A 72,089-nucleotide genomic window follows, 5' to 3' on the forward strand; every position below is an offset into this window, starting at 1 on the left:
TGAAGGAACAATAAGTAATAAATAATAATAATAAATAATAATAATGGGAATGGGCCTCACTATCGCCCCAGTAGTCGCTGGCCCTCTGCTGAGTAAATGAAGGTATTCCAGACATCCCAAGTCTATTTGTGGGCCTCCTGTTTGTGCTGTGCGGTTAGGATCAAGACATTTTATTTTTTACATTGCTTTATTGGATATGTTTTATAGAAGAAAGTAAAAAAAAATAGTTAAAAAAATAAAAATAAAAAATTATTGTTTTTAAAAAAAATTTATAGCGCAAAAAAATGAAATACCAAAAGAAAGCTCTATTTGTGGGGAAAAAAGGACATCAATTTTATTTGTGTAAAGCGTCGCACAACCACACTATTGTTAGTTAAAGTAGCGCAGTACCAATTGAAGGTGAAACCTTCCGTGGCTGAAGTAGTTAAAAACAAACAGCTACAAGTACCTATGATTATCCTCATAAACCTATTTCCTCTCAGTGAATTCCGGGGTAGTTCCGGTAACGCAGGGGAAGACCTTGAGGGCTTCCAGGCCTGGAGCCACCACCCTGGAATTGCAGTATTCAGGTAGAGTCTTGGGAGGGTCTCCCTAGTGTAGCTGGGTATTTTAGAGAAGTTGGGTGTTCTTAGGCTCCTGTTTGGCTGCCATCACGCCAGTTCTGACAGTGGAGAGCCTCTCACCTGGCTGCAGATCCTTTGCCCAGCTACCTCTGCAAGTGTGGCTTCCCTGAGCTGAGGGAGGGAGACAGAGGGGCTTATCGTCCCTGGGCTTGTCAAGGAACCCAGGTAATTGTGCTAAATGGACCTAAAGGGGCCCGTGCCTGCATCTGAGCATGGCGAGTATGGGCACGCTGCTGCGTTAGCTTTTGCACCCAAACCAGTTTTCCCTACTGAGAACATAACAGCGCTCGTCTTCTAATCGTGGACCTACTGACTGAGATCAGTATTGTGCAATATGGAACTAGCAAGTGGGAGATGACTGGACATTTGCAACTTTCACCTTGAGTGAGTCTGACAACCAGTCAGCAAAGAGGAGGACTTAAAATAAAAGTCTCATTGCTACTTTTACGCCATGTGAACACTTTTATTATATAGCATTTCACACTTAGTATTTTCCACTTCGGGCTTCAAAAATCATACTACGGTAGTAATTTTTAGGTCCTTCTGTGACAGAATTGCGGTCTCATAAACATGCACAGACCCAAGTCTGCCACAAGATGGCGCTGCGTCTTATGTAATTGGTATGATTGGGCGGATTATCCTTCCTGCTACAGGAGCTGTTGTAGTGTCCTCTCTATGGTATTTGCCGACACGCTAGTTAGTACAGGCGTCTCTGTGATATCGGTCCTCCACGGTGCCACACGTGGGTATGGCTACTCTTCGCTTCCATGAGCTGGGGCTGGATGACCGTGTGCTGAAGGTGAGAGCGCGGTGTCAGTATGGTGTTGAGTGTAGAGGGGTTCAGTGCTACTAAAGAAGCGGTGTGTTGTGTGACCAGCTGATGTACACAGTGTCTGTCCAGGACTTGTGGAACCAGAGGTCCCAGCATGGGCTATAGTCTAAAAGGGTGCACAGAGTGTAATAGTCCTCCCACACAGGGGCTGGCCAGAGCTTATTATTAAACCCCCCCCACCATGAGCCACCCCATAATGTACAGACCCCTCTGCTCCAGGCCTTCTCTCAGGCTGCAGTCAACATTTCATGAGTTGTCATTCATTGTTAATGGCACCCCAAACGTGACAAGCAGCTGTGCGAAGCTCAATGTCGAAAAAAGGTAAATAAGCTACTTTGGCGCATGTAGGGAAGATCATTGAAAGGAATAGGCTGCTCTATGCGCGTAGTGCCAAAGAATGGGTGTTCTCGACACGCTGGGTGTGAACCTTACCTCAGAACTCTGACACCACCAACTAGTGGTTTTGATTTAGACAATGCAGAGAAAGTTTGTCACTCCCGTCAGTGTTGTCACCATGACAGGAAGTGAACTGTATATGGAGGCGGCACAGACCTAATAAAATATGATCTGGTTGTATGTTCTCCCTGTGCCTGTGTGGGTTTCCTCTGGGTACTCCGGTTTCCTCCCACACTCCAAAGACATGCAGGTAGGTTAATTGGCTTCTGTCCAAAAAATTGGCCCTAGTATATGTATGGGGACCTTCGATTGTGGGCTCCTTGAGGGTAGGGACCGATGTGAGTGAGCAGTGTACAGGGATAGGGACAATTGTAGACACCCACTCAGAACTGGATGGACTGGTGTCTTTATTCAACCTTACTAACTATGTAATAAGGTAGTTTAAAGCGGGAGTCCGCCGGGACTCCGTGTTTTTTTTTTTTTTTTTAAAGTCAGCAGCTACAAATACTGCAGCTGCTAACTTTTAAAATAGTGACACTTACCTGTCCAGCGCGCCCGCGATGTCGGCACCCGAAGCCGATCTCTAGATCGACACTCGAGTGCTGCCGCCGCCATCTTGGGTATGGGAATCAGGAAATGGAGCCTTTCGGCTTCATTTCCCGGTTCCCTACTGCGCATGCGCGAGCCGCGCTGCGCAATGAGGACGGTCCCCGCTGCCTCTGGGATCTGTGTGTTTCCCAGCAGGCAGCGGGGCACTTGCGGAAAGGGGCGGGCACTTGCAGAAAGGGGCGTAATGTACGCCCCTTTCTGCAGAGAGCTAGCCCGGAAGTGGGTGCAGTTACCTGGATTATCCAGGTAACTGCACCCCCCTCCCCCCTGAAAGGTGCCAATTGTGGCGCCGGAGGGGGGGGGGGGGAATCCGATGAGCGGAAGGTCCATTTTAGGGTGGACCTCCGCTTTAAATCAGAAATGCAAAGAGAAGCCCAGGAGCGGAGTATTCTGTACCTTATGGGGTGTGTGATGGTAGAGGGCTTGGTACCCAGGCTCATACCCAAGGGCCAGATCTAGCCAACGTGATGTGGAGTTGGAGTAAGAAAAAGTCAAGGGGCATAATGTCAACAATGTTACAGAGATGCAGAGAGCTACTATTCCCTATTTACTCAGCACACTTCTGTACCACGGGTCACAACCTGGAAGTATCATCTGACGATGCAGGAGAGAAAAGGGAACACTAGTATGTGTTGAAGTGGAAGTAAACTTCCATCACCAAATTCTACCTATAGGTAAGCCTATAATAAGGCTTACCTATAGGTAATGTCAATATCTCCTTAATGGGCACCTTTATCGGGGGGCCCTCCCCGCCGATAAGTAATCTTGCACCAAATCTGCGCAGAGAAAGTGGACTGTCCGCTGAAGAAGAGGATAGCGGGATTATGGCAGTTAGCTGCTGCCATAACGATACCCCTCGTCAAAGTAGCGTCGTAAATCGATGGTGGGCATTCCCTATGGTTCATGCCAACGGACCTTATTTTGTACATTAACAGTTTATGGGGAACTGTGTCAAATGCTTTTGGAGAATCCAGATGGTTTGGCAAGAACGATTCTTCATAAATCCATGCTGATTACTGCTAATTATACCGTTCTCATTACTAAAATCTTGTATATGGGCCCTTATCACCCCCTCCAAGAGTTTACATACTATTGATGTTAGGCTAACTGGTCTGTAATCCCCAGGGATGTATTTTGGTTCCTTTTTTAAATATTAGTGCTACATTGGCTTTTCTCCAATCAGCAGGTACCATTCCAGTCGGTAGACTTTCAGTAAAAATTTGGAAAAATGGTCTGGCATTTACTTGACTGAGTTCTCTAAGTACCCTCAGGTGCAAGCCGTCTGGTCCCAGTGTTTTATTAATGTTAAGTTTCCCAAGTCTAATTTTAATTCTGTCCTCTGTTAACCATGGAGGTGCTTCCTGTGATGTGTCATGAGGATAAACACTGCAGTTTTGGTTACTGAAGACCCCCGATTCCCTTGTGAAGTGCAAGGAGAAAAATAAATTCAATACCTTCACTATCTCCCCATCCTTTGTAACCAGATGTCCTTCCTCATTCTTTATGGGGCCAATATGGTCTGTCCTCCCTTTTCACTGTTTACATACTTAAAGGATTTCTTGGGATTTTTTTTGCTCTCCTCCGCTATGTGTCTTTCGTATTCTATCTTAGACACCCTAATTGTACCCTTACATTCCTTGTTGCATTCTTTATAAAGTCTGAATGCTGATGACGATCCCTCAACCTTGTATTTTTTGAAGGCCTTCTCCTTTTGCTTGTATATGCATTTTTACATTGGAGTTAAGCCACCCCGGACTTTTGTTCGCTCTTTTAAATTTATTACCCAATGGGATGCATTGCTAATGCCCTTATTTAATATGCTCTTAAAGGAAACACATTTCTCCTCCGTGTTCTTTGTTCCTACGTTTTTATCCCAATTTATGTCTTCTAGCAAGGTTCATAGTTTAGGGCAATCGCTCTTTTTAAAATTCAGTTGTATTCCCCTTATGTTTCCTATTTGTGGGATTTATACTGAAGCCAATTGACCTGTGATCGCTGTTTCCTGAAATGCCCCGTACTTTCACATCCGTGATCAGTTCTGCATTGTTGGTAATCCAGTAAATCCAGTAACGCTTTATTTCTAGTTGGTGCGCCTACCATCTGAACCATGAATTTATCCTGCAAGACATTTAGGAACTGGCGAGCCTTAGATGAATGCGTGGTTCCCTCTGCCCAGTCTGTCTGGATAAATAAAATTCCCCATTATGATAACACTTCCCATCCTTGCTGATAATCCAACTTGTGATAGATCTCTCCCCCTCCTCCCTCAGGTTAAGGGGCCTATAGCGTACTCCCAGTATTATTTTCGCCTTAACTTCATCCCTTTGGAGATCTACCCATAAGGATTCCACCTCCTCCCTAGCTCCCTTAGTGATGTCATCTCTCACATTCACTTGTACATTATTCTTATATAAGCATACCCTTCCAACTTTCAAGTCTCTGAAATTCCCACAAAATCCGAATAATTACATGACACTGAATAATTACATGATGCCCCCCCTTTGCGCGACCCGTGGTCCTCCTTTTGGAGCGCGCCCCCCCCTTTGCGCGACCCGTGGTCCTCCTTTTGGAGCGCGCCCCCCCCCTTTGCGCGACCCGTGGTCCTCCTTTTGGAGCGCGCCCCCCCCCCTTTGCGCGACCCGTGGTCCTCCTTTTGGAGCGCGCCCCCCCCTTTGCGCGACCCGTGGTCCTCCTTTTGGAGCGCGCCCCCCCTTTGCGCGACCCGTGGTCCTCCTTTTGGAGCGCGCCCTCCCTTTGCGCGACCCGTGGTCCTCCTTTTGGAGCGCGCCCCCCCTTTGCGCGACCCGTGGTCCTTTTGGAGCGCGCCCCCCCTTTGCTCGACCCGTGGTCCTCCTTTTGGAGCGCGCCCCCCCTTTGCGCGACCCGTGGTCCTCCTTTTGGAGCGCGCCCCCCCTTTGCGCGACCCGTGGTCCTCCTTTTGGAGCGCGCCCCCCCTTTGCGCGACCCGTGGTCCTCCTTTTGGAGCGCGCCCCCCCTTTGCGCGACCCGTGGTCCTCCTTTTGGAGCGCGCCCCCCCTTTGCGCGACCCGTGGTCCTCCTTTTGGAGCGCGCCCCCCTTTGCGCGACCCGTGGTCCTCCTTTTGGAGCGCGCCCCCCCTTTGCGCGACCCGTGGTCCTCCTTTTGGAGCGCGCCCCCCCTTTGCGCGACCCGTGGTCCTCCTTTTGGAGCGCGCCCCCCCTTTGCGCGACCCGTGGTCCTCCTTTTGGAGCGCGCCCCCCCTTTGCGCGACCCGTGGTCCTCCTTTTGGAGCGCGCCCCCCCCTTTGCGCGACCCGTGGTCCTCCTTTTGGAGCGCGCCCCCCCTTTGCGCGACCCGTGGTCCTCCTTTTGGAGCGCGCCCCCCCTTTGCGCGACCCGTGGTCCTCCTTTTGGAGCGCGCCCCCCCTTTGCGCGACCCGTGGTCCTCCTTTTGGAGCGCGCCCCCCCTTTGCGCGACCCGTGGTCCTCCTTTTGGAGCGCGCCCCCCCTTTGCGCGACCCGTGGTCCTCCTTTTGGAGCGCGCCCCCCCTTTGCGCGACCCGTGGTCCTCCTTTTGGAGCGCGCCCCCCCTTTGCGCGACCCGTGGTCCTCCTTTTGGAGCGCGCCCCCCCTTTGCGCGACCCGTGGTCCTCCTTTTGGAGCGCGCCCCCCCTTTGCGCGACCCGTGGTCCTCCTTTTGGAGCGCGCCCCCCCTTTGCGCGACCCGTGGTCCTCCTTTTGGAGCGCGCCCCCCCTTTGCGCGACCCGTGGTCCTCCTTTTGGAGCGCGCCCCCCCTTTGCGCGACCCGTGGTCCTCCTTTTGGAGCGCGCCCCCCCTTTGCGCGACCCGTGGTCCTCCTTTTGGAGCGCGCCCCCCTTTGCGCGACCCGTGGTCCTCCTTTTGGAGCGCGCCCCCCCTTTGCGCGACCCGTGGTCCTCCTTTTGGAGCGCGCCCCCCTTTGCGCGACCCGTGGTCCTCCTTTTGGAGCGCGCCCCCCCCTTTGCGCGACCCGTGGTCCTCCTTTTGGAGCGCGCCCCCCCTTTGCGCGACCCGTGGTCCTCCTTTTGGAGCGCGCCCCCCCTTTGCGCGACCCGTGGTCCTCCTTTTGGAGCGCGCCCCCCCCTTTGCGCGACCCGTGGTCCTCCTTTTGGAGCGCGCCCCCCCCTTTGCGCGACCCGTGGTCCTCCTTTTGGAGCGCGCCCCCCCTTTGCGCGACCCGTGGTCCTCCTTTTGGAGCGCGCCCCCCCCCCCTTTGCGCGACCCGTGGTCCTCCTTTTGGAGCGCGCCCCCCCCCCCCTTTGCGCGACCCGCGGTCCTCCTTTTGGAGCGCGCCCCCCCTTTGCGCGACCCGCGGTCCTCCTTTTGGCGCGCCCCCCCCCCTTTGCGCGACCCGCGGTCCTCCTTTTGGCGCGCGCCCCCCCTTTGCGCGACCCGCGGTCCTCCTTTTGGAGCGCGCCCCCCCTTTGCGCGACCCGCGGTCCTCCTTTTGGAGCGCGCCCCCCCTTTGCGCGACCCGCGGTCCTCCTTTTGGAGCGCGCCCCCCTTTGCGCGACCCGCGGTCCTCCTTTTGGAGCGCCCCCCCCCCCTTTGCGCGACCCGCGGTCCTCCTTTTGGAGCGCGCCCCCCCCCTTTGCGCGACCCGCGGTCCTCCTTTTGGAGCGCGCCCCCCCCCCTTTGCGCGACCCGCGGTCCTCCTTTTGGAGCGCGCCCCCCCCCCTTTGCGCGACCCGCGGTCCTCCTTTTGGAGCGCGCCCCCCCCCCCCCTTTGCGCGACCCGCGGTCCTCCTTTTGGAGCGCGCCCCCCCCCCCCTTTGCGCGACCCGCGGTCCTCCTTTTGGAGCGCGCCCCCCCCCCTTTGCGCGACCCGCGGTCCTCCTTTTGGAGCGCGCCCCCCCCCCCCTTTGCGCGACCCGCGGTCCTCCTTTTGGAGCGCGCCTCCCCCCCTTTGCGCGACCCGTGGTCCTCCTTTTGGAGCGCGCCCCCCCCCCTTTGCGCGACCCGTGGTCCTCCTTTTGGAGCGCGCCCCCCCCTTTGCGCGACCCGTGGTCCTCCTTTTGGAGCGCGCCCCCCCTTTGCGCGACCCGTGGTCCTCCTTTTGGAGCGCGCCCTCCCTTTGCGCGACCCGTGGTCCTCCTTTTGGAGCGCGCCCCCCCTTTGCGCGACCCGTGGTCCTTTTGGAGCGCGCCCCCCCCTTTGCTCGACCCGTGGTCCTCCTTTTGGAGCGCGCCCCCCCTTTGCGCGACCCGTGGTCCTCCTTTTGGAGCGCGCCCCCCTTTGCGCGACCCGTGGTCCTCCTTTTGGAGCGCGCCCCCCCTTTGCGCGACCCGTGGTCCTCCTTTTGGAGCGCGCCCCCCCTTTGCGCGACCCGTGGTCCTCCTTTTGGAGCGCGCCCCCCCTTTGCGCGACCCGTGGTCCTCCTTTTGGAGCGCGCCCCCCTTTGCGCGACCCGTGGTCCTCCTTTTGGAGCGCGCCCCCCTTTGCGCGACCCGTGGTCCTCCTTTTGGAGCGCGCCCCCCCTTTGCGCGACCCGTGGTCCTCCTTTTGGAGCGCGCCCCCCCTTTGCGCGACCCGTGGTCCTCCTTTTGGAGCGCGCCCCCCCTTTGCGCGACCCGTGGTCCTCCTTTTGGAGCGCGCCCCCCCTTTGCGCGACCCGTGGTCCTCCTTTTGGAGCGCGCCCCCCCTTTGCGCGACCCGTGGTCCTCCTTTTGGAGCGCGCCCCCCCCTTTGCGCGACCCGTGGTCCTCCTTTTGGAGCGCGACTCCCCCCTTTGCGCGACCCGTGGTCCTCCTTTTGGAGAGCGCCCCCCCCCTTTGCGCGACCCGTGGTCCTCCTTTTGGAGCGCGCCCCCCCCCTTTGCGCGACCCGTGGTCCTCCTTTTGGAGCGCGCCCCCCGTGGTCCTCCTTTTGGAGCGCGCCCCCCCCCTTTGCGCGACCCGTGGACCTCCTTTTGGAGCGCGCCCCCCCTTTGCGCGACCCGTGGTCCTCCTTTTGGAGCGCGCCCCCCCTTTGCGCGACCCGTGGTCCTCCTTTTGGAGCGCGCCCCCCCTTTGCGCGACCCGTGGTCCTCCTTTTGGAGCGCGCCCCCCCCCCCTTGCGCGACCCGTGGTCCTCCTTTTGGAGCGCGCCCCCCCCCCTTTGCGCGACCCGTGGTCCTCCTTTTGGAGCGCGCCCCCCCTTTGCGCGACCCGTGGTCCTCCTTTTGGAGCGCGCCCCCCCCTTTGCGCGACCCGTGGTCCTCCTTTTGGAGCGCGCCCCCCCTTTGCGCGACCCGTGGTCCTCCTTTTTGGAGCGCGCCCCCCCCTTTGCGCGACCCGTGGTCCTCCTTTTTGGAGCGCGCCCCCCCTTTGCGCGACTCGTGGTCCTCCTTTTGGAGTGCGCCCTCCCCCTTTTTGCGCGACCTGTGGCCCATCCATCTCTGAATCATTTAGATGTTCGCTGGCAAACTGCAGACAAGCCGGTACATGTGCCTTCTTGAGGAGGACCTTGCAGGCCCTGTAGGCTTTCAATACATGGTGACGTACTGTGTTACTAATGGTTTGTTTGGTGACTGTGGTCCCAACAACATTGAGATTATTCACAAGCTCCTCCCATGTAGTTCTGGGCTGATCCCGGACTTTTCTCATGATCATCCTTACCCCATGAGGCGAAACCTTGCATCAAGCTCCAGACCGAGGGCGATTGATGATTGTTTTGTACTACTTGCATTTACGAATAATCACTTTAACGGTTGTCTCCTTCTCACCAAGCTTCTTGCTGATGGTCTTGTATTACAGCCCATTTCAGACTTGTGCAGGTCTACAATCTTGTCTCTGACGTCCTTTGACAGCTCTTTGGTCTTGCCCATGTTGGTGAGGTTTGAGTGGAAGAATTGAATTCTGTGGACAGAAGTCTTTTATACACGAGTTGTTGTTGGAAGCACTTTCTTAAATTCACAGGACCAATCTGTGGGAGCCAAAACTATTGTTGGTAGTTGGTTGGTAGGGGATCACATACTTATTTTACTCGCTGAACTGCAACTCAATTTATAACATGTGTATCATGTTTTTTGGTTGATTTTTTGTCTCTGTCATTTAAAATACACCCATGATAACAATTCTAGACCCATTTGTTTGTATGTGTATATATATATATATATATATATATATATATATATATATATATATATATATATATATATATATATATATTCTCACACAAAAAATGTTTTGCCTTTTCATTTCTAGTTCAGCAAACTGAGGGTTTACATGTACTTTAAGGCCGGGTTCACACTATAGCGATGCGGGAACGCCGCGAATCCACGGCGTTTACCCGCATCGCACACCTCCCGCCGGCAGTTCACACTGCCCTATGCGGACGGCTGGGAGTGTCAATGTTATGTTAATGACACCCCCAGATCCGTCGGCATATCGCAGTGCGATCTGCCGACTCGCACAGGAATCGGATCGCATGGTGTGAACCCCCATGCGATCCGATTCTGTTGCGGACCCAAAAAAGGGTCCCGTGCGAGTTTGCTGCGGGAGCGCTGCGAATTCAGCCATACTATCTGTATGGCTGAACTCGCATCGCTACGGAGATCGGATGTGATTTGCTGTGTGAATCACATCCGGATCTCCCCCCGCAGCGGTGTGAACCGGGCCTAAAGGGGAAGTAAACCCTGATGAATTTGACTTCCTCTTTATTCCCCTGCAAAGTAAATGCATTATGAGCTAGGAGGCATTGTATACTAACCCATTATGTTGCACTTACCTGCAAATGAAGCCTGCGATGTCCCCGCTGGTGGCTGTGTCCCGATTCACCTCTCTTTCTTTCAGGGGCCGTGGACTCTGACTCTACAGGTAAAGCCCCATACACACTATCAGATCTTCTTCTTTTTTCCTTCAGATTTACCAAAACCATATAATATGAGGTCAAACCTTAGGAGTTTCAATTTGTATGCAATCAGGCAGGCCCTTGCACTACATGGTTTTGGTAAATCTGAAGACAAAAATCAGCAGAATATCTGATAGTGTGTATAGGGCTTAAGTCTTCTTATAGGCTTCCCTGTAGGTAAAAGTGGTGTGTAAGGGTTTAAAACCACTTTAAGGGACCTATTCACATCTGAGTCATGTGCTGTCCCTTCTCTGGGGCAGGATTGTAAAACAAATTTTGGCACCATGGGTTTTATGGAAGCACCTAAAAAAAAAAAAAAAAAAAAAAAAAAAAAGCGTAACAACCTAGTTACCTAGTTTCCTTCTTCTAGTAACCTGCTTTTCGTTGGTCTATAGTAACATGTGAAGCTTTCAAGGTTTTTTACGGTAAGATTTCTGCAATACATCGCTGATTAAAAAAAAAATACAAATAAAGTGGTTGTATGAAAGTTGTTTTGGGCTATCCCAATACATTTGATTTATGTAAGGTTCAGATCTTTGCACTTTTACCTTTTGCACAAGAGTATGAAACAGTTGAATAATGCATGTTTGTCTATCACCTTGTTTCCACAGAAACGTTAGCAGTCATTGGTCCATAGAGTATATATTAACCTTTACAAATTTAGTAGATTGACCTACAAAGTCTGATTTTTTTTTTTTTTTCCTGACATTTCCATGTCGCTGTAGGCCATAGCAGATTTAGGATGGGCCAAGCCAACGTTAATTCAGGAGAAGGCCATTCCGCTGGCCTTGGAAGGAAAGGACCTGCTGGCGCGGGCGAGAACAGGGTCAGGGAAGACCGCAGCCTACTCCATTCCCATAATACAGAACCTTCTACAGTCAAAGTTGGTATGTGTTCTTGTCTGATGACAGTATTGTCTTTGTATTTTAAGTACGGTTATGGCTACACATGTATGTAAATTTAGTACCATTGGTTTTAGAAATGCGAATCTCTAATATTACTGCAGCTTTTCAGCAAGGGGGCACGGTTATTATTCCTTCTAGGCTATTGTATGTCTGCTCTATATCTGCATTGGTTTACATTCACTACCACTGTTGGAAAAGAGCAGTTTTTTTGAAAATATATTTCTGCTTTTGAAATGTAAAATCACCTGTTGTCTAATTTTATACTGTCTGGGCTACACAATACTGCACTAAAGCTTAACTGCTTGTTTACTGGGGCTTTAAATGGTCAAACTATTTCCTTCACTAACTGATATGTCTGCTAAGCGTGCTGTCTATGCACCAGCTACATGGAGTATACAGGGATGTGTTCTGGCAATGAAACAGTGCTGCTCAGTCATCCTATGAATAAATACAAAGCTTCCTTTTTGGTTGGCAGAGATTGTGACATCATCCGCCCTCCTTTCTGCCTCAGCCAATCAGAGGACGTTTTGTATTTAATCCAAAAAATACAAAGCTCCCTGTGAATGAATAAAGTAAAAAGTTGTACTAAAGTGCTGATATGAACTAATAAATAAGTGGCAAATACTAGAAGATGACCAAATAATATACCTGACTTGATTTTGTTGCGAGAGTAAGGAGTCCCTGTACTGCTTCCAAGATGCAGTTTATTGTATGTAGCTGATGCTACATACAGTTTATACCGTGTGTCCAGCAGGCAAATTTGCTGGTGAAGGAAATAGTTTGTTTGGGCTGAACTATTTAAAGTTAAACATGGAGTTAAGCTTTAAATAAACTTGCCATGAGAGAAACATGGAGGATGCCTTTGCTTCCCTTATTTTGAAAATGCAATATTCTGGTAGTCTTTGGCTTTTAACCACTTCCCACCTGGCCAATGTACATATACGGCCGGGTGGGAGCCGTCTACTTCTGATAGGATGTTCAGGAACGTCCTTCAGAAGGAGGGGGATCGCGCGTGCCTGCGCAGCGGCGCGATCCCGATGTGCTCGTGTCACCCGGACACGGCGCATCTCGGATCGGCAAGAGGGCTCTATGATTGGCCCTCCTGATCACATGACGGCCGTGTCCAATCACAGCCGTCATGTGATGTAAACAAACAGCCGGTTGCTAGGCAATCGGCTCCTCCTCTCCTCACACAGAAGTCATCGCTGCAGCCGGCTGGTGATCAGTGAGTATGAGCTGTTTTTACAGCTTTTCTAACTGATCACCAGTCTAGTATAAACACACATCACCACACAATGTAAACACATATGTCACCACAATACACATGTCACCACACATGTCCCCAAAACACACATGTCCCCAAATAATAAAAAGATATGTCCCCAAATGAAAAAAAAAAAAGGCCCCCACATATGTCCCACTAAAATCACATGTTCCAATGATTATCTGCACACATATGTCCGTGATCACCTGCACACATCTGTACATGATAATTTGCGTACATATGTCTGTGATCACACAAACCAATTATACACTTAACGGAATTTTTTTTAACAAAAACATGTAGCAGAATACATTTTGGCTTAAATTTATGACAAAATTTGATTTTATTTCTTTTAAAATAGAAAAAATAAAATATTGTTTTTTTTTCCAAATTTCCGCTTTTTTTGCGCTTATCGCAAAAAATAAAAAAACGGAGTCGTGAATAAATACCACCAAAATAAAGCTCTATTTGTGCGAACAAAATGATAAAAATTTAATTTGGGTACAGTGTAGCATGACCGTGCAATTGTCATTGAAAGTGCGAGAGCGATAAAAGCTGAAAATTGGGCTGGGAAGGAAGGGGGCGAAAGTGCCCTGTATTGTAGTGGTTAAAGCAGATCTCCAGCTTTTGATAGTTGGTTTGAACCAAACCTCAGGTGCATACAGTATACAGCGTTGTATTCCAGCAGTTGGATGGGAACTTCCTGTCCCACATGTGGAACAAAATTGAGTTGGGCTGAGAAAGCTATGCATTTTTTTGAATAAATACAAACCTTTTTCTGATTGGCTAAGGTGGCGAGACGGGCAGATGATTTCATGACCTCTGACTCAGCCAAACAGAGGAAGCTTTGTATGCATTCTGAGAATACAAAGCTCCCTGTGAATGGCTGAGCAGCACTAAGTCCAACTCAATTTTTTCCTGGATGTGGAACAAAGTCACTTTCCCACTGCTGGAACATAGCACTGTATACTGTATGTAGCTGAGGCTACATACAGTTCATACTGCACTGAGAGCCGCTGTATGCCCTAATGAAGTAAATGATTTGTTTGGACCAGCTTGGTCAAAGCAAACTGTTTAAACTTCACCAAAAGCTGGAGATTGGCTTTGATTTGCTGACCTGGAACGAGTGTTCAGATCAGGAAATTTAAAGTCCTTTATCTGCATACCTTTTCTGGATAAATTTTGTTTTTTGTTAGGGTCGGCGTGGCAGCCTTTTAACTATTTATTTTGAGCAGTTATGTGTTGATCAGCAGTGCAGCCTCTGTTTCTGCAGGGCAAGGTTAATTTGAACGTGCTTTAGGAAATTCGATAGCCGATATTAACTATGCTACATTTAATGTGGAAAAGAATTTGGCAGCATAAATAAGATGGCCAACATCATAATTTTCCTTGATTTTGTAAATTTCTTATCTCCTCTCCTTCTTTCCTCCTCCTATTACTTGAGTTCATTGTACACAGTTTTAATGAATGAACAATGTTTGTATCTGTGTGTTTTCATACCTCCCTTATTCTTTTGTTTGCAGACTGTCTCTGAGCAGGCAGTTCGAGTCCTGATCCTAGTACCCACCAAGGAGCTTGGCCAGCAGGTTCAGCAGATGATTCGGCAGCTGACATTCTACTGTGCCCGTGATATAAGAGTGGCGGACATCTCTGGGCAGGTGGATGTTTCTGCCCAGAGGTAGGTGTTCTTCATGTACAACGAATAATACCTTTTGTAAACTTGGTGCACTTTTATTAACTGGGGCTCCTTTTTTCTTTCAGGCCAATCCTTATGGAGAAACCGGACATTGTGGTGGGTACACCATCCAGAGTACTTTGTCACATGAATCAGGGAACACTGTGTGTGCGGGACACCCTCCAAGCAATAGTGATTGATGAAGCTGACCTAATCTTCTCATTTGGATTTGAAGATGATTTGAAAAACTTGCTGTGGTAAGCACCTAATTACTGGAACTTGTAAAGTGAATGATTTAAATTGTTACTAAACTGAGGACCCTGCATTCATATCTGGTCTCCCACAGCACACAGAACATGGAAATGCAGTTATTTTAGTAAATATAAACTGCTAAATACCTTTTCTTATCAGCAGTGTATAGCAGTCTTTTGACTTCTATCAGTGTCTGGTTAAAGCTTGTAGGTGGAGTTTTGATTGTCCTGTAAGGCTACAGAACCCCTGACCCTCTGTCTGGGCAGCGCCAAGAAAAAAAACTAACTCTATAACAATACAGACCAAACTGAGCATGTGCAGATTGACTCCCAAGGGCTCTGTCTTATCAGGAGATTGGGGACTGTGCAAGAAGGGAAGGATCCAAGAAGACAGGATCAAATGGCCCTTTTACATAATGTGGGGGATTAACCCCTTAGATCCCACAGCGAGTATAACAAGAATGCTGTACTGCATATACAGACAGATTTTAACAACGTGGGCTTAGTAACACTTAAAGGTTGTCCAGCTGCTAAATTCTTTAGCTTCTGTCAACCTGGATATCCCAAAAATGCTGGAGGTCTAACCCCCCCCCCCCCCAATAAATGTCTGCATTGTTCTATTGTCAATAGGGGAACTCCACTGACAGCTGAATGAGTTCATTGGTTAAGGATGCGGCGGCCAGGCTCCATAACTTATAATTGTCTTCTTCTTTTTTTCTTTTTTTTTTTTTTTTTTAAACATTTCAGCTGTCGATGGGGGAATCCTGTTGACCGGCTCAAAGAACTGAGCCTAAAATTAAAAGTAAATGCTTAAAATATTGATTACAGTGCATTTGCACGAGTACTGTTACTTGTGTAAATGCTCAGTATCGGTAGAAGTGCAACCCTTATCAAAATGTTACTAAAACTACCACAGGAAAATAAGTCTGTATATGCAGTAAAGCATGCTTGTTCTACGCACTATGGAACCTAAGGGGTCAATCCTCCGCATTGTGTAAAATGGCTGTTTTGATCCTGTCTTCTCTTATCCTCCCCTTCTTCCACTCTCCCCAATCTATCTCCTGATAAGACGGAACCTTTGGAGTTACACTGCACATGCTCAGTTTAGTGTGTATTGCTAGAAGGTTTTTATTTTTTTTTTTTTTTTTTCTTTTCTTGGAGCGGGGGGTGCATATGATCAGATACAAGCCTGCTGAGAAAAGGTATTTAGCAGTTTATATTTACTAAAATAATTGCATTTCCATATTCTGTGTACGACCAGATATGATGAATGCAGGGTCATGGGTTTAGGAACACTTTAACTGTGTTCTCAAAGAAATTCCTGCCTGAACATTTTTATTTTTATTATTTTTTAGCATTGTAATCTTAGTATTGCACAAAAAGAGTTAGAACTTCTGATAATGTTAATTTCTGGCTGTGTTGTTTATCCTGGTGACAACTGTTCCTGAAAGCATTTACAACTAGACCTCCTAATTTATTTTTTTTCCTTTATCAGCCAACTTCCTAAGATATTTCAGTCTTTCCTTATGTCTGCCACGTTTAATGAAGATGTCCAGGCACTGAAAGAGCTTGTGTTGCACAATCCCGTGAGTTTGATTTTCTGCTGTTTTTATTTATTAGGGTCAGCTAGATAGTTACAGTTGTTTACATTTAGTATACTTGAAGGTGAATTCTGAAAAGCCATGAATGTATGAGTTCTAGGGCCCCTTGTACTAAAGTAAACCCCAAAAATGCATTTCTCTTATGATCCCTGTTAAATTTACTTTTGAATGCATTTTTTTATCTGTTCAATAAAAAATACTTATTGATTATACCAGAAGTAACTTTTATCAGTTAGCATTTTCACAAGCTATCTCTTTGGAGTACAAGTACAAGACACCTCCCCATCCATATTATGGAACTGTAAAGGTGGGGGGGGGGGATATTCTGTAGTTCTAACACACTTCCCTCCTAGCGTGACAACGCTGCTGATTCATACTTGGAGTAGGGTGAGTAAGAGTTGTCTCCCTGGTACTGGTATGATCATCGGGTAAAAATAAAGCGGAGAAAAAAGCTGTGCGAAAGCCTGAAAAAAACAAACAACTAATGCAGCTACCACTTCTAAACTACATAATGTTACATTTTTGTTTGGTTTAGATGCACTTTAACCACTTGTCTTCCGGAAAATATGCCCCCCTTCACGACCAGACCACTTTTTTGCGATGCGGCACTGCGTTACTTTAACAATTGCGTGGTCGTGCAACGCTGTACCCAAGTAAAATTTGTGTTTTTTAATGTTAGGCTATAAACAAAAAAAGACCCATAATTTTTAAACAATTTTTTACTTTCTGCTATAAAAACATCTAATAAAATGAAAAAAAAAATTTAAATCAATTTTTTTTATATAAATTTAGGCCAATATGTATTCTGCTACATATTTTTGGTAAAAAGAATCCCAGTAAGCGTATTTTGATTGGTTTGCGCAAAAGGTATTGTGCCTACAAACTATGGTGTGTGTGTGTGTGTGTGTGTGTGTGTGTGTGTGTGTGTGTATATATATATGTATGTATGTATATGTGCTCCTTGTTTAACGACTTGCATGTTTAACAACCACTTGGACTTACGACCAGCTCTCTCCACCCAAACGACGTGCTGTACATCATTGTATTGTACAGTACAGAAATTTTGTTTGGGTTCTGTACTTATGCAAACTAAAAATTAAGCTGGAGTTGTGTGTTTAGACCTTTTTATTTATTTTGTACAGTAGTTAAGAATGCTTAAAATATTTATTACTTGTGATTTCCTCATTTAACAACCAATTTGTTTAACAACCTGGTCGTTGAAACAGAACCTGGTTGTTAAGTGTGGAGTAACTGTATTTACTGGAGTTTTTATTTTTTACTAGTAATGGTGGCGATCAACGACTTTTAGTGGGAATGCAATATTGCAGGGGAAAGTCGGACACTAACAACCCTTTGTGGGAACCAGGGACGCTAATACAGTGATCAGTGCTAACAATATGCACTGTCACTGTAGTAGTGACACTGGCTCGGAAGGTGTTAAACATCTAGGGTGATCTAAGGGTTAACTGTGTGCTTAACCAGTGTTTGTGTAAATTGTGTGATGCTTTTACTAACGGAAGTGATGGATTTCTTTCCCTGCTTTATAGGTACACAAAGTCCATCACTTTCCACCTGTCAGAACGGGGCTTTGTCTTGTTTACATCTGCAGAGCTCCGTTCTGTGTCTCTGCTTGATGACTGGCGGGTGTCGGCAGACATTCATTGGCTGACGCTGCAAATTGGCGAAAGTACAGAATCGCATGCTCAGGTGTGAACGCAGACTGAAGAAATTACACTTTGCTACAATATAAAGTAGTGAGTGTAATAGTGTAAATCTGCTGTCCCCTCAAAATAACGCAACACACAGCCATTAATGTGTAAACCGCTGGCAACAAAAGTGAGTACACCCCTAAGTGAAAATGTCCAAATTGGGCCCAAAGTGTCAATATTTTGCGTGACTACCATTATTTTACATCACTGCCTTAATCCTCTTGGGCATGGAATTCACCAGAGCTTCACAGGTTGCCACTGGAGTCCTCTTCCACTCCTCCATGACGACATCACAGAGCTGGTGGATGTTGGAGACCTTGCGCTCCTCCACCTTCTGTTTGCGGGTGCCCCACAGATGCTCAATGGAGTTTAGGTCTGGAGACATGTTTGGCCAGTCCATCACCTTTACCCTCGGCTTCTTTAGCAAGGCATTGGTCATCTTGGAAGTGTGTTTGGGGTCTTTATCGTGTTGAATACTGCCCTGTGGCCCATTCTCTGAAGGGAGGGGGGTCATGCTCTGCCCTTCAACCTCTGCAGCAATGCTGGCAGCACTCATGTGTTTGTTTCCCAAAGACAACCTCTGGATATGAGGTGACCATGGCGAGGCCTGTTCTGAGTGAAACCTGCCCTGTTAAACCGCTGTATGATCTTGGCCACTTTGCTGCCACTCCATTTCAGGGTCTTGCCAATCTTCTTTATGTAGAGCAAGAATTCTTTTCTTTTGTATTCCTCCAGAGAGTTCTTTGCCATGAGGTGCCATGCCATGTTGAACTTCCAGCAACCAGTATGAGACAGTGAGAGCTACAACACCAACTTTAACACAGCTTCTCCCCATTCACACCTGAGATATTGTAACACGGAGTCACGTGACACCGGGGAGGAAAAATGGCTAATTGGTCCCAATTAGGACATTTTCTCCAGTGGTCTTCTAGGGCAGCATCCGAGAGAGAGGCTCCTCCTTCCTGCAACAGGAAACACATTAGTCTACCATTATTCATTTTGTTAGTCTTACCTGTGTGCCTTAGTTGTTTTTTGTTTCCTCCGGACCCACAGGAGCTGCAAACGTTTATTTTATCCAGTCTCTGTGCTTTCTGCAGGGGACTGCCTGACCAGCATCCCATTCAGCCCGGGGGGGTGTCATGGGAGGGCAAGCAGGGGCAGCAATCTGAGCCTCAAGGCTCTGCCTGAAGTTTCGCTCCTACAGAACTATCCCCCCAGCTGCACTACATGCCGTCTGCTTTTTTTCCCCACAGCTACTGCTCCTCTATGGTGGAGGGCCATCCAGCCCAGCACTCCAGATGCTTTAGAGGTTTTCTCGCTGTGCAGACGACCTGGCCACCGTCCATCCTGCCTGCCGATCGTATTTCTCTCGCATCCTACATACATCTCCGAAAAATCCCCTTGTTTGCGATCCTGGGAGGTGTAGCAAGATGACACCAGATGCATCATTTTCGGTCACGCAGTCCAGTCAGCGGCCATCTTGGTGGAGGCTGGAGCCTCCAGGGGAAGTGACTGCACTTCCGGTTGGCTGCGGCTCCAATTTAAAAAAATGACAAACAGCTTTTAATGCTCCCCTCACTATTGGAAACCCAGGAAGGATGACACGTGGCAGGTGCGGGTGTGTCCACCAACCCGCAAGGGGTCAGCTGGGGGCAGGACTGGAGCAAGAAGGGCTCTCTAAGCAGAGGAATCCCGGTGGCTGGTCAGGTCGGACACTTCTCCACCCTGCCCTGCAGATTCTGCATGTCAGGATAGCCCCAAGGTAAGCCAGAGCACTCTGGAGTCACAATTGCATTGTCCACCACCAACCTCACTCAGTCTCTTTGTGCTTACTTGCAGGCAAAGGCCCCAGAGAAAAAAGTGCAGACCAGAGCAAGGCATGCGCCTCTTGCGGTCACCGGTTTTACCGTGAGTGGAATAAGCCCCTATGCCAAAAATGCATAAACAAGCTAAGGAGTCACAAGGCTTCCTTAAGGACATGCTTAACTCCTTCAAAAAGGAAATGAAGAGCACTATTGAGCCAATACGCTCAGCAATAGAGAAGCTGGAGGTGCCAGCAAGCTCTAGCCAAACCAGTACCCCATCTACCAGCAATGTATATATGCCTTTGGGTGGCAGAGAAGAGGTGGATCAGCCAGAACAGGAGGTCGATTCAGATAACTCCGAACATGACTCCGAGGGCGGCTTATGCTGAGATTCCGAGGAAGATCACTCGGCATGGGAGGGCACCCTATTTCCCTCAGATGACACGGATAATCTTCTAAGGCTCAGTATCCTCTAGTGTGACTTGTCATGTTGCTTGGGACTGCAAAGTCATGTGAAAAGTCATACCTCATGACTTCCAATGAGTACCGCTCATATCTGCAAATTCAGAGTGGTCCCTGCACTACTTTGGTCCCACTGATGCGACTTGAGGTCCAAAATTGAGGCAAAATCACGTAAAAAAAATTGCAACTTTAAGATCGCAATAGTGGAAACCTAGCTTAAAGGCTATAGCAGACCCACTGGGTATTATGGATGAGCTCCGGCTTGTTCGCACAGCCCACGTGCAGAGCCCACCAGCAAGATGGCACTGTGCTAATCGCAGGCAGTGAGACATTATCCCGATGCATGGCCCCAGAGATTGGGAAATGTCTCACTGCCTGTGATTAGCGCTGAGCAGTGCAGACTTCCTGGTGGGCTCTGCATGTGGGCTATGCAAACACGCCAGAGCTCATCCTTACTGGGTAGCAAAGAGCCACAGGGCTTTCCCTGCATGACAAAATACACAAGGGTTTGCAGCTTAGAAAAGCCAGAACATTTCCGGTGCATCAAACTCTCAAAAGCATAGTCAAGAGGGAGTAGGATAAGCCAGAAGAGAAGCTCTTCATACCAGCTGTGGTGAAGTGCAGGTATCCATTTGCAGAGGAAGACACCAAGACTTGGGCCAAATGTCCCAAAGTAGATGCTGCCCTCGTGAGAGTCTCAAACAAATCCGACTTGGCTTTTGATGATGTGGAGCATGGGAAGCGGGGACGGTGATTTTGAATCCGGCAATAGCTTCCATCTGCACAGCTCGCACCCTGTTACCTGGCTGTCTCAACTGCAAGAGTTGCTAGGAGACACACCAAGGGAAGAATTAGGCTACTTTCACAGTGGGGCGGATGGGTGTCGGATATGGGGAGGGGGTGGATATATCTAGCGGCACTTTACTGTTGTCTTAGCTGCGCTTTTTGCCCGCTAACCTAGTGGCCGGAAAAGGGTTGACTGCCTGCAAAAGCAGCGCTTTGCCAGCGCTGCCCCATTGATTTCAATGGGGAGGGGCACTGTAGGAGCTGTGTATACACCACTCCTACAGCGTTGCAATGATGCTGCTTGCAGGACTTTTTTTTTTTTTTTTATTTTTTTTTTTACCGTCCTGCTAGCACAGCGCTCCAGTATGAAATCCCTCAGGCTTTCACACTGGAGAGACAGGAGAGGCTCTATGCAGGCAGAGGGGCAGCTTTCCTAACGGCTGAAATAGTAAGATATCTTTTAGGGCAACGGCCGTACTGAGGAGAACCCTGTGGCTGAAAGTCATAGGAGGGGACGTCGCCTCCAAGAATAGGCTGTGTGGGATCCCATTCACAGGAAATTTTCTGTGCCATCCATACCTGTAAACTGTCTTGGACAGGATTGCAGCTAAGAACAAAGGGTTCCCCCAAGCAAAAAAGAAGCAGGGGAAGGCGCCCTTTCGTCATTCCAGGAGATTTAACAAGGAAGCTGCTCAACAGACTATTATGTGGATTATGTGCTAGACGCCAGAGTAACCAAAACCTTCCCGACAGAAGAAGAGAATGAGGCAGTGCTAGGACTGATGATGTCCTCGATACCAGCCATCACCTGGGCACAGCTCCACATGAGGCCTCTACAGAATCACATTTTGACCCAGAGGGGTGGTGATTCATCATCCTTAGAGATGTCTATTTCTATCCCTCAGTTGGTCAAACAATCTCTTCATTGGTGGCTCAATCCGCTCCGTTACGCCAAGGGGTGCAGATGGACGCAAGCCAACCGTAGTAAGGAGGAGCCTATCTCTCGGATGCTGCCCTGGAAGACTTCTTAGAAAGAGTTACCAGGTACCTAACTCGGTACACTTAGGGGTGTACTCACTTTTGTTACCAGTGGTTTAGACATTAATGGCTGTGTTATTTTGAGGGGACAGCAAACTTACACTGTTATACAAGCTGTACACTCACTACTTTACATTGTAGCAAAGTTTCATTTCTTCAGTGTTGTCGCATGAAAAGATAAAATATTTACAAAAATGTGAGGGGTGTACTCACTTTTGTGGTATACTGTACATGATTCTGAACAGAATGGCTGCCCTATCGCAGTATATCTGCTATGCTGCGGTTCCAAAGTGATTAAGGGGAAAGCTAGGGGGTCATGCATACAGGGCTTTAGAAAAAACAAGCTGCAAAGCCACTACCAAAGCCAGGAAAAAACAGCTGTAAAAAGCTTTTTGTATTGGCGTTCATGCACGTTTAGCCACACTACCTTTTAGCTGCGTTTCTCTGCCTCTATTCAAAATCAGTGGTTCCCTAATAGAACCCATTGATTGAATACAAGTCAGATCACGATGATCCGACTTGCGGTGTGACTTGTACGCTGAGGATCTTAAAGGGGAACCCCACGCCAAAATAAAAACGGTGTGGGGTTCCCCCAAGATCCAGACCCTTAAAATCCTGGTATGGATTTTAAGGGGATCACCCACGTCGGCGTGGGGGGTCCCCACAAAATCCATACCAGATTCTTATCCGCGCATGCAGCCCAGCAGGTCAGGGAAAGAGGGAGGATGAGCGTGCGCCAGAAAGCAGACCATCACCCTTTTTTTATTATTTTTTTATTGCATTAATTTTTTTTTTCTGGCTCTTTCCTGCCACCCAGGTGACCCTGAAGTTAGAAGAATCTCAGCTGCCTGACAGCTCTCAGCTGACACAATATCAGATCCAGTGTGAGGAGGAAGACAAGTTCCTTTTACTCTACACGCTGCTAAAACTCTCCCTCATCCGTGGCAAGACCATTCTATTTGTTAACAATGTGGAAAGGAGTTACCGGCTCAAACTTTTCCTGGAACAGTTCAGTATTCCAGCTTGTGTGCTAAACTCTGAACTGCCGGTTCAGTCACGGTACGTCTTAAGAGCCTGGGTTCAGCTGCCACTAGGGACGCTATCTGAAATATAGTTTGTATGTCTCTATGGATGTACTTTTGTTTGTTTTAGGTCATCTGGTTTCTTTTCAGATCCCTAAAATTATGTTGCCGTTTTTGTTTTAAAATATTTGGTTTGGTTTCTTTGTTTAGTGGAAAGGTTAATACTGACTGTAGGTTATAAAGCACATTCAGCATGATGGTCAGTTCAAGTTTGCATCCTTATACTACTCCACTGTCATGTCTAAGGACAGTTGAAATGACAGTATTTCTAAGCACATCAGGTGACATTTAAGGCCATGACACCTTAAAGTGTTACTAAACCCACAACAGTAAAATTATGTATGTGCAGTAAAGCATGCTTGTTATATTCACTGTGGAGCCTAAGGGGCTAATCCTCTGCATTGTGTAAAAAGGCTGTTTGATCCTTAGTATATGATGTATCAGAGGGGTTCCTAAACTTTTTAATCCAAGGACCCAAGTAAGAAATTTTGTTACCGTACAAGAGAATTGTTTCCAAAATGCCCCTGAAGCCAAATGAGTAAAAAGGACAGGACAAAGTAGGCTAGGTTTACTACACGGTCATGTGGAGACCCATCAAACACATCTGCTACACATTTTGGGTACCAACCCACAGTTTAACAGACACTTGTGTTTGAAATGCAGTCAAGGTACTTGCAGGTTGATCAGTTCTGCAAGCAGAATTTCAGTCAGTCATAATCAGTAAGTATCTGATGCTGACATGGAACTAATGCTTGGCTAGCAATCTTTAGAAGACGGCATGGTTTATGTAGAATCCGTTCTGGGATTTGTGTAGAGATAAAGGATTAGCACGTGTTCACTTTGCTAAGTTCATTTTAACTTGGTTAATGAAGTAAAGCTAAAGGAAAATACACTTTGCAATGAATATCCAGTCATGTCCAAGTAAAATGGTAAAAAACAAAAACGCAATTTTTGCTTGCAGGTGATTTTATGATTGAATGTGATCTAGCTTCACCTTATTCACTTAGCTAGGTGAAAAATACACCTTGCAAACAGAAAAAGCAACTTTGTTTACTGAATGAGATGAATCTTTGCTCTCATGCTTTACTCCTTTTTTTTAAATCAACCAAAATGCCTTTTGTGCTGTGAGAGTACGTTGGCATTTCCCCACAGTATTATAACTGATGTTTTGGTCCTGCAGATGTCACATTATAGCACAGTTTAATCAAGGTTTCTACGACTACATCATTGCAACAGATGAACATTCATTAGCTGAACCCAGCGGGAAGGAAAAGAAAGCAACTGGAAGAAAGAAAAAAGGAAAAGGAGAAAAGTGAGTTTTATTGTAAATGTAAATTAGATGTAAATCTCAAACAATGTAACAACTTGCTAAAGGCACTTACTCATCTGTCCTGCCCTCTCTACTGCCGCTACTGAGTGGGCAGTATTGTATTGTATTTTAAATCCACTATACCTGTAATTCCACGTCTCCCACTGAGTTACTAAGCATTCATTTTCCTATATTTGCTATATAACCATCTATATCCGGCCCATAACTGTCAATGAATTGCTGATTGGTTGTACATAGCAGCGCATGATCTCCTATTTCCTCCAGATATTGCTTCTTATCTACTTACATTGCTGCTGCATTTTTCTTTTCAGAGGCCAGGACAGTGAGTATGGAGTATCTCGGGGCATAGACTTTCAGAATGTGTCTACAGTACTAAACTTTGATTTCCCCCAATCTGTTGATGCCTATATTCACCGAGCTGGAAGGTACTTATGATATCAAGTACAAATTACATTTTTTTTTCCTCCCCTTCTGGGTTGAATTTTCTTAAATTGCTTTCTCTTTTAGGACTGCTCGTGCCAACAACCCAGGTGTGGTCCTAACATTGGTGGCACATACAGAGCTCTCTATGCTTGCAGAAATTGAGGAAGCTCTTGGTGGAGGTAAGGCAAGCCATAGATTATGCAATTATTTTTTTTTTTTTTTTGGAAAGAAAGTAAATTGCTCGATTTATCACCATCAAAGTAGTTAGCGTTGATGGCGGTGTCCCCCTCGCAGCACTATTGTGTTCTGGCAATGGGAAGCCTTCCCAGCCAGAAGAGCACAACGATTAGTGTTGCTGGCTATATCCGACACCACTAATCATTTGGAAAAAACCCAAAAGACGATCGATAGAGCCACTTGTGTACAGCCAAGATGCCCTATACATGGATCGAAATTCAGCCGGTCCTGCTGAATCGGTTAAATTTTAATCCACGTATAACCGGCTTAAGCTTGTTACCTGGACATACTGGCATACATTTGTCGTAGCTATCATTAAATGATATTTTGCTGCGACTCATACTGTAAATCTTGGATTTATCACAAAAAAAACTAGACTTGCACAGAGACCATTATTTTCGCAGCCAGATTACCCAGATAATGAAATGCCTTCAATTTTGCTTCTGTATGCAGATAACCTAATGTAATTGTTATTGTCAGTACTTTATAGACCTAAAAAAGGTGAAAGTACACAAATCCTTCTTGGTTCCCACCCTCCCCAAGGTTTCACTTTTCTGTTCCTCTGGGTCAGAATCTCTTTTCATGACTGCTGTAAAACAATAAAAAATGACAAAAAAAAAAATTGTTTAAGTTTTGATTTGCATCTCTGAAAACAAAGGGAGGTAGATAAATTAAGAAAAATGTGGTTGCAGAGGCCAAAAATGACTCCTGATTTAGAGATTAGATAAGTGCTTTTTTTAATTTCTTCAGTTTCTCTGTCAATAAGCAAATATTTATCTTGCAGCTGGTACCGGGGAAAGTGTGCTGCGTCCCTACAGGTTTCACATGGAGGAAGTAGAGGGCTTCCGGTACCGTTGTCGGGTCAGTAGGACTGAAAATATAGGCGTGTTCTGCCTGGTTTTCTAGGCTGTCTTTACAGGAAGAAATGTTTTGTATTTTAACAATGTATTTAGCTTTTAGTTTATTGTTTATCTTTAAAAACAAGGCACAGTATATTCTACCGATGTCCTATAACATTTTTATGGAGTTTTTCACATTGTCCCACATTGTGTTTTTTTTTTTTGTTTTTTTTTGGAAACTTCTCTGGCAGGCTTATTTATATTTGGTTCTTCAGTATGGTGGCTGACCTAGAACATGCATGCAGCTAGTGAAATCTGAAATTTTTATGTGAAATACTTATTTCTGTGGCTTATAAAATATTAAAGACTGTCGATGAGCTTGATAGCCAGACAATTTGCATTTTTAGAAGGGTGCCAGTAGAGTCTTCCCTATTTTTCCCAATAAGCCACAAAAATGATCAGGTGCTTGATGGTAGTGACAACATTGTAGGAAAATGAAAATTGGGCAAAGCAGTGGACCTTAGTTGCTAGGATTTACTCCTGGGGAGAACTATAGAAAAGCTGCAAATAAAATCCATAAGCTCTTGGGTCCAGGTGTAGCTGTGTTGATTATATTACCAGGCATAAACCATAGGAATAGCAGTATTGGTAAACAAGAAGTAGTAGTTAATTGAAGAAAGGGTTACGTTTTCCCAGAGGGATGGGTCAGATGTGTCACAGCCAATTGCATTATCCAAGCCCCCTCAGACACTTCAGGTTTTCTGTCATTTTAATCTCGATTGGTCCAGTCTCGTCACGTGAAACATGTGGTCATAACTATCGGACCCACAAGGTTGGCTTTCTCCCCGTGTGTCATCTCCAGACGCCCCTACCAACGTTGTCTCCATGGGGTAAATTGCCACAGCCTGCGGTCCTTTACTTTCTCAGCGCCGCTACGGCCATCCACACAGTGGCCCCCCTCCCCCCCCCCCCCCCCCCGAGCGGCTCCTGAAATCCCTGGCTCAGCTCAGCTGACATACACAAACATTGGAACCTGTGAGTGGCGAGACACATCTTGGACCTTTCCTATTGCGGACAAGCAGCCACCACATAACCTTGGAAGTTAGTTTTAACAGCTGACACATGCCAGGTATGCTAAACAACACAGCTACACCTGGACCCAAGAGCTTATGGATTTTATTTGCAGCTTTTTGCTGGGGGTGTGATGACGTCACTCCTGCGAATGCGTGCAGTGGCCACCATTTACGGCACCGTCTCTGAAGGTCTGGCGCTGTATGCCGGACCTTCAGAGCGCATGCGCCGGTAATGTCACCGGCTGCATACATTCTAAATATCTCCTAAACTGCAAGTTTAGGAGATATTTACAATACCTACAAGTAAGCCTTACTATAGGCTTACCTGTAGAAAATCCGATCGCTCAGTGACGTACAGCATGTACAACGGGACTATAAAGAGGCCAGTAGTCAATAGCTTTTGTCTCGTAATTTATTCTGAGCATGCGTGGCACTTTGTTCGTCGGAATTTAAACGATCGGATTTTGTTGTCAGAAAATTTTAGATGCAGCTCTCAAACTTTGTGTGTCGGAAATTCCGATGGAAAAAGTCCAGTGGAGCTCACACACTTGGATTTTCCAAAAACACCATCCGGTTGCACATTTTCCGTTGGAAAGTCTGTGTACAGAGCATAATGGTGATATCTCTGTTCCCAGGCCTGCACACCTGCTGCAGCCATTATGAGGGTGTTCCACTCTCTCTGTCATTGTGATGAGCATTCTTCTCAATGACCACTAACATAAGGGGTTTCTTCTCTCACGGTGGTGTGGTTAACATAGCTTGAGCTGTAGATAGTCAATTTTATTATGGGTGCTGTTACTTGAAAATGAATTCAAGGGTTCCTTCGTGGCAAAAAGGTTGCCAAAGGCTGAAGTAGTGAACACTGCTAAAAAAAAAAACTTGCGGAGTATCTGAGTCTGCATTCCAGGGATACAAGTCACCACACCTTCCTGTGACTGTTACCTTCAGGACAGAAATTAAGGAGGAAAAAAAAGGTGATTGGGGTACAAATACCACTGTGCACTAAAAAGGGGATTTAACATAGTAATTGTAAAGATGTGAAGCCAGCTTAAAGGTTTGCAGAGTTTGCAGTTTTTTTTTTTCTATTAAAATCAATAGAAACACAATGAAACACTGGTTGATGTGCATGTCATTGCGTGTTTTTAACATGCATTGTAATGCACTTTGTATTAAATGTTAAGGGGCATCACAACTCATCAATACATTTTCATATCTGTTGACTTGCATCTTAACTCTGACATACATTTTGATGCTTTTCCGTTGATTTCAAGAACAAAAGCATTTGTGTGAATAGGCTCTTAGGATTAAAGGATAAGTTCACCTTTTGTAACGTGTTACATTTTACACCCATATTTAGTGTGTGTAACATGTTACAGATGCACTGGCCCCCATTATGACGGCTTGGGGGGGGGGGGATCTTCTAACCCACTCACCCCACCCCCGCTTTCTGTCACAATCTGCAAAAAAAAATATTGCAGCCGTGCGGGACTCCACCCACCCAGCCACGTCATTCATTCACCATGTTCTATGAATGGGAAAACGACAAATCCCAACAGCCTTTGCGGCTGTCGGCTTGTAGTTCTCAATGAACCACCACAGCGCTGTTGAGCTTTGTAGTAATTCATTAAGGCTTCCTGTCACTGTGTAACTGCCTGACTGTATCGGAGGTACAGGCAGACAGATACACAGACCAGTCTTTAGGAGCATGCCATTACACCCATGATCTACTCATTGTGGGCGCAATGCTTAACAGGTCCATTACAAAAAATATAAATGCATATAGTTTTGCCTGCAAAAATAGTGCATTTATTTTTTTGTAAAGGTGAACTTCTCCTTTAACACAAAGTTGTATTTGTTTTTTGAATTCTGAATCTCCCACTGGCTTTCGAGGTTCCTAGGGGGTAAGTTTTTCTCTTTAGTTTCTGGTCTGTTTTCACACACTTTGGGTTTTAAACACTTCAAATTCCAAATCTGTTGCATCCTCAATAAAAAAGGTAAATGTCTGACTGGGAGATTGGAAACCCAAAACATATGAGAAGACCTGCTAAATGAAGCACATGATCTTAAAACTAGAGTGTTTTTCGAAGATATCTCGTACAATTTGAATATCGGCAAAAAGTTAATTTATGTCAGTAATTTAATTCAAAATGTAAAACTCCTATATTTTATATAGATGCGTAAAGCTTCCTTCACACGGGACAGATCCGTGATGATCCGCCCCGTGGACATCTGCTTGCTCAGCGGGGATCGCTCCGTCGATCCCTGCTGAGCAGGAAGATGACGGGTCAGTCTCTGCAAACTGTGCAGGGATGGACCTGTCGGAGCGCCGCTCTCCCCTATGGGTGATCGGACGATGACGGACTGTAGAGTCCGTCATCACCCAATCCAATCTGCAGATGGATGGAAAAGTAGGTTTTTCCTCCTCCACACTTTTTTTGGATCGGAGCGGGTCAGATGTCAGTGGACATGTCAGCGGGCATGTCACCGCTAACATCCGACGCTCCATGGAGGTCTGTGGAGCATCCGTTCAGGTCCGCCTAAAAAAACTGACAGGCGGACATGAATGGATCATCCGTGTGAAAGAGGCCCTTACACTCAGTGATGTTTCAAGCATTTTTCTTTTTAAAGCAGAGTTTTGCCTGCAAAAAATGTAAATTTTTTTAAAATAAGGACACTTACCTGTCCAGGGTGCCGGCATCTTAAGTAAGAAAATCAGGGAGTGAAGCCTTGCGGCTTAACAGCCTGTTTCCCTATTGCGAAAGCATGAGTCGTGCTGCAAGTTCTGACTGGTTCCTGACATCTTCTGGGACCTGTGTGTCCCCCAGAAGACAGCGGTGGGGATGGAGGAGGGGCCGAACATGTCGCAGATCGCTGCGGAGTCTGCGGCAATCTTTCACAGAAAGTGGGAGCACATTCCTGGTAACCAGATAAGCCGAAGTTCCATTTTTCATTTTTGCATGGAACTCTAATTTTGATTATTATGACTTACAGCTAGTGAAAACCCAAAATTCAGTATCAGAAAATTTGAATATTACATAATACCAATAAAAAAAAAAAAAAGTATTTTCAATACAGAAATGTTGGCTTACTGTAAAGTATGTCCATGTATGGTATAGTATACGCTCAATACTTGGTTGGGGCTTCTTTTGCATGAATTACTGTATCAATGCGGCATGGCATATAGGTGATCAGCCTGTGGCACTGCTGAGGTGTTATTGAAGCCCAGGTTGCTTTGATAGTGGCCTTAAGCTCATCTGCGTTGTTGGGTCTGGTATCTCTCCTCTTCCACTTGACAATACCCCACAGATTCTGAGTTTTAGGTCAGGCAAGCTTGTAGGCCGATCAAGCACAGTGATACCATGATCATCAGGTATTGATACTTTTGGCAGTGTGGGCAGGTGCCAAGTCCTGCTGAAAATGAAATCGGCATCTCCATAAAGCTGGTCAGTAAAGTGAAGCATGAAGTGCTCTAGATATTCCTGGTAGAGGGTTGCGCTGACTTTGGACTTGATTACACACAGTGGACCATCACCAGCAGATGATATGGCTCCCCAAATCATCACTGACTGTGATGAGACGAGCTGAAGGCTGCTATCAAAGCAACCTGGGCTTCCATCACCCCCTTAGCAGTGCCACAGGCTAATCACCTCCATGCCACGCCGCATTGATCCAGTAATTCATGCAAATGGAGTGCCACAGGCTAATCACCTCCATGCCACGCTGCATTGATGCAGTAATTCATGCAAATGGAGGCCCGATCAAGTATTGGTATTGTGCATACTATACAGTACATGGACATACCTTTCTGTAAGCCAACATTTCTGTATTAAAAATCTTTTTGTTTTCTTTTTATTGGTCTTATGTAATATTCCAATTTTCTGAGATACTGAATTTTGGGTTTTCACTAGCTGTAAGCCACAATCGTCCAAAATTAAAAGAAAAATGTTTGAAATATATCACTCTGTGTAACGCATCTATATAAAATGAGTTTCACATTTTTTAATTGAATTACTAAAAAATATTAACATTTTGATGATATTCTAATTTTATCAGATGCACCTGTATATGAGCTCTTCAGAATCTTAAAATCTGAAACGCCAATTGTGGGTAGACTGACATTTTTAATTCCGCTTTGCTTCTTGCAGTAAGATCAGCTCAATTCAGGGTTCCTCAGCTAGACAGACAGTTGGCTTGTACTTGGAAGTGCGGAGTGATAATTAGGCTGTTTGTTTTTTTGCGACTATTTCGGCTAACAGAAATTGTAACTTTGGCTGTTGTCTCTTCCCCCTTATAGGATGCAATGAGGTCAGTGACCAAACAAGCTATAAAGGAGGCACGTCTAAAGGAGATAAAAGAGGAACTACTCAACTCTGAGAAACTAAAGGTTGGGAAAACCCTGTGGCTTTCTGTTTTATAATAACCAGCCTCTGTTATATTTATCTTTTTATGTGAAATTCTTAATACTGTCTATCTGCCATATCTTGGAAGGGTAAAAACCCAGCTATGTTAACTGTATGCCGAGGTGGGCCAGGCAAAATGTTTCCTTTTAATAATTTTGAGTTGGTCTGGAGCCAAAGTAAGTTTGAGTGCTTTAGACTTTGTTTTGTTGACTGGTAAGTTTGACACTGACCCAAAGTCGGAAAAGACCACAAAGAGGTTAAGAAGAGTGGTGGGGGGGAGACATCAAGCTCTCATTGACAAAAAGCATACGTTTTATGTGTTCTCCAGATATTTTGAGACCACAGATATCCGAGTTTGCAAAGATGCTTAGGGTTCAAGCCCAAAAATGAATAATCTAGAGAAAAGAGGGCATTCCTTCCTAGTGCCGTGTCTAATAGGAAAGGGGTCCAAGATGAAGCCTGCATATTTCAGCGTAGCCAAGGGCTGGCTAATGAGCCGAAGGCCTGGTTCACACTGGTGCGACATGCGCTCCAACTTTGAGAGTACCGCCGCATGACAAGCCACGGCCCATTAAGTGCAATGGAATCGTTCTAATAGGAGTGACTTGAGTCGCTCCGATTTAGAGAGAGGTTCCTGCACTACTTTTGATTTGACTTCATCACATGCCAATGTGAACCAGGCCGAAAACCAGAACAAATTTATTTTGTCAAAATCCTACTTCCAGAGAGCAGGAAATAGTATCAATAGCCTTGTGGACATCAAGAGACATTCGCATACCTGGGTTTGAGCAAAAATCTGTAAAATGGATGAGTTGGATTGCTCTATGCACATTATCGCTACCTTTCCTTAGTGGTACAAAAAAAAACACCCTTGGTCCTTTATGGATAAGCATTCCCAAAAACTAGTCGAGTCTGATTGCCAATAGAGATGTGAAAATATTCACCAAGATATTTAGGAGAGATATTGGTTGGTAATTAGACCATGAATGTGGTTCACTATTTGATTTAGGGAGCATGACCAAATTGGCCTTTTAACCACTTGCTTACTGGGCACTTAAACATCCCTCCTGCCCAGACCAATTTTCAGCTTTGAGCGCTGATGCACTTTGACAATTGCGCGGCCATATAACACTGTACCCAAATGACATTTTTATCATTTTTTTTCCCCCACAATTAGAGCTTTCTTTTGGTGGTATTTAATTACAGCTGGGAGTTTTATTTTTTGCTAAACAAACAAAAAAAGATGCAAAATAAAATAAAAAATCATGTTTAATAGTTTGTTATAAAATTTTGCAAACAGGTAATTTTTTCTCCTTCATTGAAATGCGCTGATGAGGCGGCACTGGTGAGGCGGCACTGGTGGGCGCTGGTGAGGCGGCACTGGTGGGCGCTGGTGAGGCGGCACTGGTGGGCGCTGGTGAGGGGGCACTGGTGGGCGCTGGTGAGGCGGCACTGGTGGGCGCTGGTGAGGCGGCACTGGTGGGCGCTGGTGAGGCGGCACTGGTGGGCACAGATAAGGCGGCACTGGTGGGCACAGATAAGGCGGCACTGGTGGGCACAGATAAGGCGGCACTGGTGGGCACAGATAAGGCGGCACTGGTGGGCACAGATAAGGCGGCACTGGTGGGCACAGATAAGGCGGCACTGGTGGGCACAGATAAGGCGGCACTGGTGGGCACAGATAAGGCGGCACAGATAAGGCGGCACAGATAAGATGGGCACAGATAAGGCGGCACAGATAAGATGGGCACAGATAAGATGGGCACAGATAAGATGGGCACAGATAAGATGGGCACAGATAAGATGGGCACAGATAAGATGGGCACAGATAAGATGGGCACAGATAAGATGGGCACAGATAAGATGGGCACAGATAAGGCGGCACAGATAAGGCGGCACAGATAAGATGGGCACAGATAAGGCGGGCACAGATAAGGCGGCACAGATAAGGCGGCACAGATAAGATGGGCACAGATAAGGCGGCACAGATAAGATGGGCACAGATAAGGCGGCACAGATAAGATGGGCACAGATAAGGCGGCACAGATAAGATGGGCACAGATAAGGCGGCACAGATAAGATGGGCACAGATAAGATGGGCACAGATAAGGCGGCACAGATAAGATGGGCACAGATAAGGCGGCACAGATAAGATGGGCACAGATAAGGCGGCACAGATAAGATGGGCACAGATAAGGCGGCACAGATAAGATGGGCACAGATAAGGCGGCACAGATAAGATGGGCACAGATAAGGCGGTACAGATAAGATGGGCACAGATAAGGCGGTACAGATAAGATGGGCACAGATAAGGCGGTACAGATAAGATGGGCACAGATAAGGCGGTACAGATAAGATGGGCACAGATAAGGCGGTACAGATAAGATGGGCACAGATAAGGCGGTACAGATAAGATGGGCACAGATAAGGCGGTACAGATAAGATGGGCACAGATAAGGCGGTACAGATAAGATGGGCACAGATAAGGCGGTACAGATAAGATGGGCACAGATAAGGCGGTACAGATAAGATGGGCACAGATAAGGCGGTACAGATAAGATGGGCACAGATAAGGCGGTACAGATAAGATGGGCACAGATAAGGCGGTACAGATAAGATGGGCACAGATAAGGCGGTACAGATAAGATGGGCACAGATAAGGCGGTACAGATAAGATGGGCACAGATAAGGCGGTACAGATAAGATGGGCACAGATAAGGCGGTACAGATAAGATGGGCACAGATAAGATGGGCACGGATGGGTGGCACTAAGGGGCACTGGTAGATGGGCACGGGTATGTGTCACTGAGGTGCAGCACTGTGGAGGCAGATTGTGGGCACTGATGGGTGGCACTTTTTTAATATTTAGGGGGCAGGTGGGCACTGATGAGCTGGCCGTGATCGGGACTTAAGTCCCTCTCACGGCCGCCGGTGATCGGCTTTTTTTTTTGGCTGACAGAGCGAGGAGGAAAAATAGCCGATTACCGGCTCTGTTGTGTCACATGATCAGCTGTCATTGGCTGACAGCTGATCACGTGGTAAGGGGTCGGGATCGACCCCTTGCTCCGATCCGTGATCAGGCGAGTCTCATAGACTCGCTGATCACAGAGCGCGCCCCTCAGGGGGTGCACAGACCGCTCGTGCACGTCTATTGACATCGTCTCGGCAAAGCAGGTCCACGCTGTAGCCGTCATTCGGCTATAGCGCGGATCTCCAGTGGTTAATGATTCAGAGGGAAAGGGTTGTCCAGTTTTAAGTTTGTTAAAGATACACCGCAAATGCGGTATAAGATCAGAGAGCTTTTTGTGTAAAATTAAAAAAGACAGTGTACCTGTCTGGGTCTGGCCTTTTACTCACCTTGGCAACCTTGATTTCTTCCATGGTGATGTCCACATCCAACAGATCCCAACTGTGGGCGGAAATGTTATAGTAAGTTTTAAGGGGAGCCTTTTGCACAGTAGCCTCTAAAGCAGCACAGTCTACTTTTCCCCTGACACTCATCTCACAGGTGGATGTCAAGTTTGCTAGCAAACCAGCTGGTCAAATAGTATTTTGTGGGCTTTTGAAGGAAAGAAGCTTGTCACTAGAAAATCTATTTGGGCAGAGCGAGTCTAAGTTTATGCAAAGTCTGACATCAAGCAGGTGATTAAACGTACACATCTGATAGATACAATTTGCTATAAATGTTAGTTTTTGTTTTTTGTGTATTTAAAAAAATAAATAAACAGTCAGGTGTAAGCTTGGTGATGCTGCCAAATGTAAATGATTGCTTTGTCCAGCATTACAGGACAGCAAAGTTTGCAACTGAAGTTCTTGGGGCAGTAAAAAAAAAAAAAAGTATTTGATCCCCTGCTGTTTTTGTATGTTTGCCCACTGACAAAGAAATGATCTAGTCTTAATGGTAGGTTTATTTTAACAGAGAGAGACAGAATAATAACAAACATTTCCAGAAAAATGCATTTCAAAAAAGTAATAAATTGATTTGCATTTTAATGAGTGAAATAATTATTTGATCCCCTATCAATATGCAAGATTTCTGGCTCCCAGGTGTCTTCTATACAGGTAACTAGCTGAGATTAGGAGTGCTCCAAATCTCAGCTTGTTACCTGTATAAAAGACACCTGTCCACAGAAGCCGTCAATCAGATTCCAATCTCTCCAACATGGCCAAGACTAAAAAGCTGTCCCAAGGATGTCAGGGACAAGATTGTAGACCTACACAAGGCTGGAATTGGCTACAAGACCATCGCCAAGCAGCTTGGTGAGAGGGTGACAACAGTTGGTGCGATTTGCAAATGGAAGAATCTTTTATAATAACTTTCAATCTCCCTTGGTCTGAGACTCCATGCAAAATGAGGAATCGGCCCAGAACTACACAGGAGAATCTTGTCAATGATGTTAAGGTAGCTGGGACCATAGTCACCAATAAAACATTTGGTAACACACTACACCGTGAAGGGCTGAAATACTGCAATGTCCGCAAGGTCTCCCTGCTCAAAAAAATCACAGGTACAGGCGTGTCTGAGGTTTGCTAATGAACATCTGAATAGTTCATAGGAGAACTGGGTGAAAGTGCTGTGGTCAGATGAGACCAAAATCAAGCTCTTTGGCATCAACTCGCCGTGTTTGGAGAAGGAGGAATGCTGCCTATGACCCCAAGAACACCATCCCCACCATCAAACATGGAGGTGGAAACATTGTTCTAGATATTTTTGTTGTTATTCGGTCTCTCACTGTTAAAATCTACCTACCATTAAAATTATAGACCGATCATTTTTGTCAGTGGACAAACGTACAAAATCAGCAGGGGATCAAATACTTTTTTACTCACTGTATAATCCACCAGCATGCTTATTTAGTTCAATACTACTACAGTGTGAAAAATTAAAAATCTTGCTGGAGCTGTCCTTCCTGTAGCCCAGCTTTGGTCCTATTCAAGCATATTTCATGTCTGCTTCCAGTTTGAATGGCACCCATTTTGGCAGATAATAGCATAACATCTAAATAATTTTTACATATAATAAACCTGTTTTTCAATTTAAATAGAATGCCAAACAAATCAAGCACTCTTTAGTTATTTGTTCAATGTAAAATGTCTGAAAATGATACTAGTGTAACTTCTTGAAATCTGTCTTTATATTTTCCCACAGTATCCTGCCTAGTATACATCAGACTGTCAGCTGGAGATTAGCATTTTTGAGCCAGTCAGACCAGGTTGCACATTGCTGTCAATCTAATGTGTAGAGAATGGGGAGATGTTTAGGCAGCTTACAGTTGGAGGAAGTTAAAGAAAGGAGCACAGCAGTGAAGTGATGCTTCTTGATAGTTGGCAAGCAGGCAGGTGACGTAGGAAACGGAAAAGCTGTGGTAGTGCATAGTGGAGTTCCCTTCCAAGCTGTATAGCGTGGCAAGGGTGTAACTGAGCAGAATTTTAAAATATTTTAGAACGTAAACTGCTAACATGCTTGTGGGTCTGTCTTGAGTCCCATTGAACTGCTCTGATGATCAGAGAACATATAGGACTATATTAATGCTTTATAACCACTGAAAAATGAACAGGGCTCATCTGAGGTCAGACAGTGATTCATAGCTCCATGTTCTTTCCAAAGCACTCTGACCTAACACATTGACACATTGCAGCCTTAAATAACCCAATGTCCGAGCTTCAGCCATTAACCTTCAGCATCTGACATCTCTTATCCATACAGTGAGCAATATGTATCTCTTCTAAAATTATTTTCCCTTTTCAGTATACCATGTCAGGTCAGATATTATCTGAAGGTCAGTTATTTTGCTGGAAGTTTGGGTCACCCAGCAACTGATTAAATCTCTGAATTTAGGGTTGAAAGCTCCCTGCAAAATTTCTATTTCTACCCCATGATGTCTCTAGGAAGTGAGGCAGGCTAGGAACTGTGGATATCTCTCAGTAAATATGGCAGCAAGCATTATCCACCCATAACTAAATGATAGTTTTGAACAGTTTTAATCCATGTATTATTTTCTTGGTTCTTGTATAGTTCTGTGAAATCAAATGTTATCCATGTTTTTTGCTGATACAATTTCTTTATTTAATTGTGTTCAACATCTTCAAAGTGAACCTTTTTTTTATTTGTTTTTTATCCATCCTTCTATCTGCAGACATATTTTGAGGATAATCCACGGGATTTACACCTTCTTAGACATGACAAGGCTCTGCACCCAGCAGTAGTGAAACCTCACCTGAAAAATGTTCCTGAATATTTGAGTAAGTATACATTCTCCTGGTGTATCAGTTACCATATATACTTGAGTATAAGCCAAGTTTTTCAGCACATTTTTTTTTGTGCTGAAAAAGCCCCCTCGGCTTATACTCGAGTCACTGTGCCCATCTACAGCCTCATGTGCCTGATCTCACGGCGCTGTGACGTGCAGCCTAGTCGGCAGCCATGCAGTGTAACAACCCTGCGCCTTCTTCTTGTCCGTGATAGGCGGAACGCTGACTCACTGCTGGGAAACTGAATCAATGTTCCATCACAGAGGAGGAGGCGGGGCTGTGTTACACTGCACGACTGCCGACTAGACTGCATGTCACATCACCGGTGTTCTGGCGATCAGGTACCTGAGGCCACACAGATGGATACAGTGGGGTATGGAGATGGCACAGTGGGGCTGCAAATGGGTACAGTGAGGCTGCAGATGGGTATTGTTGACCCTCTTTTCCACTTAGAGTAGCTGCTGCATTTCCCACCCTAGGCTTATACTCAATAAGCTTTTGATAAAATTAAGTGCCTCGCCTTATACTGGAGTATATACAGTATATGTTCCCAGTTACTGGGCGACCCATTCTTTGACTTGGTAAAAGTGGAAGGCTTGCTTTAATTTCCTTCCATGCAGCACATTCTCAGACTTCATCGTAAATATTCTGTGCTCCTCACAAAAATCTAGAAAAAAAAATTCCAATATACAGCACCATAAGTATATTAATCAGTGCATATATTTAGACCATCTACTGATAAGCGGAAGAAAAATAGAGAGAAATGAAATGACTGCCACTTTTGAATTCCTTCAAAAAATTCTTCTTGCCTGGCTGTTGTGTTTTAATGTCTTATTTTCTTTATAAGAAAATTTATCGGAACAGCTAAGTTAGACCTTCAGGAAATATTAAAGTAACTACAGGGAAAACTTTTTTTTCCCCCCCCCCATTTTGGATAGAGCAAGGCAGGGTTATAGCCCATGTGAGGTATTTTTTATTTTTTTTTTATTTTGCCGCCTGTGTCCTATTGCAGAGAAATACCTTTTACTTCCTGTCCCATAACCAAACAGGAAGTGAGAGGAAATCCCTGAAAATTAAAGGAATTCCTTGGTGAACCCCAGGCCACCATAACTAGTGTCCCCATTGGAAGATTTCACCTCTAACTTTTCTGGGGACAAGCCAAAATACGGGATTTTCTTTACTTTTACTTTCAGTGATGATGGTAAACAGGACAAATAAAGGAGGTAAATCTCCCTAATGGGGCACAGGCAGTAATAAAAATTTACAGGGATTCTAATACCTCTCCATTCTATCCAAAACTATAATAAATATATAATACTATAATAAAACTCCTGAACATCCTATATAGATATTACTGAGCTTGACCTTTTTTTTGCATTTTTTTTTTTCTATAGTAAAATAACGACACTGTAGGAAAACATAAAAATTTCAAAATAAATCCTTAACTTATATTTCCTTGTTTTTAGCTTTTTCCATTGTATTCACTAATCACAATATCCTCACTTGCTGTTATGTTACTGTTTCTCACAGTTCCACCTTCCATGCGCTCTGTCATCAATCTTCTGAACAAGAAGAAAAAAAGGCTAAGACTGAAGCCAGGAGGGCTTTCCAGGTTTGCTTCTAGCAAGGTGAGAGCTTGAGGGTTTCTCTATCTGGGGTTTGGGTTTACTGCAAAAATGGGTTTGTTGTATATCTAGCAGGTTTAAAATGTTTGGTCCCAGCAAATGAATGCAGAAATTTGGTAAACTGGACTATGTTACAGTAATGCACTACCTGGCGTTTGAACTTAGGTTAGCTTGCTTAGAATGGTCAATGGTGGTAACTTTATGTGCCCTTACTTTAAAAGGGTGGTTTCCCAGCAGCCATTTGTCATTTTGCATTGGAGTAGTTGTTGAGGGGAGCTGACAGTCATTGCAATATGGCAGGCATATATATGCTTGTGTACAACATCCCTACACCCATTCTCTGAGACCCAGACCTGACTCTGTGGACTGTCTCGCTTTTATTAAAAAGAACCAGTTTTGAATATAGCCATGTCTTCAAACCTTCAACTTTTTCAACTTTTAATTGCTATCTGCCCACATCTAAAACGCCATAAAAATTATACTGGCTACCATTACCTAGGTGCCATACAATGTGTCCACATCTGGAACTGCCAAATTCCTAAAATGTTTGCTGTAGTAAAAATCCTGTGTTGCTTTTCAAAGTTTGCTCAAGTACTATACAATAAAATAAATAATTAAAATAAATGTGTGCTTTGTTAAATGTCCCACATGGCACTGCCCAACTCCCCATGTCTTTTTTTGACAATAGCATGCATATTCGTTTTGCCACTGGTCAGAATTTTTTGGAAACTGACAATTTTTTATTGATTTTCAAGAAAGGAGGACAAAAATAAGAGAACAAAAATGAAAACATAGCATTTCCAAAATAGAGTACAGGAAAATACATGGTACAGTAATGATCATACTATCAGATTTCTAGTGCAACAAACATTGCAGCCAAGGGTAAGGCTTATTGACGACTTATGTAGCTTACAGCCCCTGACGGCAAGCTCAACTATCGTATAGTAAAGCGGCTGTATTAGTGTCCATCCTGTAAAAGAACTCTCTAACAAATGGATGGGAAGAAAATAAATAAATAAATAAAAGTAGAAGTAGGAGCAGTAGAGATGACAAAAGCTTAGTCAGGAAAGGGAAAGTAAGATAAGAAATAGAGTGGTAGAAGGCTAGGACAACCGCCCGCCCTGGGGGTCCAGCACCGCCTCCAAGATATCCCTCTCAGGCATCGTTAGTCTCCGTGGGGAGAGAATTGTGGGTCATAAAGTTGGGGGAGTCTCCAGTAGGACCCAAGGCTCCCGTATTCTATTGTGCTTGTCAAGAGTGTAATTTAGGGATGCTGTCAGGTATTCCATTCTTTTAACATCTCTGATCCTGGTGTGTAACTCTAATAGGGAAGGGGGCTCCGTCTCTTTCCACTTTAGGGCCACCAGACAGCGTGCTGCAGTTAGCACATGCGACAGTAGTTTCTGCGACAATTTAGAGACGGAGACAGGCGGTAAGCCTAGTAGGAAGACCTTCAGGTCGAAGGGGACCTCGGCATCGAAGATGGATCGGAGCAGAGAATGCACCATCAGCCAGTACGGGACAAGTAGAGCGCAGGTCCAATAGATATGAAATAGCGTTCCCCTGTCTTTATAGCAATGCCAGCAGCGAGAATCAGCCAAGGGATATATGGAATAGAGCAGGCCCGGGGTCTGGTACCAATAAAATAAGATCTTATATTGATTCTCTTTATATAGCGTACAGATGAAGCTCCTAGAAGCCTGCGACCAAATGCGCTGCCATGTGGTTAAGGGTATAGTTTCACCCAGGGCCTGCTCCCACCTACCCATATAGGCATGTCATGGCCCAATTGGTGATGTAAACATGATCAGGAGCTGATAAGTGCGCAAGATCATACCCTTCGGGGATGAGCCCTCTAAACATATTTTTTCAAATTCGGTTAAAGGGGAGAATTGAAGGTTGGCTGCCAGGGATTGTGCATAACGCCGTAGTTGCAGATAACTGAAGGCCGGCCTGTCTGGGTAAATTAAGTGTTTTGCAGGTCCTGGAAGGATTTTAAAAATCTAGTTCTGGGGTCTATCAGGTGACCATAGTGGAATAGACCTTTTTCCATCCAGAAGGTGGGACATCTGTGAGGTCAGGCTATCTGGGACATTAGGCGTGAACAGAAATGAGGTCACCGGAGAGGAGGCAGTGGTCACTGGTCAGAATTTTAGCATCAAGATTTGCCTCCCACAGACTTCAATGTGATTTGTTGCAAATTTCAGACTTAAAATTTGTTTTTGTTTTTTTTACACTTTTTTTCATATAACTTTATTGCTCGGTAAAAATTGAAGATTGAATGTGAAGTGGTTAATGTTTTTTAATCAATATGTGTTTATCATAAGATAAAACTATTATGTGCAACAAATCATAAATAAATGAATCAAAACGAGTAATCCTAAAAAAAAAAAAAAAAAAAATCTGCTGCATTACAAATCTGATTCCCAAATTCATTATATTCATTATAATGGGAATAGTGCGAAAAGGGAAAGTAAAGGAACAAAATGCAACAGAAGGTTGGTGATACAGAATATCGGATTATTATAACTGATATCTATAATACACGATTTCAAATTGTTGATTTATGTTTTTGGAGTTAACATTATTATTAGAGCCCCAATATGCTTGTTTTTGGGTCTCACCCCCCCCCCCCCCCCCTATATTTGAGCAGTTCTAAACTGCTTTGGGCCTTGTTGGCTTTAGAGCAACATGTTGTGTGTGATATAAGCAGGTATACTGTATGTATATGTATGTGTATATATATATATATATATATATATATATATATATGTGTGTGTGTGTATATGTGTGTGTGTGTGTGTGTATATATATATATATATATATATGTGTGTGTATATATATATATATATAAAAAAATTAATAGTGTATATTAATAAAAAAAAATATTTTATATATATATATATTATAATTTTTTTTTTTATTAATATACACACACAACATATCAATTTTGAGCTACCTTCATTTTATTTTTTTTCTTCAAGTCTTCCTTTTTTTTTTTTTTTTTTTTTTTACCCTTAAATGGTGCTGTCTGTTTGCAGTAGCAGCAGCTATGATACCCACAAAATAAATGATAGGCAAAATTTGTTCAGCAACTAGCTATCATTAAAATGCAGCAGAATTTTGATCAACGCTATGGTTGAATGCTTTCGCTGTTATCGGTGGAAGGCATGTGTTGACAGCAGCCTAGTAACGGATCACTGACCACAGCCCAGCCCAGTCCAGCTGGCAGTTTGTTCTTCATCCACTGTCAGTTTTCTACTGTAAGTAATCTTGGCAACTATAAAGCCTCCTGATCACCTACAAATGTATATCAGCATGATGCCAACCCATGCCATGTGTCCTGGGATCCCCTGTCCATTGTAGATGCCCAGGACATTCATGGTGTCAGCAGAGTGTATTGTGGGAGATTAGTGAACATCAGTTTGCTGATTGTCCTTCTGAACAGTGAACCTGGAAGCTATGAGCTCTTATCACTCGCAGGTTTACCGTTGTCATTTCCTGCCCTCCCTATCCTGTTCTGTGCTATGTTGGCTTCCAAGATGCACAGAGATGACATTAGACACCTGATGTCTCCTTCAACAGAACCTGTCATTGGCTGTTATGTGGGGTATAAGCCCCATTGTAATAGCAATAAGGTTAAGTGAAAGATTTTTCATTTTGTAACACTGTTTAATAATTTTTCAATTGCTGTATTCAAATGGGATTAGCCTTACTTACTGTTGGATTAGGGTTTTTGCTTTAAATGCCGCTGCTTGTATGGTTTAATTTGTTCACTGTGGAGTTGGTTTACATTTGTGAGTGTTAAAAGCGTTGACTGGGGATACAATATAATGTGTTTGATATCAACACGTGAGCTAGATGGGGATAATTTTAGGGCCATCATTCAATGTTCACTCTAAACTGATGACACCTATATAAAGGCTTTCAAACATATATAATGTAATATGTTGGGGTTGATTTACTAAAACTGGAGCATGCAAGATCTGGTGCAGCTCTTCAAATAAACCAAACAGCTTCCAGTTTTTTTTTTGTCAAAGGTGAACAAGCTGAAGTTAAAAGCTGATTGGCTGCCATGCACAGCTGCACCAGATTTTGCGCTCTCCAGTGTTAGTAAATCAACCCAATTGTGTTTATATGCACCAACCTGAATTTGCGTGTATACCTTTATACACAAATTATATAATTTTTTTTCTCCTGAAAATAGACGTTTATTAACCACTTGACCTTTGGAAGATTTACCCCCCTTCATGACCAGGCTTTTTTTTTTTTTTTTTTTGCAGTACGGCACTGCGTTACTTTTAACTTACAATTGCGCGGTTGTGCAAAACTGTACCCAAATATAATTTGTCATTTTTACCCATAAATAGAGCTTTCTTTTGATGGTATTTGATCACCTCTGTTTTTTTTTTTTATTCTTTGCACTCAAAAACAAAACAACAATTTTGAGAGAGAAAAAATTGAAAAAAAAACTTTCTTCATAAATTTATGTCGATTTGTGTTCTGCTACATACTTTTGGTAAAAAAATAAATCCCAATCGTATATTGATTGGTTTGCACAAAAGTTATAGTGTCTACAAACTAAGGGATACTTTAAATTTTTTTTTTTTTTTTTTTTAAACTAAGAACGGCGGCAATCAGCGACTGATATCTGACACTTTTGACACTTTTTGGGAACTAGTGGCACTAATGCATTGATCAGTGCTAAGAAATATGCACTGCACTGGCTGAGAAGAGGTTAACATCAGGGGTAATCAAAGTGTTAACTGTGGGCCTAGCGAGTGTTTTTGTGCACTGTGTGGGAGGTTCTTTTACTAGGGGAAGAGATGGAATTTGTTCCCTACTTTGCAAGGATAGAAATTCCATTTCTTTCCTCTTAGAATGGTGATCTGCCTTGTTTACGATCGGCTTCTGCTGAGTGTAATCACAACAGAAGTGAGCCACCAGCGTTACACATGCATGCTCCCTACCCAGACGTGTCGGATCACGTATATGTTTGTGATTCGGTGCACAGGTGCCGCCCTGTAGTAGTAAAACTGATATAGGGTGGACCTGATGCGGTTAAACAATATCGCTAATAATTTATGACATATAAAATTGCAGTTGCCAGCATTTTATTTTAAAGGTTTCCGCTTTCAGAGCATCTATATACAATTTTGGGGGTTTTAAGTCCGTCCTAAATTGTGCATTTTAATTTGTGTGAAAAAAAGTGTCTCTGGCAGTAAAAGTGTTAAAGCTGAAGCTATAGATATATAAAGAACAAAAGTTGATGCAGTTTTGTATTCAGTAATCCATACCTAAATTTATATTTTCAATTGCAAGCAGTATAAGTCCTGGAATTTTACCTGCTTTCAGCCTGTTGGTCCAACCGTGTTGCACTGTTTATGCACTAAAAGGGGACAGGTCGATAGGAGGAGAGAGCTATAAAGTGATAAATTTGTCACTCCTCTTCTCCTGTCACTGCCTATTTACAGGCAGTGAGAGGGGAGAAGACCTATATGTGTTAAGTAGAGAGAGAAATCAGGTTTTCCCCTCTGACAAACAGAGCTGTGCTCTATTGCAGACCTGTGTAATACTCAGAACTAGATGTACAGAAATACAAGTCTTTTCACAGGTAAAATTGCTGTGGAATATTATGGCATCTGTGTATTTAACTGTTTTCTTGCAGTTTATCTTTAAATAAAATGCTTGTGGTACCGTACTTTTAAAAATGTAATTCATGTCTTCTTTTTCTAGTTCAAGAGGACACAGAATCCACTTCGCACATTCAAATATACAAAAGGAAAGAGGCGTGACAGGAAGGAATCAGAGCAGACCTAGAGTGCAGGAGCTGTGCCGTTGGTTGGATTGTGTTGGATGAACTTTCAGACTCGTCTGTGATATTTTAACTGAAACAATGTAAATTTAACCCACTGAAGTGGAATCGCCAGGCATTGTGGTATTGTGAGCTTACCAGGTGTGCATTCCACGGTATTGGAGAAGATACCACGAAGATTTTGTATAATGGCGTGTATACATGGTCTTATGTAAATAAATAAATCTATTTTTGTGGAAGCCAATACACAGGCCTGATTGTGTTAGAATGAACAGGTATATTGCACTTTCTCTGTGTAGAAATTGCCCCATTTTCTGTTATCCCCAACAAAAATACAAAACCTTTAGGCTGGATCCACATAAACAGTGAAAGGACACCTGGCAGGCGGCACGGACCCAAAAGCAAGATGTTAAATGTAGTGTGCTGAGCAAAATTGCTTAATACACATGTGAGTGATTGACAGGCGGAGCAGTGACTCAGGCCTGGGTTGCGGGTAGCTGCAGTTGGCCTTTCATTTCTGTTGATCCTTTCGCAGACCTGCCTCACTCTCCTTCAAAACCTGTCAATGGCTGCAGGAAGGTCCCATTACACATTGCTGTGAATTGGAGGCTTTGTGGTGCAGCAAAAAAAGTAGAGCATTCACGATCAGCAATAACTCCTGCTAACATGCCCCATAGAATTGAGTGAGGTTGTGCTGCAACTGCATTTCATGGATGCTGTTTCACATTGAAATCCCTGTTTAACCACTTCCCGACCGACGCACGCCGATGTACGTCGGCAGAATGGCACGGACAGACAAATTGGCGTACAGGTACGTCCATTTTTATTTGCCGCCCTGCCATCACGTGCGCGCCGCCGGTCGGGACCCTGTGAGTCTGGTCGTGGGTCCCGCGGACTTGATCGCCGTGGGGATACCCGCGATCACCTCACGGGGAGGCTGTTCGGTTAGATGCCGATGTAAACAGCATCTCCCCATTCTGCCTAGCAACAAGGGACACCGATCTCTGCTCCATGTGATTGGAGCAGAGATCAGTGTTCACTAACGCACAGCCCAGCCCCCCACAGTTAGTAACACGTCCCTAGGACACACTTAACCCCCTACACTGCCGCCTCCTGGTTAACTCCTTCACTGCCAGTGTCATTTACACAGGAATCAGTGCATTTGTATAGCACTGATTGCTGTATAAACGACAATGGTCCCAAAAATGTCCGATGTGTCCACCATCATGTCGCAGTCACAATAAAAATCGTTGATCGCTGCCATTACTAGTAAAAAAAAATAATTAATAAAAATGCCATAAAACTATCCCCTATTTTGTAAACGCTATAAATTTTGCGCTTCATGATGGCCTGCTAAGAAAGGGCCATTAGGAAGAAATCCACTGCAGATCATGAATCAACAGCATTACCGGTGTGAAGGGAGTTTAAATCTTCCTGGCCACCAGCTACACTGGTTAGTTTTAATCCCTACAGTTTATACTCTACTTTTCCCCAGTCTTCCAAAAAAACAACCTGAGAGATCCCTCTACAGGATATTCAAGGAGAATAATGATAGAAATTGGTATACTTTGCCCCTTTCGAAGAAGTCACCTCTGTGCTGATAAGCTGGTCACTGTAGTGTAGATATCTCATATCTGTCCTATCAGTGTGGATCTGTGTCCCCTGGCTTCATATTCTGCTTTCTCACCTTGTACCAAACAGCTGGCAATGGCTATGATTAGAGGAGATAAGATAATACTCTGCTGTCCTTGGCCCACAGACTCCTCTGCAGTTTTTTTTTTTTTTTTTTTTCTTGGCTTTTCTCAGCCAAGATTTGCTTAGGGTCCATGCACACTAGCTTAAAAAAAACACTTCTCCTTTTATAGTTTACTGTAAATGTTGGCAAAGTATATTCTGACACATTTAAAGAAATTTGTGGCTGTTTCCAACCAGACAAATGTGTACCCCAAAGGGTAATTTGACAAGCTCATGAGAACGTTTACTTGCTGGAGGAAATAAATTAATATTAATAAGGTTTTATACCATCGCCTTTAAAACAATCAGATATACTGTATTTATCGGTGTATAAAACGCACCCCAAGTTTAGGAGGGAATTTAAAAGAAAAAACTTTTAGGAGGGAAGTTTGAGGGAAAAAAAAACTTGCATTTAAATGCCCATCAATGCAGCCTTGCAAGTGTCAATTGCAGTCTTGCATTACAGCCTTATCAGTCATTTGCAGCCTTCTATTGCAGCCTTGCCAGTCATTTGCAGCCTCGTTAGTGTGTTTGCCATTTAAAAATGGTGCCGCCTTCGGATATTTTCGGCCGCTCCCGGCTATTTTTGGCCACACTCGGCGGCTTTCGGAAAGAACAGCCGAAGATAGCCGAAAATACCCGGAAGCCGCAGAAGGGGATAGAAACAGCGGGGATCGGCGTATAACGCGCACCCCCGAATTCCCCCTGATTTTAGGGGGGAAAAGGTGCATGTTATACGCCGATAAATACAGTACTATACAGTGGCAATAAAAAGTATGTAAACATTAACTTTACATTAACTGGTTTTCTGTGGTAACTTGCCATAAAATGTGATCTCTAAGCCATAATGATGGCAAACACAAAGTGCCTAAGCCAATAACACACAAACTATTCTTCTTTATTAAAGCGGGACTGTACTGCGGAAAAAAATATTAAAAGCCAGCAGCTACAAATACTGCAGCTGCTGACTTTTAATAAATGGACACTCACCTGTCCCGGGGTCCAGCGATGCCGAGGCCGATCGATGGATTGGCTCTCAGCTGCTGCCGCCACCATTCTAGGTGAGGGAATCAGGAAGTGAAGCGAAGAGGCTTCACTTCCCGGTTCCCTACTGCGCATGCGCGAGTCGCGCAGCGCAATAGGAATTGTCCGCGCTGTCCCTGGGACCCGTGTGTGTCCCAGCAGACAGCGCGCAGGGACAGGAAGAGGCATAGACTCCCGTGGGAGTCTATGCCCGGAAGTGAGTGTAAATACCTGTCTTAGACAGGCATTCCCCCCCCCCCCCCCTCCCCCCTGAAAGGTGCCAATTGTGACACCGGAGGGGGGGAGAGTTCCGATCAGCGGAAGTTCCACTTTTAGGGTGGAACCCCGCTTTAAGTACACCTATTAAACACTTATTCAGTGTGCTGGAGGAAAACGTACCCCCAGACTAAATATTTCAATGAAGGCTGATTGAAGTCAGCTGTTTGCACACCTGGAGTCCAATTAATGACATGAGTTTTGAGATGTGGTTTAGCCCAGGTTCACACTGAGCTGCACGAATGTAGCGGCATGTCGGTCACGATTTTGGCTGCAATTTCAAAGACCTCTGTGCAGGTTTCTGCACAAATGTCAATGTAAATCGCAGCCCGAAATCGCAAAAAGTATTACAGAAACTACTTTTTGAAAAGTAAAAAGCTCTGTGAAGTCATACTGGAAAGGGATACAAGGCAATCTGAAAGCGTTTAGCCATCCATCAGTCGACAGACAAATTGTCTATAAACTGAGACAGTTTAGTACTATGTAATATGCTTCCTAAAAGTGGACACCCCGCCAAGATGACTGCCAAGGCACAATACAGAATCCTTAATGAGATGAAGAACCCATGAATAACAACTAAAGGCGTGAAGACCTCACTGGAACTGACAAACATCCCAGTTCATGAGTCTAGCATAAGCAAGTCTTTCAACAGGCAACCGAGGGCAGACACCTCGGAGAAGTCATTGCTCTCTAAAATACATTGCTGCATGCCTGAAGATTGCCAAAGAGCACCTTGGCAGACTGCAATGCTGCTGGAAAAAGGTTTTGTGGATTGATTAACCGCTTCCCGCCCAGTCAATAGTATATTGACGTCTGGGAAGTGGTTTTGTTAGTGCCCATCACAGCCACCTATCAGTGCTGCCTATTTGGTGCCCAACAATTCTACCTATCAGTGCCTGTCAGTGAAGGGGAAAACAAAATTTTATGAGAGAACTTTTTTTTCAAAAAATGTATTTTTTTTAGTTTAGCAAAAAATAAAAACCCCAGAGGTGATCCAATACCAACGAAAAGAGCTTTATTTGTAGGAAGAAAGTTATAAAAATGTAGTTTGGGTACAGTGTTGCATGACCGCACAATTGTCATTCAAAGTGCGACAGCGCTGAAAACTGCCCTGGGCAGGAAGAGGTGAAAGTGCCTGGTATTGAAGTGGTTAAACAAAAGTTAAGTTTTTAGGAAGACTATGGACTATGTAAGGTACAAAAAGGGGATAGCTTACCAACATCAAAAGATCAACCCACCTGTGAAGTATGGTGGAGGGAACATCATGATTTGGCTGTGCTTCGCTGCCTCAGGACCTGAACCGCTTGCCATCGTCATATTTGTGTGTTATCAGGATCAGATCACATTTTATAGGAAATGACTGCAGAAAAACAGTTCATTCCAAAGGGTTTACATACTTTTTCTTGCCACTGTAGAATTTGTATTTATATAAATACATGAAGGTTTTATTTTAAACTATATTTAGAGAAGGAGGGTAGCAGAATTAATTCTATACATATTAAAAGGTACTTGTGATGAGCTAACCCACATCGGTTTTATACAGGGTTAAAGTGGAAGTTAAACCCTCCTATTATTTTCAACCATGGAAGCTGCCATCTTGGCCTCTGTTTAATCTTCAACTGCCATGATGCGGCACATGTGATCAGTTATGACACCAGCCATTGGAGGGTGTGACAGTTTGGTTGAGAGCACAACCAATGTGACAGCATTTCCGGCATGCTGGGAATGTAACTGTTTTTTGGAACTATTAAATCGTTGGTTTTACTTGCGCTTTAAGTTGGAATTCAGGATTCAGTTGGAAGGCAATGATATAGGAGAGTGAAATCTCTAAAGAAAACTATAATAACAAGCAGTAAGCATGCTAAAGTGGCTTTGCATTTTTACCAGATCACCTTATGCATAAGTTCAGAAGTTTTATCATTGGCCTGAATTCCACCTGTAGGTCTGGACTAGCAATCTGTCAATTTTGGTATTTACTGGAAGGGCTGAAATTGCCTAAAGCCTTTGTGGATAATTCAGTATAAATCACATCTATCTGTAGGTTCTTTAAACTGTGCTAATGCTCAACTACTGTGGGTTTATAAACGTTTAGGCACCTTTTACACTGATGGACCGATCAGGTCTGCCATTGCTCTCTATGGAGTGGTGGATGTCAGTGGCTGACTCCCACCGGCATCTGATCCTGTCTGCTAAGAACAAATCAATTGAAAGTCAGATGGAAACAGACAGTCCGTTCCCATCTGACAGTCCCATAGAGACCAGTGGACTGCCTGCTCAGCGGGGATTAGCAGAGAGATCCCATGCTAAGCGGGCTGATCTGCTGGTGGACTCCACACCAGTGTAAAAGGGGCTTTATAAATTTAAGTTAGGAATATGTTTACTGGTGGACTTTTATGCATGTTAAACCCATTCTAGCAGTGTCCACTTTAATGTGGTACACTAAGATTTCATCCACATCTTTATAATTGGCTAAAGAGTTAGTTTTAGAAAGATGCACTGGTGAGGCAACACATTTTCACAAAAGTGTCATAGAGTCATTAAACACTAAGGCCGCGTACACACGGGCGGATTGTCTGCCCAACTAAGTTCGTCAGACAATCCGACAGACAGTCCGTCCAACATTTGAATGAACGGACTTGACCACACACGATGAACAGACAGTCCGCTGAAAGCTTGCGCGATGACGTGTACAGCACGTACGACGGGACTAGAAAAACGACGTCCAATACACTGCAATGCAACCTTCGGCCGTGTAAATCCTTTCTGAGCATGCGCCATACTTAGTCCGTCCAACTTGCCTACACACGAGCGGACTGTCCGCTGAAACCAAGTTTGGACGGACAAAATTACGGAAATTCCGAAAGACAAAGTCCGTCAGACTGTCCGCTGAAAAAGTCCGCTGAAGCCCACACACAAGCGGATTGTCCGCTGAAACACGGTTCAGCGGACTAAGTTGGGCAGACAATCCGCCCGTGTGTACGCGGCCTAAGGAGTAGAGTTGTACCAGGGCAACACAGTGTCTATGCTGCAGGACAATTCCAAGAGATGTGCAGGTTTTCATTATAAAAGTCAGTGTGACCTCAAAATTATACGTGTTGAACCTTGACTCCTTTCAGACTTATTACTGTTTGTTTTCAGTATTCTAATAGTGAACATTAGATAAAATCACACCACGTTTATGGTCTAATAAAGAAGTTATTGCGTTGATCACTGCTTCTTCAACTTTTATTGGACTAGTCACAGAACTCTGAGACCTTTTCTTAAACAACTTTTTACTTTATTAGTTTAGAAAAACATACATCATTTTTTTTAATTAATTATCGCTTGTACAAAAGCCCCTGTATAAATGCCATTTTTTCCCAATGGAAACAGATTAAAGAACATGTAATGCCAAACCTCAAACTCTAGGCAATATTAAAGACATATTAATCCAGCTTTATAATCATTAACACATAGATTAATGCATGTTTTAAATGCAAGCAGTGTAGGTATCTGAATTTGACCTGGTGTCAACCTCTGCCAGTGCATGTACAGCAGGAAGCAGTACAAGGAGACAAATCAGTTTATGTGCTTACAAGAAGCGTGCTGATAGAAGGAGAAAGCAGAGTAACAGAGAGATGAGTTTATTACTGGGTTTAGAGGCTTAAATGCTGCTGGCCGTCTGATGATATCAGTACTCTTAATGTTATTGTTAATTTATTTTTAATGTTAGAGTATAACTAACTTTTTTTTTTTTTTTTTTACGGTATCTTTGGAGTAAAGAGGGATTAGATTACCTGTCCAGTTTTCATTGCTGTCTGTACCCCAGTTGGGGCGATTTCACAATCCCAATTTGTCCTGTTTACCATTATCATTGAAAGTGAAAGTAAAAGAAAATCCCAAATTTTGGGTTTTATCCATAAAAGTAACAGAGGGGAAATATTCTAATGGGGACACTAGTTCTGGTGACCTAGGGGTCCCCAAGGAATTCCCTTATTTTGCAGGAATTTCCTCTAACTTCCTATTTTGTCATAGGACAGGAAGTGAACGTAAATCTCCCCAATGGGACAAAGATGACAAAAATAAATCTTACAGGGGTTATAACCCTCCCTCCCTTTATCCAAAATGAAAAAAATAAGTTTTGCTGATAGTTCTACTTAGTTTTTTTTTTCCCACATTTTTTATTGTAAACGAAAATGACACATGGGGGAAAAGGGATTGTGTAAGATACAATAACCAGTATAATGTAATATTGAGACATATCAATTGAGCACAAACAAGTATACAGTAAATATTAACAGGATATGTCAAATGCATTTGAACATTGTGGGTGGTGGGTTAGACCCAAGTATCGTAAAGAAGTTACAAGTTTGTTACAGATATGGTACATAAGCAGAATATTGTGTTTTTCCTAGTGTATATTTTGTGGTATCTACAGATTAGAGTAGCTTCAGAAAACCTTGTTGGGCGTATTACCTTTGTTGTAACAGTAAAAGCCAAGTTATATAGTGTACAGGAGGTTGGGACTGTACACGGATATAAACTCACTTTGTGTGTTGATGTCTTAAGCTTATTATCTACTGTAGCTTATTAGATGTATAGCGTTTACATTGGTAGTTGGCCTACTTTCTCAGGAATTGTTATTTTCTCGTAGGGTTGTGGTAACCGAACCACTAGCAACCAGTACGGAAGAGGGTGTTTCTAGTAGGGGTGGTCGTGTTGCTCGAGCAAGGTGGTTGGGAGTGGCTGCTATGTGTATTAGAAGATGGGGGGGGGGGGGGGGGTGGTGTGTCAGGAGAAATCCCTTGTATGAAGGGAAAAGGATAATAGAAGGAATTAGCAGGGACAGGACCGTTTTTAAGGCAGGGCAAAAGGGGCAGCTGCCCTCGGCCTTGTCATTGTAGTGGGGCTCAAAGCAGCTTCCTCATACTTGCCAACTATCCCAGTTTAAATTCCCTTATCCTTTGAAGTTTTAGTCCCGTGCTGTGTCCCAATAGTGTAAACTTCTGTTGCTGCTGCCTAGCTCTGCCCTATTGCCATGTTCCGATGACTTGCCTGCAGACTCTGTGTTTACATGCAAATAACCTGCATTGATATGTAAATAGTGGTGGCAATAATATGTAAATGGTCACGGATTGTGGCATTGATATGTAAATAGAGGCAGCATTCATATGTATATCATGTCCCTCTGAGGTCACATCCACCATCACTTCTGCTGAATGCTGCCCACTGGAGAGGTAAAGGAGCACGCTTGAAAGTCCTGCCTAAAACTGTGGTCATTAAGCCTAACATCAGCCTGTTCTGCAAAAGTAAGCAAATTGGAGGTGGAACGTGTCTTCAAAATATGATGCCACAGCACCCTGAATTTTGGTGCATGTCAATACGCAGGCAGTGAAGAGATGATGTGTTGCAACCTTTAATAAACAATCAGTGAGCAGTAATAATGTGCAGTAACTTCTAACAACCAATTAGTGAGTGGTATAGATGTTCAGTAATCTCTAGCAATCAGTTAGCAGTATTGATTTACAGTAATCGCTAGCAACCAATCAACAAGCAGAAGTCGTGCTGTAACCGCTAGAAAATAACAGTGAGCCATAATGTGTGCTGTAACCTCTAGCAGCCAGTCACAATTGCTGCCTGATCTGATTCAGTAAACTGATTTTGAGTCTAGCTGCTATTTATTATGTCTCAAAGCATGTGGAGAGCAAAATTGCATGAAAGAGGGGTCCAAGAAAATGTTGGTCCAGGGTCCAATCAATATTAAAGATGGCCCCGAGCAGGGAGGGGTGATAAAGGTGGGAGTTGGGCGAGATAATTGCCTTCTGGGACTGGTGGTATGCAAGGTGTTACAGTGAATAGGGTGGGTGGGAAATTCAGAGGAAAAGGTGAAGGGGATGTCAGGATTCTTCATTGAAATAGAACTTGGGAGTATTCATCTATTATTTGAAAGTGGTGCCAACAGGACCAGGTTTTCTGAAACTTGGAGGGGTGTATTTCTGCAACTTTGTTTATGCGTCTGATCCAGCCTGCAGTAGTTGGATGATTGGCAGATTTCCACTGGGTTGGAATACACAGCTGCGTATTAATGGGTATAGGGTTAGGCAACGGTGATGGTCCTTTTTAGGGATGGAGGAGTAGTGTGGAAACATTTGAGCCAGGGAAAAGTCTATCAGATATGTGGTAATTTGAGTAGTGAGGCGTTGGACGTCTTTCCAGAAGAGTTGGATTAGAGAGCAGGACCACCATGTGTAGGAGTGATCCTTCCTCATCAGAACATGGATAGCAGGAGTGATTTTGTAGTCTAATGCCCCATACACACTATCAGTTTTTCTGCTGAGTTTTTCCTTCAGATTTACCAAAGCCATGTAGTACAAGGGCCTGCCTGATTGAATACAAATTGAAACTCCTAATTTTTGACCTCATATTATATGGTTTTGGTAAATCTAAAGGAAAAACTGATAGTGTGTATGGGGCTTTAGAGGGGTTTTATACCATCTAGCAAAAACCTTGAAGCCATTTTCCCGTACAGAGACATTGACCCATTAGGGATATAAGAATAGATATTTTCCCAATCCTCATCAGAGAGGTTTGAGAGTTCCCTTTCCCAGCTAAGGCTTGCAATGCTGGATTTGGGGCTCTGATCAGAAAGCAGGATGGTGTACATATCTGAAATCGGGTGCATTCCTTCGAATGGTGTGTGTTGTCTAGAGTGATTGGGGGTTAATTAGAAAATGTCTTAGTTGGGTATGCGTCCAGAAGGGGAAGGAGCGTCCTGGCATCTGTGCTGATAACGCAGGTAGGGTTAGGAAATTGCCCCTTGAGAAGAAGTGTTCAGCTCAGACGCCGGTGTGGGGCCAGATTTCCGAGAGGTAGGAGCCTGGTAGACCTGGTAAGGGTTAAGGTAACTTTAGGAGTCTGGTAGACCTGGTAAGAATTCCGGGTTGTTATGAATGGGTGTTAGCAGGCCCAGTGAAGAGGATATTTTGAATTTATGGCATGCTTTTCTGAAAATTTGTAGCGTGTTGCCAATTAAAGGGTGTAGTTTGCATTCTGGTGTTGTATACGTTGAAGCGATCCAAGGGAGTTGAAGTAATGGTAGTAGGGAAAATGCATGTTCGATGTGTACCCACGCTTTGGTATGAGAATGGATGTTCCAGTCTGTTATTCTCGCTAACTGACAGGCCCAGTGGTATTTAATGTCTGGAAAGCCTATGCCTCCTTTCAAATTGATAATAGATAGAGGGCGCTAGTGTTAAAGTGGTAATACTACCAATGGTGAATAATATAAAAAAAAAGTGAATAATACAACAAAAAAAAGTGCTAGCGATTAAACAATTAAAACATACAAAATAAATCATAAAGCCAAGATAAAGGAATAGTGGTGGTAAAAAAAGCACTAGTGGGTTTACCTAATCCATTTGTTTTTTGTCTAATTCTCCTTTAAGGGAACGTGGCAAGGGGGTGTGTCTTATGCCTACATACTTTTGCTAATGGGTGTCTCTCGTTTCTATCTCAAAAAGTTGGCAGGTATGTATTACATATTTGTTCTTGTATTTGGTGTGCTTTAACTCACAATACTAAGAGGGAAACGGCTGATATGAATTGTACAAATACTGTATATATGGCACCTAAATATTCCTTTGCATGTGTTAAAATTACACGTACGTAGGTTTGTTTTTTGCTTTTTTTTTTTTTTTTTTTTTAAAGAGGAGTTCCAGCCTGGGGGAAAAAAATTAAGTCAGCAGCTACAAATATTACCTGTCCAGGGAGCCAGCGATGTCGGCACCCCAGCTGGTGCCATTCGTGGTAAGGGAAACCGGCAGTGAAGCCTTTCAGTTTCACAGCCGGTTCCCTATTGCGCCCAGCGGTGGAGGAAGGAGGAGGGGGCCAAACTTTTGAGGGACGGCACTGCGGCATAGTCTCCAGGAAGTGGGGACGGGTACCGTTTTAAAAACCGGTACCCGCACCCCCCCTATTCCCTGTAAGGTGCCAGATGTGGCACTGGAGGGGGAGAGGAAGCAGATTAGCGGGGCTTCCACTTTTGGGTGGAACTCCGCTTTAAATAACAAACATGTTATACTTACCTGCTCAATGTAAAGGTTTTGCACAGAGCAGTCTTGCTCTTCCTCTTCTTTGGTCCCCCCACAAGCAGTCCTGGCTCTTCTCCCTTGACCCGTGCCCCCAATAGCAAGCTGCATGCTATGGTGGCACCTGGTGAATACTCACTTCCGAGCCCTGCTCTATGCATCCATAGGTTACTCGGCCTCGCCCCCACTCTCCCTTCATTGGCTTACTCACTGTGATTGACAGCAGTCAGTGGCTCCCGCTGCTGTCTCAGCCAATGAGGAGAGAGAGTCCTGGGACAGCCGAGGCTCTCGTCGCATAGCTGGATCCAGAGGAGGCTCAGATGAGGGCTTTGGGGGGAGTAGCACACAGAAGGTTTTTTACCTTCATGCAAATAATGCATGAAGGTAAAAAGAACCTTTAGCCTTTACAACCACTTTAAATAAAAAATGTAAAGAAGTTTGTCGGTATGTTTATCACTCACACAACACAGATACAAATCTTATCTGAAATGTATCCAATATTGCAAAAAGTTATTTTTATTGTCTAAAATAATCATGTAAATTTATAGATAAAGGTCACCAAGTTTAGCGATATTTGATAAAACCGAGAACTGATAAATAGGAGATAAAACCCTTGCCTTTTCTCATCAGCACTTCTAGCAGAGGTACTTGAATTCCTGGATTCTCAGTGACTGTTGTAATAATTATAGATTAAAGTGGAACTTAACTGTATCTGAGCACCACAAACTTTAAACGCTACTTAATTTTTTTTTTTAATATTCAAAGCAAACTCACTAATCCATCTATGTCTCCATGCTTCATTTTGTGGAGAAATCACTGAAAAATCTCCCTCTAATATTTTTAACCCTGGCCATTTTAAAGGGGGTGTAAACCCTAGTTTGTTTTTTTAAATAACAAACATATCATACTTGCCTCCACTATGCAGTTCGTTTTGCACAGAGTGGCCCCGATCCTTGTCTTCTGGGGTCCCCCAACAGTACTCGCGGCACCTCCCCACATCGGGAAACCACCAAGGAGAAGCACTCTCCTTGAAAAAACACAACGGTTTACAATCCCTTTAAGTAAAGGCTATAAGGCTAAAGGCTATATGGCTATACTTTTTGCCACTGTTAGACTGGTTGATATTAGATACCATTTGTTAGCTAAACAAAGCACAATACCTAAATAGTTTGACACTTAGCCAAATGCAAAACATATTGTATAACAAACGTACAAAGATAGGCCACAACTGGCATTTATCTTTGTTGCCAAAGGTGCAATTTTTTTTACAACTGCCAAATCACCCTCGTAAAGCCATAATTGTTATTGTTAGAGATTGCAGCCATTTAATCAGAAGTTCAGTGTAACTTTATGCTCCCGATTATCATCCTCAAGGACACAGATCAGCAACCTACTACAAGCCAGTTAGGGCTAATTTATCACCTATTACACCAAAGTTAGAAATATTTTTATTAAACAAACCCTTATTGGTGCCTCCCCAGGACTTCAAGATAAAATTAAAGGGCTTCATAGTGGTGCACATAATCAGGGCCGGCGCTGCCATTAGGCAAACTAGGCAGCCGCCTAGGGCACCCAGCCGCTGGTTTCCCTACTCTCCGTCTCCCGCCTGTCCACGCTATGTAGATTTTCGGTGCGGTGGCGACTATGCTGGGGATGCCTCTGTCTGCAGCATGTAACTAACTCAGGCGGCAGCTGACCCATCCGTAAGTAGTGTCAGAGGTGCAGCGCAGCACTGAAGATCTGTGTCCCGACAGAATGGAAGCACACATCCCCTGCACGCTGCCTCTATAATCAGTGACCTATCTCTCTCCCTCTGATTCTCTGCCTCTGCCCATACATGATTCCTATACTGAGTCATATGACCCCCTGACCCTGCCCCCCCACGTGTCACCACCATTTGTAGAGGCCACTCGTCCCCCTGGCCTGTCCTGTACAGCGGCAGCCTGTGCTATAACCTGAACAGAGTAGTGGGCTCTCCGGGGTTGGTAACAGCTGGAGTCACAAAGGCAGGGTTTGTTCCTGGCACTGGCAGGGTCGTCGGATGCATGTAGAGCCCCGGGAGTGAAGAACACTGACATTGAATTAGGAATCAGGTCAGTGTAGTGGCCAGGTAAGTGACATGGGCAGAGGAAAGGGGTGGAGTCAGGGGCGGAGCCAATGGGGGAGGCAAAATGAGGTTTCGCCTAAGGTGTCAAAAATCCTTGCACCAGGCCTGCACATAGTGCGCCACCGCAGAACATGAGGCTGCATTTTTTTTATAGTGACAGGCCTAAAAGGGAATTAATTCAAGTAATTTGATCCGGCAAACAGCAGTGACTTGGCAATAAGTAGGCAAAACATGGCAATCTTGACAATACACAGGCCCCAAATGGACAAAATCTCTTTACTAGAACACAAGAACTACTTTTGAATGACAAAAAGGATCTTTATATTGTGACATGTCAGGACTTAATTCATGCAGACTTGCAAAGTTACTTAAAGGTCTACTTTAGGGTAAATATGAAGGTTGATATTGCTGACCTTCTGAAAATGCTAGTTCCTGCCTGTGGATTCAGTAGTCAATGAGTCACTAATTCAGAGGAGGTATGCAGATTAGTACAGTCAGAAAAAGGCAGAGCTCCTCATCTGGTTTCAGGTCAGTGACTCAGAAAGTAATGAAGTCAATGATTCTGAATGACAGTGAAGGAACTATTTTTTAGAGGGAAAGGTAAACACGGCCCCCTCCATACTTGTTCATTACAGGGTGTATTTTGGGGGGGGGGGGGTTTGACAAGCGTGAGTTATATCATAAAAAAAGTGACCCCTAAAGAAGCAGGAACACTTATTTTTTAAATAGGATAACTGCAGTAACCTATAGGTGAAATAGAAGTAAATACTGTACCAATATGAAATTATCATTTTTTTTCACACAAATTGGGCTTTTTTTTGGTGAAATTTAATCACTACAGGGTTTTTAAATTATTGCTAAATGAAGGAAAAAAAGTGAAATTTTTTTAATAAATGTACACTGCTACATTTTTTTGGTGAAAATAACCCAAATCAGTGTATAATATTTAGTCTGTAGAAAATTTAGAGTCCACAAACTATAGTATATACAGGTGTGCTCAAAAGTTTGCATACCCTGGCAGAAATTGTGAAATTTTGGCATTAATATTGAAAATATGACTGATCATGCGAAAAAAAGTATTTTATTTAAGGATAGCAATCACATGTGGCGATTTATTATAGCATCGTTTTTTTGATCCTTTTTAAATCATAATGATAACAGAAGTCACCCAAATGGCCCTGATGGATAGTTTACATACCCTGGAATGTTTGGCCTTGGTACAGACACAGAAGGGGACACACACAGGTTAAAATGGCAATTAAAGGTTAATTTGACATATTTGGGGCTTTTTAAATCGCAATTAGTGTCTGTGTATAAATAGTCAATTAGTTTGTTACCTCTCACTTGGATTGCACTAAGCAGGCTAGACACTTGAGCCACAAGCAGGTAGAAACAACAGCACAGCCAAAAGACCTGCGTAACAAGGTAATGAAACTTTACACAGATGAAAAAGGATATATAAAAAGATATCCAAAGCCTTGAATATGCCAGTCAGTACTGTTCAATCACTTAAAAAGAAGTGGGAAATTAGGGGATCTCTTGATACCAAGCCAAGGTCAGGTAGATCAAGAAAGATTTCAGCCACAACTGCCACAGGAATTGTTGAGGATACAAAGAAAAAACAACAGGTAACCTCAGGAGAAATACAGGCTGCTCTGGGAAAAGATGGTGTGGTGGTTTTTAAGGAGCACAATATGATGATGCTTGAACAAGAAAGCTGCATGGTCAAGTTGCCAGGAAGAAGCCTTTACTGTACAAGTTCCACAAAAAAGCACAGCCAGTTACAATATGCCCAACAACACCTTGACATGCCTTGTTGGCTTTTTTTGTTGCATTGGCACAGTAAAGGCTTCCTTCTGGCAGCTCAACCATGCAGTCTTTTTTGTTCAAGTATTGAATTGTGCTCCTTAAAAACAACTACACCATCTTTTTGGAAAGTCAGCTGTGGCTGCAATCTTTCTTGATCTACCTGACCTTTTACACATACTATCAGTCAGTATCCCTGATCACTTCCACATCAGTTATATGATGACGCTATACTGCACTAGTGACAGTAAAATAAAAATTGTGAAAAAAACTTTAAAAAAAAAAAACTCTTGATTTTCAAAAAAATATGGGAAAAAATTGCAACTTCAGAAAAACCCGCCATGCCTCTTACTAAATACCTTGCAGTGCAGTGTCTAGGGTTCCTCCAGTGGTTGCCAGGGGTTCATTCAGCATTGGGCCATTTCTGCCTCTGATAAGTTCCCACTGACACCGTTGATCTTTTTAGCTATATGTAAGGAGGTAATTCTTCCCAATGACCACAAGTGTAAGGACCATTCTTCCCACTGACCATCACACTAATGTATCATGAGTTGTAGATTTCAATTTTTTTCAATTTTTTTTTCCCAAGACTGGATAACTATTTCAAGGGTTCCTCTGTGTTGAAAAGGTTGAGATTGGGAAAGGCTGGCCTTGATAGACAAAAAAAAGCCCCGCCCTGCACAAATAGTCACCGGTGGATGGCAGCTAGCTGCAGCGGGGCACTTGTTATCAAGCAGCTGGTGACTGGTTATACTGGCTGCACTTAATTCAACTGGCGAAAACAGAGCCTAATGCTCCGCCTACCCTCCTCTGTGGCATCCTTACACATTGAAACTTCTCCCCGGCCTGGGCGGGTCTGTCTGTATCAGTAGGAGAGAGAGGACGACGGGGGGAACCCCCAGGCCAGCAGATACGATTAAAAAGTTACTATTACTTTTGTAAGTCATGTGCCAATCAAATATAAAGTGCTCAATATGCATTCAATTAATATACAGATATTGCAATTAAGTGCTTCGTGCTACAAACTCATTAAACAGTCTACATTCAGTGAAAATTCATGTACTGCAAAGTACTCCAAGCTGAAATCAATGCAAACTCATTAACCACTTTAGGACAGCCGCATGTAATTATACGTCGGCAGAATGGCATGTACGGGCACAAGCACGTACCCGTACGTGCCTGCCTTCCAGCAGGTGGGGGATCCGATCGGACCCCCTCCTGCTGGCTGCGGCGGACTGTTTCGCTTCAGGAGCGATCTGGGATGAGGGGATGGCCGTTGGTTTCTGGCCATCCCCTCTCGATCGCTCCTGGCGAATGAGAAGCTTCTCCTGCCTGTATAGTGTAAACACAGGCAGGAGGAAGTGACGTCACTCTCCTCGGGGCGGTCTTTTTGACCGGACTGGGAGGAGAGGACATAGTAAGTGTGCGCCAATCACTACACTGACACGTAGGTAAACATAGGCACACAAATCACCCCCCGCCCCCCCCCCCCCTCCCAGTCACAGTGTCACTGATTGCAGTGATCATTTATTTACTGATCACTGCATTTAGTGTCAGTTGTGACAGTAAAAAGTGTCAGGGCAGTTAGTGTTAGGTCCAGGGTAGCCCCCTACCCCCCCCCCCCCCAATAAAGGTTTAACCCCCTGATCGGTCCCAGATCATCCATAGGATAAAGTTATAGCGGTCACTATCGTCACCCCATGTTACACTCCCCACTCGAAGGGTGCAGCAACCTGGATGTCCATCTAAACTTGTCTCGCCTGTTGTGACCCTCTGTAACGGGGGGTCGCCTCTAGCTGGTAAGGAGCCAATTTATATATCTGGTGACGGGAAAACGCACATTGTTTCTGGAGAAGGAAGGGATAGTGTGCCTCAATCAAGCTTCTTTTTATGAAGATCTTTCACTGGTGTTGGACTAATTATTTGGATATTTCACTTTAACAATCAGTATTGTTTAAATCATTGGTGTTTAACCACTTAACAACCGCCCATTGTCGATTAACGGCTTCAGGGCGGTTGTTTAACTCTGAGAGGCCGTTAATTAACGGCCTCCCAGAGTTCTGCTCTCGCGCGCCCTCTGGGGCGCGCACACGAGATCATCCGTGACCGCTGGGTCCAGTGGACCCGGCGCATCACGAATCACGGTAAACGGCCACTCGTCGCGGCCGTTTACCACGTGATCACTCCGTCAAATGACGGAGTGATCACTTGTAAACAAACCGGCGTCATGTTATGACGCCGGTTCCTCCCTCCCCCTCTCTGTACCGATCGGTACAGCGGAGGGGAAAGAGATCGGTGTTAGCAGAGCTGTGGGCTGCATCTGCAGTGCCCACATCGCTGCTCACCGAATTTAACCCCTCAATTCCCTGCCAATACTCTGCAATACCCTGCAATACTCTGCAGTACCCTGCCATTACTCTGCAGTACCCCCATTACTCTGCAATACCCTGCCATTACTCTGCAGTACCCCCCATTACTCTGCAGTACCCTGCCATTACTCTGCAGTACCCCCATTACTCTGCAGTACCCTGCCATTACTCTGCAGTACCCCCAATACTCTGCAGTACCCCCCAATACTCTGCAGTACCCCCCAATACCCCGCCAATACTCTGCAATACCCTGCCATAAATTGCCATACCCAGCCATACTCGGAGATACCCAGCCATACTCGGTGATACCCTGCAATACCCAGCCATAGACGCCCCCCCACCCCTCACCGCCCTCCGGTGCTTCTACCAACTCGCCAGTACGATCAAAGCCAGAATCTTTTTTTTTTTTTTTTTTTCATGCTTCCCAGCCTAGAGGTGAGATGTGGGGTCAGATTTCACTGTAAAGAGGACCTGTCACCCCATATTCCTATTACAAGGGATGTTTACATTCCTTGTAATAGGAATAAAAGTGATCAAAAATTTATTTTTGGGGGAAAAAATGTCAAACTAAAATAAATAAAGTAAAATGAACAATAAAAAACAAAAAAATTTAAAGCGCCCCTCTCCCCATGTGCTCGCATGCAGAAGCGAACGCATACGTAAGCCCCGCACACATATGAAAACGGTGTTCAAACCACACATGTGAGGTATCTCCGTGAACGTTAGAGCGAGAGCAATAATTCTAGCCCTAGACCTCCTCTGCAACTCAAAACATGTAACCAGTAAAAAAAATTTTAAGCGTCGCCTATGGGGATTTTTTAATTAACGACGTTTGGCACCATTCCACGGGCATGTGCAATTTTGAAGAGTGACATGTTCGATATCTATTTACTCAGCATAACTTCATCTTTCACTTTATGCAAAAATTGGGCTAACTTTACTGTTTTTTTTGTTTTTTTTAAGCACAAAACAGTTTTTTCCCCCAAAAAAACACGTTCGAAAAATTGCTGCGCAAATACCGTGTGAGATAAAAATTTGCAACGACCACCATTGTATTCTCCAGGGTCTTTGCTAAAAAAAATATATAATGTTTTGGGGTTCTCTGTAATTTTCTAGCAAATAAATGATGATTTTTACATGTAGGAGAGAAATGTCAGAATTGTCCTGGGTGCTCGAGAACGCCTGATGGCGCTCCCTGCATGTTGGGCCTCTGTATGTGGCCACACTGTGTAAAAGTCTCACACATGTGGTATCGCCGTACTCGGGAGTAATAGCAGAATGTGTTTTGGGGTGTAATTTGTGGTATGCATATGCTGTGTGTGAGAAATAACCTGATAATATGACAATTTTGTGGAAAAAAAAAAAGGAAAAAAAATCTTGATTTTGCAAAGAATTGTGGGAAAAAATGACAACTTCAAAAAACTCATCATGCCTCTTACTAAATACATTGGAATATCTTCTTTCCAAAAAGGGGTCATTTGGGGGGTATTTGTACTTTTCTGGCATGTTAGGGTCTTCTTTCAGGTGTGATCAATTTTCAGATATTGGCACCATAGCTTGTGGACTCTATAACTTTCACAAAGACCAAATAATATCCACCAATTTGTACTTATTTTTACCAAAGATATGTAGTAGTATAAATTTTGGCCAAAATTTATGAAGAAAAAATTACTAATCTGCTAAATTTTATAACAAAAACGAAGAAAATTCATTTTTTCGCAGAATTTTCGGTCTTTTTTCTTTTATAGCACAAAAAATAAAAAACTGAGAGGTGATTGAATACCACCAAAAGAAAGCTCTATTTGTGTGAAAAAAAGGACAAAAATTTCATATAGGTCCAGTGTTGCATGACTGAGTAATTGTCATTCAAAATGTGAGAGCACCAAAAGCTGAAAATTGGTCTGGTTATTAAGGGTGTTTAAGTGCCCAGTGGTCAAGTGGTTAAAGTATTGCTCTATTATTATGTATTTGTAATATTAGGTACATAATTTGTTTTTTTGGGACCAACTTTTATTTTACTTTTAATTTTCCTTTATGTCCTTTGATTATTGGCCTTTTTATTGTTTTTCACTATATAGTGTTTTTTTTCTTTCTTTTTTGTCACATTAATATTATGTTATTGTATTTCACTTGAGGGGAGTAGTGTTGTACACTGATGCACATTCATATATATGTGCCATACTAGGAGGTGATTTCATAGGTATTACTTTTAGGTTTTGTACTTTTGTTCTTATACATACACACATCCTGTTCACTCTGGGATTTTGAGGTTAAGCGCAGTTCCCCCCTTTTTTTCTTATGTTCATTGGTGTATTTTTGGTATACATTAGAATTGCAGCTTCCGACCACTTATTCATTTTTGAACATCCCGTAGCGCAGTTTTCCCCCTTTTTTTCTGAAGTTGGTATGTACCTGTTGCAGTCTGTTGTTTTAAAAAAATGTTTTTGAGTATAGATCACTTTCTTCCTTAAATATCTGTAAATCTATATAGTCAATTTGTTGGTGGCCCCCACTTCCCCATAAAACTACATCCTATACTTCTGGTTGATTCCTCTAAGGAACTCCTCAAAGGATTCTGCTGTTCCTTCCCATAAGATAATTAAATGGTCTATGTATCTTCGGTACAGCTTAATTTGGGGTATTTTTCCTCCCACATATTCATAAAAAGGTTGGCTACACTGGGGGCATAAGATACCCCCATAGCCACACCTTTGGTTTGAACATAATAATTTCTTCCATACCAGAAGTAGTTATGTATATCCGATTTTCTCTTGTTTGAACTTGGTGTTCTTGTGTAATGCCTTCTCAACTCTTTCCAGTCCCTCTTTCTGTACGATACTGGTATATAAGGAGTTGACATCAATGGTGGCAAGTAAGTAATTCTCAACCCCGGTGATGTTTTGGAATTCTGTTATCAGTTGGGTGCTGTCTCTAAGGTACGATCTCCCTTTTTGTACTAATGGTTTCAGGAATTTGTCCAGGTACTCTCCTAGGCGAGAGAAGAGTGAGTTGATCCTGCTAATAATTGGTCTTCCTGGTGGCTTTTATATCCTCTTGTGAATCTTCTGCACATGAAGTATCACAGGGATCTTCGTGGATTATCTTTCCCCTTTTTTACGAAAGCCTTCAACTTCTTTTCATGTCGCTATTTAGGGTTCCCTTTGAGTTTCTAGGTGTTCTCCGCTTTAAGTAGATTTTCCATTTCTTCCTCATAGTCTTTTTTTATTCAGTATGACTAGACCCCCGCCCTTATCAGCTGGGCGCATAACACTACTTCCTTCCAGGGCTTATTGTCAGCAACCAGGATATGTCAGCTGTTACACTTGACTGTGTCAAGTTTTATCCGTAAACCTTTTTAAACTATTTTTTAATAAAACAGACCAATCGGATCTTCACTATGAGTGCACGTATTTTTCATCCATGAGGATACCCTATAGGGAGCCACAGAGGTGTTCACTGCAATGTATTCACTGGAGGTTGAGAGCCCCTGGAGGGCCATGGTAACTCTGGAGAAGCTGCAAAGATCCACAGCTCAGGTGGAAAAATGTGTCCACAGTACAACTATTAGTTGTGCACTTCACAAATCTGGCCTTTATGGAAGAGTGGCAAGAAGAAAGTCATTGTTGAAAGAAAGCCATAAAAAGTCCCATTTGTGTAAAGCCATGTGGGGGACACAACAAACATGTCGTAAAAGGTGCTCTAAACAGATGAGAAAAAATTGAACTTTTTGGCCTAAAAGCAAAACGCTATGTGTGGTGGAAAACTAACACTGCACATCATCCTGAACACCACACAATCCCCATCGGGAAACATGGTGACAGCATCATGTTGTGGGGATGCTTTTCTTTAGCAGGCACAGGGAAGCTGGTCAGCCTTGATGGGAAGATGGATGGAGCCAAATACAGGGCAATCTTAGAAGGAAACCTGTAATGCTGCGTACACACGGTCGGGTTTTCCAATGGGAAATGTTGGATGTGAGCTTGTTGTTGAAAACTCCCACTGTGTGTATGCTCCATCAAACATTTGTTGTCGGACTTTCCGCCAACAAATGTTTGCTAGCAGGTTCTCAAATTTTCCACCAACAAAACGTGTTGTCGGAAAGTCTGATTGTGTGTACACAAATCCGTCACACTAATGTTCACGCATGCTCGGAATCGAGCAGAAGGAGCCACTGCCTATTGAACTTCCTTTTTCTCGGCTCATCGTATGTCATGTACGTCACAGCGTTCCCACATTTGTAATTGTAATTGTTGGCCAAATTTTGTGTGACCGTGTGTATGTAAGACAAGTTTGAGTCAACAATTATCGAACAAAAATCCACGGTTTTGTTGGCGGAAAGTCCAATCGAGTCCAATTGTGTATGGGGCATTAGATATTGCAAAAGACTTGAGACTGGGGAGGAGATTCACCTTCCAGCAGGAAAACGACCCTAAGCATACAGCCAGAGCTACAATTAAATGGTTTAGATCAAAGCTTACTCAACTGTTAGAATGGCCCAGTCAAAGTCCAGACGTAAATCCAATTGAGAATCTGTGTTCAGACTGTTCGCAGACGCTCTCCATCCAATCTGACAGAGCTTGAGCTATTTTGCAAAGAAGAATGGGCAAGAAATTCACTCTTTGAATTGAATACAAATGCACGCCACACTTTTCACATATTTATTTGTAAAAAAAAATTGAAAACCATTTATCATTTTCCTTCCACTTCACAATTATGTGCTACTTTGTGTTGGTTTATCACATAAAGTCCCAATAAAATACATTTATGTTTTTGGTTGTAACATGACAAAATGTGGAAAATTTCAAAAGGTGTGAATACTTTTTAATGCACTATGGGGTAGAATTACTAAGGCTGGTACACTCAGATCTCTGGTGCAGTTGTGCATGGTTGCCAATCAGCTTCTAACCTCAGCTTGTTCAAGTAAGCTTTGGCAATAAAACCTGGAAGCTGATTGGTTTCTATGCAGAAGATAGCTGGATTTTTCACTCTCCAGCTTTAGTAAATAAACCCCTATATGATGAAAAGGTGCGTGGCAGCACTAATAAATGATTCATTCCTTTGCATTTCCATGATATTGTGCTTTTTAGGAAAGCGTTTATCCTATCTCCTACTTTATTCATTATGAAAGCAAAGAATACTTTACTTTAAAGATAAAGTGTCTTTACAGCACATATCAGTTGAATACTGATGACGTTCAGTAGATCAGTGAGTAATGACCTCATTAAAGATTAAATTAGAACAGTAAACCAATAAACTAATATTGAATTTCCCAGGAATTCACTTGCAACTGTTGATACGTGGTGGGCTAGTTGCTCTAAAGCCCATGAGATCAAGGGACCCAGCCATGAATACTGTTTAGCTTTAGCTGCCATTGCTTTGTATACATTTCACTTGATAAAGATGTATTTGTCACTGTGGTAAGGGCTTACAGTAGTACTGGGCTGTCCAGGCCCCTTGTTTCAATAACTGCCCTACAGCCCACACAGAACCAAGCTGTCTGATCCAATTTTTACAGATAGTGGCTTGGAAACCTTCTGTTACACCATCCCTCTGGTCCATGGGAATACTGACCCATAAATGGTCAGGAGTATTCACATCACAAAGTCTTGCATTTCTTCCATGGTTTCAGGTTAGTATTCTGGCAATCCAGCTGAACACCTGGGGGCCCATGTAGAGTGGGGGTCCAGGTCACCTGGCTTGTGTTTCATACCACTCTTCACTGCCAGAAAGTCACCCTCTTTCTTTAACTACCACCACTCCCAATGCATCCAGACTGGTTACTTATAGTAGTCTATTATGGTTCCCCCTCATACAGCCACCTGCAAGCTAACAGTGCACTGGTCCACTTTATATACTCCCACTCAAAAGCATTACGCCAGCCAGCGAAAATGACAGGGCCAGGCAGGAGAAGAGACATCGGACATTATTGCCAGTGGCATAGCTTTTTGTATCAGAAAATTTGAGCTGGACCAAGCCAAGTGTCAAAGAGATGGAGTATACAAATCCATCTTGCAGTGAAATCACAAAATTGTTATCACAACACAACCTAAACACTCCTTATAGTAGATTACTTTCCTCTGCATCACTCCCGCTTTAACCTTTTATCTGCCAGAGCTGTTTTTGCATTTTTTTTGCACACGTTAAAAAAAAAATTTAGGCATAAAGATTACACAAAATGTTTTTTTCTGAAAGCAGACATCCTAGAGAATAAAATGGTGGTAGTTCCAATTTTGTATGTACATTTTTGGTAAAATATAAAATGTGAAATAAAAAAGTAAATAGATACCCACCATGTCAAACCTTGAATGTGTGTGCGCCTGTGAAATGGCGACAAACTTCATACCCTATATTTTCTATAGGTGTTGCTTCAAAAGCCCCCGATAGGTCATCAGTTTAGTCACTTTAGTGTCATGGAGGAGCTCTTGTGCTAGAATTAGTGCTCTCACTCCAGAGTGTGCAGCGATTTGTACCGTGTATCGCAACCAATGTTTTCACACATAGGCGCATACGTTTAAGTTTGTAAGTACATATTTCTGGGGGGCCTTACGTTTTTTTGGGAGGGGTATTTTATGTGCTCGTGTGTAACTTTTTTTTTTATCACATAGGGGACCCCATGTGATGGTTTTTAGGTGCTAGCCAGGGAAAGTAACAGATGACCTGAAAGTGATCTTGTATACGTCACTTTTCAGGTCACAGCAAGAAGGGTAGGAGAGCGGACGTGTGTCCGCTCTTCTCCCTACCCTCCACCATGTCTGTCCCGGGCACGTAGATGGGCAAGTGGAGCACGGAATACATGACAGGGGAGGCGCTGGTACTAGGGGTGTGTGGAAGCAATCTTTTGGCAGTGCAGCAGCCCGAATGCTTCCACCTGACAGACAGCCCGTCCATTTTACACACAATCCCATTGGCTGTAGCCACCAAAGCCACTGTCAGGTCCGTACGACATATGGACCTGGCAGGGAAAGGGTTAAAGCTGTTGTAAACCGCAGCTATTTAAAAAAAGCACCTGTAAGGCAATTGCATTACATACTAGCACATTATGAAATACTTACCTTGGAACAAAGCCTTCCAGTGGTGGCTGTCTTCACTCAGAGGACTGACATCTTCCCCTGGTCTTTTTTCTGGGTTTGCGATTGGCTGGAGTCACAATGACGTCACATGTGCATGGGAGCCCTTGGTTCAGGTACGAAGCTCTGAAGGTCTGGCAAGGTATGCCGGACCTTCAGAGCGTATGTGCCAGTGGCGTAACTGGCTGCATCCAGGGTGAAATATCTCCTAAACTGTGCACATTTAGGAGATATTAATTTTACCTACAGGTAAACCTTACCATGGGCTCATCTGTAGGTAAAAATCACCAAGCGGGCATTCTTGATGCCTTTTCAATGCTCCAAAAACAGGTAAAAAATGCTATGGGCGTGTTAATGCATTCTTCAAAATCAACTTGTGTGGCTGTGCTGTGTGATGGTTTTGTGTAAATACCAGAAAAGTACACTTACAGTAATCTATTAATTAAAGCGGAATTCCGTCTGAAAAAAAAAATTAAAAGTCAGCAGCTACAAATAATGCAGATGCTGAATTTTAAAATAAGGACACTTACCTGTCCGGGGGGGGGGCCCATGGTGTCCTCACCCAAAACCGACCCGTCCCTCGGCTCTGGGTGGAGGCGCTGGCATCTTTAGTAAGCCTGGTTCCCTACTGCGCATGCGTGAATCGCGTTCTGACTGGTCCCTTCTAGGACCAGTGTGTCTCCCAGAAGACAGCAGGGGAGACAGAGGAGGGGCAAGACATGGCGTAGATTGCTGTGAATACTGCAGCAATCTTTTGCTGGAAGTAGGAGCAAATACCTGGATTAGACAAGTATCTGCTCCCCCCTGAAAGGTGCCAAATATGACACGGGGGGGGGGACCGGATCAGCAGGAGTTCCATTTCTGGGTGCCTTATAGCTCTTAATTGGAAAAAAACACTCCCCTCCCTCCTCAGATGCCTTGTATGCTAGGATTAAAGATGGTGGAGTTCATGGAGAAACTGACTGCAAGAATACAGGTCAGAATGGAGGCTCACAATCACAATCACATTTGGGATCTATGGCATCTCTAGGAGGACCCCCCCTGACCCCCCCCCCCTTTTTTTTTGTGAGTGAGCTGTCGCGGTCGCCCTTGACTCTTTTTTTTTTCTTTCTCTTCCCTTTCCTCTAACCTTTTCCTTTTGTGCTCTTTTTCAAGTATTATCATTTCTTCTTTCAATGAATATATTTTGCACTATAATGTTCTAGCAGTTTTATAGTTTTAACTGAGAAACCGCTACTTAAACTAATTGTCTTTTAGATTTCTTATATTTGGGTATTGTGGCTGCCACTGCGATGGCTGTCTCAGAATGTCTTTACTGCATTATGAGTGATCTTTATTCGTCATGAACATAGTGCTCATATCATTGGATGTCCTTTTCCTTTGTTCCTGAAAAAAAAAGATTAATAAAAAATTTTTGAAAAATAAAAAAAAAGGCTAATTATTGACTTATTATGCAGCCTGAATGCAAATAATAATAAAAATCAAGATTTCGATTGGGGTTTATATTTACTATGCAAATAAAGATTGTGCAATGAACATTTATCTTGCAGGTAAATGCAAGTGGAAATTCTATGTGCTACCACTTTCAACCAATTACTATAAATCTCAAATGTGATAATGATACAAAGCAGCTGCTCACATTAATCAATGTGTCCCCACATTCACCTGACAAATTAGTTACAAGTTTAATGTGGCGCTTGCGCTTATATAGAAAATAAAACAAAAATAACAACAAAGAGTATTATAACCCTACTGGGTAGTATGCTCCCAGTGCCAGTGCTGCAAGGAGTTTCAATAAGTGTGCAAATACCACAAATAAATATATAATATAATATCACATCCTCAATCAATCAAAATGTAATATTAATGTGATAACCCTACTGGGTGGTGCATCCAATTCACCAATGCTGCAAGAAATACAAAATAGTGCAAAACGTGCAAATAAACCAAAATAGAGTTAAAATTATAAACTCATCACTAAAGTGACCGTGTCTATCCAGTTCAGTGGTTAAACTTTCACAAAGATATGTGTTCATGAATCATTAGATTGAAAATCCAGTGACGATGGTTGTGCACATACAATCAAATTCCTGTGTGGTGTGATTACTCTCCCATACACCACAATCTACGCTCTGTGTGTGTGCTAGCAGCTCACCTTATTCCTTAGGCCTGGGATAGGCAACCCCTGGCATAGGTGCTGCAAGCGGCACGCAAAGTCTCTTTTGCCGGCATTCGACTCCCTCCCCATTAGCAGAGCAGTGTCAGTGAGACACTAATGCATTCCAATTTCAGAGTTCCCCACATCGCACCTGTACTGAGGGGGAGGCACTGTGCCCCAACACATTGTAAAAGATGGGAAACATTGTTTGGTTCTCTAACTTTGCTGTAGCTGCGATCCTCAGCTTTTGTGATGGGGAAGAGATTGAGTGCAGTTCTGCTGGGGGAGGGCCCTGTTTCCAGGAGGGGGGAGGGGCTGTGATTGGCCACTGCTAAAGCCATTGACAGTCCTGCTAGCCCCACCCACCATCTGGATGAAGATGACTTGTGTGGTTGCCACTACTAATCTCAGAAAGAAGGGATTTCACTGTTAAGCTTCTGGAAATTTGTTGAAATTATTCCTGAACCTTTGTGTCACTTACTACTGAACCCCGGCACTCTGTGTCCTTTTAAGCCACCTCCAGTATTCAGAGCAATGAAAATCACACCCAACTTTTCCTGTGGCGCAGAGAGCTGCACTCAGCTGTGGGGGCCCAACGTATG

The 72,089-nt window shown here is 44.0% G+C and overlaps 1 protein-coding gene across 1 annotated transcript; it reads left to right on the forward strand.

The window, feature by feature from the left end:
• Positions 1-1,270: 1,270 nt before the first annotated feature.
• DDX56 (DEAD-box helicase 56) lies at positions 1,271-45,125 on the forward strand. The gene is made up of 14 exons (XM_077469671.1): positions 1,271-1,422; positions 11,035-11,196; positions 14,002-14,156; positions 14,240-14,410; positions 15,900-15,990; positions 22,623-22,864; positions 24,068-24,199; positions 24,529-24,642; positions 24,725-24,819; positions 25,662-25,738; positions 31,084-31,173; positions 37,327-37,432; positions 38,972-39,069; positions 44,803-45,125. The coding sequence occupies exons 1-14, from the start codon at positions 1,372-1,374 to the stop codon at positions 44,884-44,886; spliced, it is 1,668 nt and encodes a 555-aa protein (XP_077325797.1). The 5' UTR covers positions 1,271-1,371; the 3' UTR covers positions 44,887-45,125.
• Positions 45,126-72,089: the final 26,964 nt, after the last annotated feature.

Source organism: Lithobates pipiens, unplaced genomic scaffold (genome assembly GCF_037356315.1).
Source record: "Lithobates pipiens isolate NorthernLeopardFrog02 unplaced genomic scaffold, aLitPip1_a1.2 Scaffold_8, whole genome shotgun sequence".
Classification (NCBI taxonomy): domain Eukaryota; kingdom Metazoa; phylum Chordata; class Amphibia; order Anura; family Ranidae; genus Lithobates; species Lithobates pipiens.

Coding starts and splice junctions, on each gene's coding strand:
- DDX56 (XM_077469671.1), top strand. CDS start 1,372: ATGGCTACTCTTCGCTTCCATGAGCTGGGGCTGGATGACCGTGTGCTG. Junction 24,820..25,661: donor TGAGGAAGCTCTTGGTGGAG/GTAAGGCAAGCC, acceptor TTTATCTTGCAG/CTGGTACCGGGGAAAGTGTG. Junction 31,174..37,326: donor TCAACTCTGAGAAACTAAAG/GTTGGGAAAACC, acceptor TTCTATCTGCAG/ACATATTTTGAGGATAATCC.